Genomic DNA, 71,342 nt, shown 5'->3' with positions numbered 1-71,342 from the left:
CATGCAATCTACTTTTACTAATGAGCATAATTTCCTTCTTTGGCTGCAGTATTTGGAACAGTGTTGCCCAGTATCCTGTTGGAACATGATCCTGGTGTCAAACTACATCAGGACAGGTAGTAGCATTTGTCAATGGAAGCTGTCCACCTTATGTCCTTCGTGCACTTAAACTGGCCGCTCCTGTTGGGACGAACCATTAAACCAGTGAAGGTCACTGAGATTGTCTGGATTTAAGTATTGCATTTAACTTGTAAAGGAATTGGTGGCCCTCCACTGACCCAGCAAGCCTTAATTGGGATTGTGCAAGTATTGATTGGTGAGTGGCCAGGCGCAGCTTGAATTACAGCCTGATTAGGAGAAAGGTGTCTGCCTCTTTTACTCGGCCCCTTGCACCAGCCAGTCGAAGGAGCTCAATGTCATTCAGGTTGGAACACTTCAGCCGCTACTTGACTATAAGGAATTTTGTTACTTTTGTATATAATGGCGATGACAGACCGAGGCTCTTCTGAGGGTGAGGCAAATGCACACTATGTCACATGAAACTGTAATATTCATTTTGCGTATGATCACTCATTCTATCTTTTGGAAAGAATTTGAAAACATGCCACTTAGATGGAGGTACAAACCCCCGGTACTTTTTTGACTCGCACCCTATGGGTAGATATGGGCACTTAGAAGAAGTATTCTCCTTCTTTATCTCTCCTGCTCTCATTTTATCTACATTTTATCACTCCCTCTCTCGCTTTATCGTTTCTCAGCAGAGATGATGACCTCTGTGGGGTTTGGATGGAAACAGTCATAGGAGTGATGTAGCCCTATTTCTCCATTATGGCCGGCTTCATCGGAGCCCTCCAGGCACCCAGCCTCAATATCCACTTCCTGTACCTCCGAAAACCTGCCCTGAATCGTCAGCGAGTCTAGGCTTTTACCCGCCCGTGCCCAGCCTGCCTGTATGTGTCATTACAACCGGGTAATCTAGAGAGGGCAACAGAAAAGTTCTCATCAGTGTCAGCCTGAGATATAGATATGGGCCGGGTAACAAATGGCCAAATGCACAGGCAGCAGAGCAGACCATCAATAAAGCAATTTCTTGTGTCATAACAGCCGCGCTTTTCCTAAAGCCAACCTTTCAAAACTTTTCCCTCTGCAAATCGCTGCAGCCCCACCATTAGAGTCCTGCCTTGTGAATTTAATGGATTCCGTACAAATAATATTCCACCATAATGGAAAAGGTTGAAGTCACTGAAGACAGATGAAGTCATAAACACGTATAATTGAGAATCAAAGACCGATAAATTTTAAACTGCTATCCATTTTCTCTTTTTAGATGATGATCTATGTCACCACGGCTGCTGGAAAATGGAAGAGATTATGGGGGAAAATTATAACAATAAATTTTCTAAACATACACCTTGATTATGCTTCGATTTTTTGGAGGGGTAGAGGGTGAGGGAGGGGAGTTGAAAGAAGGCTGGGATTGCTGAAAGCTTGCTGGCTAAATGGCACCATAAAATAGGTTCCCTGCTCTTTTGCCTGCAGAGCGCAGGCATGCCTGGAGGTGTGATTTTCCCCCTCTAAATGGGGGAAATGAATTGTGTAATTTATTGCAAACGCGCACACAGTGAGATTAGATCAGCATATCCCATCAAAGGAACAACAATCAATCAGCCTCTAGTTAACAGCTTGAAACACATAAACCAGGGCACCTAATGGCTTTCCAATTTAACAGATTGATAGACTTATCCGGTCCTAAGGGATGAATTAAGAAAATCGGGTACTTTCACACAGACACTGGCATTTTTGACAGGACCTTTCCCCCCCTCTAGCTTACTTACCATCTTTACTCCTGAATATAGAGATAAGGTTAACCTGAAAACAAAAAAAGTCATTTTTCCCCCTTTTTTCCCTCTTTTCTGTTTGAGAAAGCACTCCAGAGCTGATTTGTTATTCAGATGAGGCGGTAGTGGAAGTGTGTCAGATGTGGAGAATGGTCTCATTTTAATGACCTGATTATCGCGGGTCATTTGGAACTGTGAAATCGAGGGAGCTATTCAAAGCCACTTAACAATATCTAAATGTGACCCGGGCGACCCATTCAACCAAGAATGTAGTTTAAAAAAAGGAACTCATTTGTTTCAGATCTCTAAAGTCACTGTGTATTGATCAACAACAAAATGTTAGATATTAAAGACACCAAATATTAAAGATATCACGTTTTAGATTAGCAGACACTGTATGAGGCATCATATTCAAGATAGGACCCATAATGCCCACCTGAAAGAAACACATTCAAATGAGGTGTATGTTACTGGCGGCACCGTCTTGTAAAGAGCTTGGCTACGCACCCAGCGCCTTGACCCAGAGAACTGGTGAAATGCATACTCAAAGTCACCATATTGTCTTGTCTACATCCAAGGAGACAGCCGATCTCTCGGTGCCACTGCATAATTAAGGAGCTGTTGGTATCAAGGATGTGATCCTTAGAGGGACGAGAAAGTGTTACCCTAGACTCGGACAAGCAGACCAGAGGAACCGAATCGAGAGAGGATCAGAACCGCCGAGGCCAGAGACGGCAGACAGACTCTCGGCCGCTTCAATCTCCCAGAAAGCCTTGCAAAGCCAGCGGCCCGTAACATACATGCGACTGATGTGTGCGCTCCACAGTAATGTGACAGAACCGCACATTAAAGAGGAACCAGATCTTCTCATCAGACCTAAGTATGTGAAGGGTTGGGGTCAATCTCATCTTGACTCAGACACTTCAGGAAATGGATTGAGATTCAGCTCATGGGTTAGAAATGAGCCAGTATTGATTACCAATAGATCAATGAATTGGCTAATGAATAAGTGCCCATTACTAACCAATCAAAACAAATTGCACTTTTAACTGCCTCTTTGCCTCTGTTTTGCATCACTTCAGCTGAAAACATGCGACTATCTGAAACATAGGAGGATAATAATGGTAATAATAATAATAATAATAATAATAATAATAATAATAGTAATAATAATATTTGTTGTATAGCACTTTTCTAAAAACAATGTTTACAAAGTGTTTTACATACAATAAAACCTAAAGAGACAATGACGTAAAAGTACCACAATTAAATAAATAAAATAAAGTAAAAAAAAGAATAAATAAAAAAATAGGAATAAAAGGTAAATCAAGAGATAAAAAGATACAACTAGAAAACAAACAGAGATACAACTAACAAACAGAGATACAACTAAGGATGAATACTCCAAAAAAATAGACTCTAATCTCCTGAACCTCCACTCTCCAGGTCAGAGAACAAAAATTGTGTTTGCCTACTTGACACTAATACTTGTATCTTCCCTGTGGACAGGACTCCGCTGACCCTCTTGTTTGGTCTGTGGGAAGCACGGAGCACCAGGATCACCAAGAGCACCCAAACATGATTTGCCCCCCACCCCCCACCCCCCACCCACCCCTCCTCTTCGTGACGGACAGTAATTGGTGTTTGTTTGCTCTCTTTCCTCCCTCTCTCATGTCGTGGGGTGGTAAAGAGTGCTATTACTGTCAGCTGATTAGTATGGCTCCTCTGCCTCTTCCAGCAGCTGTCAGGGCCACCTAATGAGAGGAAACTTGAGCGGAGACAAGAGAGGCCTATACACAAACACACACACACACACACACACACACACACACACACACACACACAGAGAGAGAGAGAGAAGAGAGAGACAGAGAGAGAGAAAGAGAGAGAGAGAGAGATTCATTTGATGCGCACATAATGTATCTTTGAATCGAAGTATTACACATTTAGCTTTGTGACTGGAAAAATATTTAAGCTTTGTTTTGATTGTTCCTTTATATATACGTTATATGGGCCCTAGAAACAATATCCAAATACACACACACACACACAAATAAAAATTCACCTGAGTCATGTCATTTTCCTTCTATTCAATTTAAGAAATAATGGGAAACAGGGAACCAGCACCAATCCCTAATGGGTCTGTTAAAATCTCTCTTTATACATCAAGCATTCACCCCTTGACAACTATCTTCCTCACATCTTATGCAGCCCAAAGTCCTCAGGGCAGCAGGGAAAATTAACCATTTAATAGCAATAAATAACAGATTCTGACTCAAGGGGACTCCAAATCAGCCTCTCTCTCTTCCACTCCCTCTCCCTCCCTCTCTCTCTCTCTCTCTTTCTAACACACACACACACACACACACACACACAAATTGTAGCCTCAAATAGCTGGATTACCACCGGAAAACCCAATTAAAGGTTTTATGACTGAGATAGCATGCCATATGTTACACCCATTTTTTTTCCCATTCACATGGCAGACCAGGTCCTGAGTAAGGCTTATAGGAAGTGACAGCTTTGTAGAAACTCAGACATGAAGTCTATGGTTGGTTTTCCCCTGGAAATGCATGCAAGACTGTTTTAATTGGAAAGAACTGACAAGTGTTCAAATTCAACAAAATCCCAGTGAGAGAAAGAAAGTGAAAACAGAGAAGATAAAGTGCAAGGGCTGCCTGTTAATAGTTTTGAGGGATTTGTATGGAACAACTAAGGTGATACTACGCTACTTTAGACTGTACTAAAACCTTGCAGTACTGTTACATCCTGGCATTTATCTTTTCTGTCAATAGTGTTCCCATTACCGCCTGTTACTTCCTTTCTTGTTCCTTTCCTCGCCCCTCTCTGAGAAGGTACGCTATTACAGGCCCTTTTATTAACCAGTCAAAATGGAGCATTGATTATTTGTAAAAACATAAGTGCAAATCAAATCAACATTGCACAGGAACAGATGAGAGCTACCTACCTGTGCACACGCAGGAAAATGGGGACAATTATTGACCAATTGATTTGGTTTGGGGGGGAGGCGTTCTTTTTTCCCTCCCTGGAAAGACCTTGACTGTAAGGCTAGCAATCACTCCACTACCACACCTCCACAACAACTACCACTAACACCCAACTGTGTCCTCAATCTCCACTCCAACGGGCCCTGGTATGCAACTTTTCCGTCAGCACCGTTATGTATTTGGCTTTCTATTTCACTTTAATAGGGGAAAAATTGGCAACATATTCTTTTACAGCCCCCTGGCACCATTAGAAAGCCTGCTGTCATTTGGATTATTTATGAAAAACTATTTCATGCTTACTTACATTTGCCGCTTATTTTCCCCCAGTGTGACCTGCAGCAGATTTAGTTCCATTTCGAATGCCTTAAAGCCAATTCTTTATGTCCGCAGGTCACCCCTCTCGATTGAGTCAGGATTGAAATACCAGTGTGTAGTGGGAAAAGGTATGGCAAGAGGAAACCAATAGTCTTTTATTGTGTTGGGTAGCTGGAAGGAAAGGAAGGGGGATACTGAAAGAGGAGAAAGGATACAGGGGTCAGAGAGGAGAAAGAGAGCGAGTTTCAGGTGGATATAGAATGGGAGACACCTGCAGAAATATAAGTGAAAGAAGGTATATAACAGGGGGCAGTCATACCAAAAGTGTAAAGAGTCAGTATAGGGGTCAGTACAGCAAGGCAACAGTCAGAAAAGAGGCAACGCAAAGGCAGCAACAAAAGTTGAGGAATGGATGGGGCAGAAACACCCAGCTGCTCATGATAAGCAAATAGGACAACAGAGAACAGAGTTGAATCAGCAATTTTTGAAGGAAATGACAAGAACAAAAAACTAAGATGGATTCAAATCTCCAGGATTTTATATTTCAGCCAAAAAAATGTCACCTGTTCTTGCTTGCGTGATGTTTTACGACGACTACACTGAGAAGCTTTGCTGGGTGTTTTGTTTGTGATTTTTTTTTTTTTTTTTTTTGTCCAGCGTTTCTAGAATCTATTCTCATATCCTTGTCTGTATGAGAAAATTGGCAATCTTTGTCTTTCAACACATCAAATAAATCAAAATAAACTTCCTCAATGAGGAGCTCGACAGGCCAGGACAAAGCAGTCTACACACTCCCCTTTGGAGCATGCATCTATACTCATAATGCTATACTGTATGAGATGGGGTCTCTCACTCCCCGCTGCACACACACACACACACACACACACACACACACACACACACATGCACACACTTTTGATCTGAGTTTGGCCTGGGCTTTATACAGTGACCCTAATAAACTGCGGCGTGGCCGGGCAGGTTTGTCACTGTCACAGGTAAATGATGTAATTAATGAGTGTGTAGGGGAGTGGATAGGAGCCGGGGTGTTAGCTTTTAAACACCTCTCCAGCTGACTGGGTTTGGGGAGGCCCAGCTGGACACAGCCAGGGGATCGATACGGGGTCAGGGGTCAGTCAACCCTCCCATTATGGCCTGGGCAGCTCCCATCATCTCCTGGCTAACGATGCCTGCAGGAGTCCGGGTTCAGAAGGTTTGGACAGAGGACGAAGCCGGTGCAGGGACAGAAACTGGCTCTGCTTCTTAGAGCTGAGGCTGGTGAAGTTTCTGGGGCTGAAGCTGAAAAGGAGGATGGGGCAGAGAAACTGGAAAAATCACAAACAGAGCTGAAATATGGCCATGCTGTAGAGCTATAGAAAGCTACCTATTTATAGATTCAATTGTGCAGATTAAGCTGGACTTTGACATTGGTTGTCCAGATCTCCAGCTGAATGTGATGACAGACAGAGCAACACTCCGGTGAAACTGAACACTGTGTTACTGTTACTGCTGTCTGTTATCATTTGTGAAGAATTGCGTTTCAAAAAACAATTGTGTCATCGAAAGAAAATAGAACAACACAACTATGTCTACAAGGGACGGCCTTTGGCTAATGTCATGAGTCATTGGCTAGAGTGGGACAAAGGGAACAGCAGGGGAGCATGGGAAATCGTTCCTGGCCAGATTGGGTTTGATCAATAGTCTCAAAGGGCAGAGGCCTCATTAATCTAAAACTTCCCTCACATTAGCAGCACTGTCCAATTCAGACCACTCTTTACTCTGACTCAATAGCCACTCCAACAGATCCATACAGAGATCAAAACTCAACAGCTAATTTAGAGTGGGCCTCACATTTCTTGGAGCTTTGAGTTTTTGTCCTGGAAGCTGACCAAGGAATACTGTGACCTTTTTTGGTCCTGATGTTGATACATTATTAATATTATAGGGATGCTTATTTTGTAAAAGATGCAAAGGAGCATGGATTTGTTATGCCATCTCATCACTGTGTACATTGATATAGACCGCTTCTGTTGGGTGAAAACCTTGTATGTCCAACATGTCCACTTCTCAGGAACTAAGAAAAATAGCCTTATTTTTAGCTTGACCACCAGGGATTTTTGAGTTTATGTCATTTGATTTGATTTGATTTGAAAGGGTTCATAATACTAAAGGGACCCATAGATGAGCTTGTAATCTTTCAATTTAAGTTAAAACATGAAAATCACCAAAACTGGAGTTACAAGGTTTTCACATGACAGCAGTGATATGTAGAAGATGTTATTTCTGTTCTGCAGATCATGGTAATGATCAGTCTACAACAAATTAAAATCCATCAAGAAACATTTGTTGCCTAATAAGGTGTTATTAGGATGTTATGTAATTGTACTATGTAATTATTTTATGTATTTATTTTACATTAATGTTCTTATTCTAGGTGAACATCAGCAAACAATGATTTAATTGGGTTAAAATAGGTCCTTGTTTTGTTATGATGGTCAGAAATGTGAAAAGACTATACAGCTAAGACGAGTCCTCAGTGTGAGCAGTGTGGCAGACATGCTGAGTGTTGATACTTTACGCAGGACCAGGACCCATTGGTGTTTAAGGATGTGCCAGTGGACACACTATATTATCCTCCTATGGACAGGCTAATCCATTACCAGCCTTCTTGCGGTGCGAGTGAAATGCTCGTATTAGGGCAACTGTGCGTTCAGAGGCATCATTCAGGACAATGAGCTATAGCCAGAGAGTGACAAGCTAGAAAAATGTCCCCACTTTTCAGGCTGTACAAATGACGTTTGGCCACGATAACTCACAACTGGACACTTCATTTCAAGTCGGGAGCGAGCTGGCCAGTCAAAAGCTATTATACCATCTTCTTTATTTGTGGCCCATGGTTTTGGTAGTTGGGTCCTCAAATAAATACTGCTAAAATGCCACTTCAGTCAAAAATATTGGCCAATTCTTTCTCTGTCGTGACTGGGTCCGGATGGCAACCTGTTTCTGATGGTATAAACCTTTAAGAGTCAGGCGGTCAGGCAGCAGACATCCATCAGGCCCCAACAGCATCATGAGGTAGCACAGGATATATATGCAAGTGAATGGAAGTGACCAATGCTGCTGATCCCTTGAAGCAATTCTCAAAAAGCACAATAGTCAAATGAATTGATTACCAATTTATCATTGAGGAATTGCTTGCTTAGAGGAATAATCACTCACCGATAAAGAAGAAATGGCTTTGAATACATTTCAAGGATGACAGTCTTTGAGGAGTAATAGTATAATTTGTCACTTGTGACAGTCTATTTGATTGTTCTCAGTATTTCAGCCTGGTGGAATATTGGACAGAATCATGCGGGGCTGTCGCGGCCCGGGTGAGGTGTGTGTGAATTCTTCGAGTGGTGCTTTAATACGGTAATAAGGCAGTCAGAAGAACACTTAGACTTCCTAAGGTGACAGCAGCTTTATCGCGCATCGCCTCATAAAGTCCCATCATATCTGTTCCCCACTATTATCAAATGGGTGTTTAGCGTGCCTCTGTGTGTGCGTGTGTGTGTGTGTGTGTGTGTGTGTGAGAGAGAAAGAGAGAGAGAGTGTGTGTGTGGATGAACAATGTGTGTGTTTGTGTGTGTGTTGATGGTGACGATATGAGTACACAAAAAGATCAGTATGAAAAGTGGGTTGATCCTGGCTGTGGGCAGAAATATAACCCTACAAAGATTCTGCAGCTTTTTATGAGAAAAATATGTCTATCCTCTCACATTAAAGTGTAACATTTCTCTTTTTTGCTCCTATTCCCACCTAAAGCACTGGCAGCTGTGGTCAAACTTAGGTCAATAAAATGTCTGTCTGTCCATTGAGTTGCCACATCTATCAAAAGATGAAAGTTTGTCTTTAAAGGAGAGATAGAATTCAGTGAGGAGAGAGTGGGCCCTTTCTGTTAGGCATGCAGGAAATTAATCAAGGAAATGGGGTTTTTGGTGTGCCTATATCACGTCTAATCTATCCTTTGTGCACATGTAGACGGCTCCAAGCCTCACCAATCGAGAGCGACACGCTGGCTTTATGAAAAGCCACTTGTTCCCTGCATAATTGGGGGGTCTCATTGCTGAGTTAAATGGGAGGCGGGGGTGGAGGGAGGGGCAGTCTTGTTTGCCCATGTAAAGTGTGATCCAGATAATAGCATTCTCATCAAAGGCGGCAATTACATTCATTACAACGGCGCAAGGCGCGCCTGCAAGGAAATTAAGTGGTGAGAGGAAAGAAAAGCTTAATATATACCTCCTTTATCCTATTCCCCACCTCTCAGTTCTTTTTCAAATGCTCCACGTGGAGCGGGAGACCTCAAGAAAGAAACAGTCTCAGTAGAAGAAGAATAAATCTCGTCAAAGTCCCCCTTCACCTTTCTGCCTCCGAGAGGCTGCTGTCTAGCGTTACTATGGCTGCACTTTGTCTAGGATTAAAAAGCTTTTCCAGGAGTGTAATCTCTAATGCAGCTTTTACATGAGTCCAATGACACAAAGTCTTAAAAAACTGCTTAAGGCCTTCTCTAAATTAAATTCCAATTTCTTTCAGGAAAGGAGGAGCAAATTAATTGTCTTGTGTCGCGTTAAACCACAAACACCCAGTAAATCAAGCGGTTGAGAGGAGAAGAGAACCTTTTCATTCAGATCTTTTAAATGTGAATTAGGGCAAGTGGATAACACTGCAACCTTCTCAAAGACAGGTGTTGTCCCTCGGCCCGTCCTGCATGTGGCTGTGTGTAAATTCAAACTCACTCATACCTTTTGAGAGACATGAAATAGATGAATAATTGAGTCAAAATACAAGATGCATACACAAATGTTGTATTTATTAGATTTGTTTTACATCACCTCAAGCAAGTTATTATGCAATTCCTTCCCGCTTTAGGGTAGCTTACCCAACATGCCGTTCTTTACATAACAGTATTGAAGTATTCCTGGAGCTCCTGAGTCACTGCTATGCAATTTGCCATCAACCTGGCCGCAGCATTAATGGCTGTAAATGCCAGCCCCGGTAGGCCCTATCAGTGTATTACCTGCTCTCAGCCTCATTAATAAATGCCCACTGCCCTTTTACTATACAGCCCAATATATCGTGTAGTGGACATGTCATTAATGCAAAATTAAGTTTGACCAATTATTTCCTTTTAGTATTTTTAGGCTTAGTAAATTTGTCCTTCAAACCAAAGGGCGCAATGGTTCTAGCTATGGGAAACACTTGGTAGGAAATACACCATAGGAGTATTTGTTTTTGATTGATTTCTGTAATAGAGCTTAAAAACAAAAACAATCAAACAAATGAGAACACTAAGAAGTGTGCACGGCCACAAATCATTGTGGCCGTGTGTAAATTATTCAAAAGGATCTGGCCCCACTGGAAACCTGAGCATAATTAAATTGCAATAAAATAACATTAGTGTCGACAGGCTGTTAGGAGGTGATGTAATTGACTGCTCTGGCGGTCATGGTTCAACCCGTGAGGTCGACTGTCACGTCTTCCCCGGTCCCTTACATGTTGTCCCCTGGGATTGACCATTGTGAACTGACACAGACAAGACTACTTGTCTCGTCACTGACCTGTCCATGCCTCTACATAACAGTAGCAGAACCATTATTTGGGTAATCTTGATCAGTCCCATCTTTATTGTGGTTATAGGACATTTGAACAATAGTACATCTCTTTGGTCTGTATCTTGTGACATGTGGAGGTGTGTAATCACAACAGTGTGCGGTAAGAGGGGTTTCACCACTGAGACATGTACGCCATCTTGTGTCCAGACATTGAACTGCACCTACAGGTGGCCATGGGCAACAGTGGATGCATACGCTATGACAAATGTTACGCCTGAAAAGAATGTTATAATCTTACACACAAACACACACACCACACACAAACATACAGGGGCGTAGCTATAGGAATTATGGGCCCCCCTCCACTTTCCTCTCCTCCCCACACCACCATTATTCCATCTATGACAAACTTTGTCTGTCTACCCATCCACAACTCAAACACCCCTCCACACATTCATTTATTGATCAATTATCAGACACATTCCTAACAGAAGTTCTGTGTTTTGAGCGCTATACAGATACTGCCATAACCAACTTTCAGTAGTAGTCCCCTGTTTAAAATCCGTCTAGGGAGGACAACTTTGTTTTAGTCTGTACCGGAAACTAATTGGCAAATTTAGTTCCTGCTTGTTCCAGTTAAGTCACAGATAACACAACACAACAGCTGCTGTCTCACATATTTTTTGGGAATGTTTTATTTGTTTGCAGTTTTGTAGATTTCAACCAAACCCTGTTTCAAAATCAGAGCAGTGTGAAAAAAGTATAAAATATTTAGAAATATACACTTGATAACCACAGGTGTTTTAGTGCTGATATTTTAGCCCCCATGCTCAAAAATATATAGATAGATAGATAGATAGATAGATAGATAGATAGATAGATAGATCTGTCTGTGAGCTGTCAACACCAAATGAGTTACTCATGTTACAATGTAAAGAGTTCACCGCTGGTAGCAGGTGTACATTACTGCTGTAATACTGTGCTGACACTATAGGAGATCTACCTCTGGAAAAGGATACAATAGCCTCAGTCAACTTGGTCATTTATCATCTTCTCCTCAGTGGTTTTCCTACATCTTTGACACAAATGAGGCAATGTGATCTTGGCCAAACCGCTTACTAGTAAATTATTGATTGTGATAAAACATGAATGACTCAGTAGCTTTTTTAAAGTAATGTAATTGTTGTGCTTCATTTGCCACTTACATATAATTGCAAGCCATACAGCTGAAAGTGTGTGACACTTGTTTTGTGTCCTGGATGTGAATGGATATCAGCTAACTTCATTAGTTGGTGGCTAGAGCCACAGATGGGTGTTTCCAATGCACGGGTTTGAAATCTGAATATAAATCATTTTGTGTATTTTGAAATGTGTATTTTGCAGGTGTCAAAAGTAGTGTCATTTGTCACAAGAAAGAGATTTTAAAAATAGTATTTAGAAAACATATAAAGCCCTTGTAGTGTAAAGCTACTTGAACAGTTCAGTGCTGCAATAACCAGCTCATGAGACCATTCAATGATAAAAATTGATCAGCAACTGATTAGCCTACATTGGAGGCCTCTGCTCAGACCTGTAGGATTCTTACAGCTATATGCACCAGTCAGAAGAAACAAGGATGTTGCTCTTTTGAAATGTTATCATCTACTTTCTTCTGTACATCCAGTCTCAGAAGCCACATGTCCTTATATCATCAATTGGTCAAGTCTGTAGCCATTCAAAGCTTAGAGCGAAAAAAAAAAAAAAAAAAACTACTACTACTACTGCTACTGCTACTAGTTGCTGTTGTTATTCTGCTGTAGAATCTGTGTAAAAACTGTTGTTCGTGGATGTTTGGAAATTAGTATTTCAATCATTCAGTAGCCTAATACATGCATTTTAAACAAGCATTTCCACCCAGTAGGCCTATATTGTAATGTCTTATATTTTGTTAAAGAGTAGGCCTATTTGTAATGCATAACACGATTTTGATATACCTTTGCCCAATTCTGACTAAAGTATCTTAGGCCTATCACTTAATTAATTGATTTCTTAAGTCTGTGTCAGATTTGGTCTTTTCAGACTCTCCAGAAACAGCATAGTAGAGGACAAATAGCCTAGGTATTTTAACTAATTGTACTTGACAAATATCGAATGATCACGTGTTATTCTGTTATAACACATCTAAATGGTGTTTTTGCTATGCTCTGTGTAATACTGCGTTATATTCTGTGTTTTGCCCCAAAGTAATTAGACAATATCTGACCAACAGTTTTTGCCATGGGAACCTTTCTTCGCGGTTATATCGCACCTTTAGCGGGACGGTTTTCGCGGGTGGACACACAGTGAACTTTCACCCCTCAAACTGACTTATTGTTTTGATTTAGCAGGTTAGCTTTTCGCATCAATGGTGGCGAAACGGCTGGCGCAAAGAGAGAAAAACTAGTAGCGCTCTTTGGAGGGTTATCCCTAAATTTATAAAGCCAACGTAAATAATGAATCTGCTGACGGGGCACCAGCGCTGTTGTTGAAGCAGAAACGATGATTTCTCCGAGATAAGCTAACGTTAGCTGGCTGGCTAACGTAGCGTACGTAGCGCTGGTAACAACATCATGATGAGGAACAGTGTGTAGGAGCGACCGACAAGACAACGGATCGCGCTGTTTTCCTGGTTGTCAACCCCAGATTGCCAGGATTATTCTGTCTGCCTGTCTGGATAGCTATACAACGGCTTTTCCAATCGAAACAAGCCACATTTCACTGTCTGTCTTTGAATAGGTAAGTGCAAAGCTTTCGGATGCCAGCTAACGTTAGTGATACTCATAGTCCCAAATCTGATTGCTTGCATGTGTGATCTTTTGCTATCAAGACGGTTTTAGAGTTCATTTCCAGACCCCTTTCCTTTCCTGGCCCTTTTTGTTGGTTCTAGTGGTTGTCACAATAATACATGTGGGAATGTCATTGCAGTGTTGGACACTTGCATCACTCTCTTTCAATGGGCGAGGAAAAGCCGGACACGTTGGACTTTGTAAAGGATTTCCAGGAGTATCTCAGCCAGCAAACTCAACATGTGAACATGATATCAGGCTCTGTGAGCGGCGTCAAAGAGGCGGACGAGCTGCCAGCCGGTAACTGTGTGTCATTAACTGTTATGAGCGTTCCCATTTAGATTCAGCAATCTGTAAATGTAACACGGTTTATTTTGAAACTGTGACAATATGTTCTGTGAAGCTGAGAAATTCACCGTGACATCATTTGTAGCCATGATCTGATGTCCGGCTGTAAATGGTTAACAAAATTTGCTATTTCATGATCGTCTTAAGTCATTTCCTGCCAGTGTAATTAGACATGATCATCCTTATCCACGTGATCCTTCAATAAGCCTGTGATCAACTATCTTAGTATAGATGTGCTGAATTATGGCCGATTGTGTTTGTTGACATAAACGTTATTGCCAGTGTCCTGTTGTTATTGTATTGTGAAAGTCGTTGTTTGTCAGATTCAGTTATGAGATTAATAAAGAGTGACATGTCACATAGATGTAGCTATAAGAGCCAAAGAGTTAGACTACAAAGTGATTTGCAATCCAGCGGAATACCAGCTGCCATCCCTCACAGAAATTCATGAAAATCAGCTGTTCATGAAAATATGACACTACTGCTGAATCTATTTTTACCTGGATGGCAGATTAAAACCATAGTTTGTATCATATCTAGCCTCCCCTTTTGCTTTACATTAATGATTGTGTCTGGCTGTCTCTGTATGCAGACTGCAGTCAGAATGGGCTGGATCACCCGTCAGTGGACATGTCGCTGGAGGACAGCTCAGGGATCCTGGTGGATGGCTTTGAGAGGACCTATGATGGCAAACTCAAGTGCCGTTACTGTAACTACGCCACCAGAGGCACGGCGCGACTCATCGAGCATATCCGCATTCATACAGGTTAGTGTTAACGGGTTCTGGGAACACCACACATGCTGTTTAGGTCCTGGTAATGGCTGCGGTTCAGAGCTTCCATCACTTCTATCAAATAACTATGACAAGGTTTTATTATTTAGCCTACTGGCTTAACTTTTCCCTCTTAATGTTTGTTTTCCTCAATCAAACAGGAGAGAAACCCCACCGCTGCCACCTGTGTCCTTTTGCTTCAGCCTACGAGCGCCACCTGGAGGCCCATATGCGATCTCACACCGGCGAGAAGCCTTACAAGTGTGAGCTGTGCTCCTTCCGCTGCAGCGATCGCAGCAACCTGTCACACCACCGCCGCCGCCGCCACAAGCTGCTGCCGATGAAGGGCGCCCGCTCACTTTCCCATAAGAAGATGCTTAGTGTCTTGCAGAAGAAGGCCAGCTCACTGGGCTACGGCCGCCGGCTCCTCATCAACTTCAGCCCCCCTTCTATGGTGGTGCACAAGGCTGACAACATGAACGACTTCTCCCACGAGCTGCCCCACCTGCGCCAGGAGACGTATGATAACCAGAGTGGGGTGGGTGAGGACGGGAGCTCCAGGAACGAAAACCACCATCACCATGATATGGTCATGGACAACCCCCTGAACCAGCTGTCCACCCTGGCCGGCCAGTTGGCCAGCCTCCCCTCTGACTCTCAGGCCCAGGCTCAGCCTCCCATGTCTCCCGGAGCCGAGTCTATGGTTGACGAGAAACCCTTCCTCATCCAGCAGCCGCACCCTGCCACGGCTCCTGTGGCTGTCTCGGCCAGCATGGCGCACGCCTCCTCCTCTTCCCCCATCACCCCAGAGCCCAGGGCCCCTTCCCACAGCAACTGCAGCCCCGGAGTGGGTCCCTGCAGTGAGCACAGCGGGTGCACCAGCACCCCTAGCATCACCAACAGCCAACCCAGCACCCCGGCCCCGGGCCTGTCCGCCCCGCCCCAGGACCCCCACATGCTGCATCATTGCCAGCACTGTGACATCTACTTCCCTGACAACATCCTCTACACCATCCACATGGGCTGCCATGGCTACGAGAACCCCTTCCAGTGCAACATCTGTGGCCACAAGTGCAAGAGCAAGTATGACTTCGCCTGCCACTTTGCCCGGGGACAACATAAGTAGGGCTGAAAATCTTTTAAAGGACTTTTAAGGGACAGAGCTTGGTTTTATTAATTCCACAGTGATTTTATTTATTGCTGTTTAACTTAATGATTCTGGCCTTGATGTAGCCTAGCCTTTGGAAGTTTTTTGTACTGACGTTGATTTAGAGAGGAAAACCTTTAGAAAATGTCAACATGTAGATGGTTTCATTTTGTATAATTTAAGGTGCCCATTCAAGTGTATTACAAAGGGATGTAGTGATGGTAAAAAAAAAAATCCTATCATAACAGTTTTAATTATCAACACTCCTTGAGTAATATCTAAACATTGCTTAGGTGATACGAACACAGGACTGAAACTGTTGACCTTAGAGTGATCTAACTTGAACCTTGTCTAAATTATTTCAGAGTGCTTGGTGCGTTACTAATATTTCTTTACAGTGCCTGACATATTCACTTTATTGTGTGTCCTAGTAAGAGAGGACTGTTTATTTGAATATGAATGGATATTATGGTATAATATCGTTCTACTTACTGTAATGGATTGGCCCAGAACCATAGAAAAAGAGTTTGGTCATTGTAGTTTTCAGTGGTAGCCATGATGGCACCAAAATTCTGCTCCATGAATGCTGCTAAGTAACTTTGGATTTAATGCCAGCTGCATTTTATAATGTATGCAACATGGCATCCATAGTACAACCTGGCCAGACTCTTTCTATCGGTGGTTTTTGGTTGGCCAACAAAGATGTTTAACTGGGTTTTGTTAAACTTGCATTGTTTGTGAAGTTCCTCCACACAGTGCCCTTCCTTAACCAGCACCGTGGCAACTTGACGCACAGTTTGCTAAATGGGTGTTGCATAGCCTTTTAAATACCTTATGTCACATTCTGACCTTTTGATATTGTATTAGGTCACTTTGATATCCAGAATCTCCACCTTTAGAGCAGAATCACCATGTCTTGTGTCTCCTGTGAACACTGTTTTGTTCAGAATTGCCACGTAGCACCAGGGATGCCATGTTTTAGCCTTTGTGATAACACGCCTTGAGATTCCCCATTTATCATATGGATCTCAGTGCTTTTCTGAATATTTACTGAGTATTGTATTCTGAGTGGTTGGATAGATGTTCAGTGTCAAAAAAGTGAAATAATGTTGCAGTGAAGATTGCTGCTTTACCAAGGTTGTTCATTGTATTGGATAATGTTGTCTGTTGCTTAGCAACATGTGTGGAGAACATAGTTACTGTTTCTAGGACCAACTGCTTGTCACCATGCTTACCAGTAATAAGGGCACCCAGAAATGACTGCCTTATGTTCTCTCAGTGTGTCGTAGGTTGATAGAAAATGGTGAATGTTGAAGCGTTTTTGGCGATCACTTTCTCGCTCTGGGATGACAAATCATTTTATTGTGAGATGGATTAATCTTAACTAATTTATAAGTAAAGTGTTTTCTAACTGAGCTGCACTTTGTCTCTGGTGTTTTTATTTTCTCCTTCTCTGCATTCAAGAACTGAGTGACCAATAATTTGAGTGTTACTATGTGATGTTAAGTCAAGACTGACTTAATGGAATACACAAACAGATTATCTTTTGATGATGCTTTTAATCAGATAAAATGCTAGAGAAGAAAGGGTAGTGATTATAATTCAATGCCACAGTGAACAAAATGGTAAGACCACTAATGATTGAAGCTGGTCATTGAAGGATCAAATTAAGCCTTGTCCTCCTCCTTAGGAGCCCCATCATCCTGCTTCTCAAGGTCTGGGGAGGAGAAGAAAACCATTAAATGTATTTGTGGTAATGGAGCTACTGTATATTTATGCAGAAAACAGCAACATTCTTATTGTTAACCTAATACGATACTTCCACTAATCTGCTATTGGTATGAAAACCAGGTACAAATGGCTGCTGACCTTTGAGTTGGATGGGACCCAGGACCAGAGTTTGGCTCTCGTGTGCTGACTCCAGGTCTCTGGCCTTGCGTTTGGAGCAGCCACGGCGGCAGCGGGAGTTGTAGTCAGAAGCTGGACATATGAGGACCTTACACTGCAGGTACACCGACTCATGGGCTCGCAGAAACTGGAAGGCCTGGAATGTGAAACGGGCGAAGCTACGGGTACCGGAGTAGTAGGCGTAGTAGGTGTTGTCCCTCTGACATCTGAAGATGAAACAGAGCATTACTGGATGACACAGGGAGTGTGAATGGGTAAGAACAACACATAAGTTGAACAGTGTCACTGAGCCAGAAGAGGAAGCTTGGGTACTTGTCTAAGTCAAGTCAAGTTTGTGTATTTATAAGCCCTTTATCACATGCATGTCTCAAAGGACTGTACAGAGAACGAGCCTAACTAGATCTAGCTGATCAACAATCAGCCATACGACAGAATGATACAAGACAAACATCAGAAAAAGCACAAGAGCACACAAAAGCAGATTTTAGCAAGATATAACAGCCCACCTATTCTACATAGCCTAACATACCCCGCACCACCAGCCTTAGACCCTCACTAAGAGTTTAAATGTTTTCAATTTCCAGCGTTCATTATGCAAAACAGCGCATTCTTTCCTTTGAAAACAACAAGCAGTAAAAAGAGGTGTCTGGTTAATATGCAATCATGTTCCTTACTTTAGTTACTTTACCTTTACAACCAGAGTGAGCAATCAAGCACTGCACGCTCTCTTTGGAAGTCTCTTTACCTTTATGTAAAACCTTCTGACCGATCCTCGTCACCATGTCATCTTACCCGTTACGGACGAGGTAGTAGGCTCTGGTGTGGAAATCATGGGGTGAGGGCGAGGCCACACACGTGTCGAGGAAGAGGACCAGGCTGCTGTCATCCCTCCTCAGGTTCACTTGGACATACATGTTCTGGTTGAGGGTCACTGTGTATGGAACTTCAGTCACCTGATAGAAGAGAAAACGCAAAACCAAAATGTCAGCCTGTTTGTTCTCCCATTAAAACTGTGTACAATGCAGACAAGAACAAGTGCGCTAATTTATACATTTTTGATGAATAGTCATAGATTGTCCCTGGGTAAGATTTTATTGAAGTCCTTAAGTTGAGCACCTATAAATCACCTTATCTTTACAAACTGGGGGGAAAAAACACTTTCTCATACCTTATAGTAAAAGCTGCTGGAGGTGTAGAAAGCCATGCTGCCATTGAATCTGCCTGTGCCTGTTATGCTGCTGTTGACCACGTCACGGGCAACGTACATGATCTGGACCGTTGTGTCTTGCTCCATTCGACAGTTCACGTTCAGCTTCAGGTGAGACTGGCGTGTGATCTCACCGTAGCTGGAGGTGTACGCACGGACAGCGTTGGTGTACACAACTTTGCCATTCTCAAACTGTTCAAGGTAGAACACAGTAAAAATAATCACACTCAGCTCAATCTTCCACTGAGCTAAATGCCTAAGTCCTGCCATCTCAGTACGTTGTTGGAGAATGATCCTAAACTACAGTAGATTGTTCCTGTCTTCCAGAAGGTGATGGGTTGCCTACCTTTCGAATGGTGCCACAGGTGTTGATTGGGAAGTTGAAGATCACTTGGTATCTGGAAACCTGAGGCCTGCAGTACTGGTCGTTCAAGTACAGATTGTTGCCGTCATAGCCCAGAGAGTTCAGGTAGGACCTCTCAATCAAAATGTTCATGTTGTCCGAGGAACACTCCACACGACCTGATGAAGCACAAGATGTTTACAAGAGCTTGATTGATGTTTAGGATCATGGCCAAAGATTCACCTACACAATGTTTAACTTGATGGATTTTCTTTGGTGTTTGATTTAAGAAGAGGAAGCAATGCAATGGCCCTTTGTTCTGGTTGATTTTAGGATCTATTTTTAGGATGGCTTTTAAATAAAAAACAGAGGAACTGAGTCAATCCAGGTCAAATGTCCTGACAAACATTTAACACACGTAAGACAAACTCGAAATTGCTTGATAATGACAGTATTTAACTTTGTAAGTCTGTGTTTCATAGTGATTTAGCTCGGATTAATCTAATTTCCTGAAAAATCCAATGTCCTATACAGATGACTTAAGTCACAGTAATCTTACCTGAGCTTGACGGAAGAGAGCTAGTGAACTCAGCATTGAACCCTCGGCCAACCACAGAGCCGTCACTCCGGAAGAGCACAGTCATGTAGTTGGAGGAGGAGTGGAAGGAGTCCAGAGTGCCGTTTTCGCACACTTTCCCCAGAGGTCGTGAATTGACAGACGACCCATCGTAGACGGCAATGTAGTCACAGAAGCAGCAGTTCTCCAACCTGGGTGTAATAACATAATAAAGTCATCAGAAGGGTGACAACTTCAAGCAAAACTCAAAATATAATTAATAGTTCAAATGTACATTGCCAGTCAAAAGTTTGGACACACTTGCTTGAATGTCCTATGTTTTTCATTATATTGAAACCATTTTGATAATGGCTTATGCTTAAATGCTTGAAATGTGTTTCTTAGACAAATATAAATAGTGAAGTTGATGCCTATGTATGAATTTCTTTTCAAAGCCTTTGCCTTTTCATCAAGTCAAAGGGTGGCTACTTTAAAGAATCTAAAATATAAGAGATAGTTTTGATTTATTTAACACTTTTTTGGTCACTGCATAATTCCATTTGTGTTATTTCATAGTTTTACTATTATATATACTGGACATTTATTAGATCAGAGCATAATTCTATTCTGCATGAGTATTTTCTGTAAATAAATCAGAATGAGATGGATATGTAATTTCTGTTGTCACACATAAGTTCTTCATTTGTAATTAACATCATAATGCTGGTGTTCACATATAATTGTCATCACCAAACACCCAAAAAAGCAGTCTGTTCTTCACTCACTGCAGGTCGGTGATTGACAGGAAGATTCTTTGGCCATAGGAAGCTCTGAGCTGCCACACACAGTAGGCGTTGTCGTGGTAGTAGCTGGGGTAGTAGGGGCTGGAGAAGGACCCAGAGCCATGCAGGGAGCCTCCGCACGCTGAAGGAGGGCGAGATAGCATGAGTCTCTGTTACAGGTTTCAATCAAAGCCATCTGAGGTTTGAGATTGTATTTGTGCATTTGCAGCAGGCTCATTACAATTGATGAAATACCTGTGGCTGGCACGTCAGTCGTGATTGGGCAATAAGCTGTGTGATGGAAAAACAAGGGATTCAGCATCACTTGGGTGGAAACGGTGCACAGTGACCAGTGGCTTTTTATGCTGAGCTTTGAGGGACAGGATACTTACAGTAGACGTCATAGCAACAGTTGCCATTGTATTGACAAGAGCTCGAGCAGGAGCAGCTTCCCAGGTGCCTGCCACAGTTGTAACGACACGAGGGCCGAGCTGGGAGACATAGGAGGACATTGCAACGTGTTACTAATCACACTTTACTGCTTGCAGACTTAAAAATGATAGGTCAATTTATTCATTTAGGTTGCAGAGAGGTTGAAATACCAGTCGTGGGTCTCACAGTGCTGGCTGCTGCACAGAAATCTGCATGACAGAGAGATGTGAATAAATTGGTCATTATCTGAACCAAACCCGCAAATTGCATACTTTTATTCCTCTTCTTCTTACCATGTAATACATAAATTCAGATACAGATACTGTTTATTCTGCAATCATGAGCAACAAGGGGCAATGTCATGTGGGTCAGCGCTGACACACCATTACACAGGAATTTGACAGGCTGATTGCTCCAGCAAGAGCGAGGCGCAGAGTCTGGTAATGCTGTTGATTTGTTGGACTTGGCACTTACAGTTGTAGTCATGGCAACAGTTGCCATAGTATTGACAAGAGCTCGAGCAGGAGCAGCTTCCCAGGTGCCTGCCACAGTTGTAACGACACGAGGGCCGAGCTGGGAGACATAGGAGGACATTGAAATACTTAGCGACAGTTAATTATCAGGTACTTCAAGGTAAATGAACTGCTGCTGGAGAGGTTTTCATACCTGTGACTGGTCCCATTGTGGTGGTTGGGCAGTAAGCTACATGATAGAGAGGTGGGAATAACAATGAGGTCAATAACTCAACCAATATCACTATTTTGATACTTTCACCCTCAGGGTTTAGAGTCAACAAACAGGCGGTTGTCACCTGTGTCGAGCTGATGGTTACTTACAGTAGAAGTCATAGCAACAGTTGCCATTGTATTGACAAGAGCTCGAGCAGGAGCAGCTTCCCAGGTTCCTGCCACAGTTGTAACGACACGAGGGCCGAGCTGGGAGACAAAGGTTAATTGATAAAAGTTTACTTCAAGGAGAAATATGCTGTTATTTGTTGGAACTTTGCTTGTAGTCATTTAGGGAGGTTAAAATACTTGTTGGTGGTTGCGTTGGTGGTTGCGTTGGTGGTTGCGTTGGTGGATGTGTTGGGCAGTAAGCTACAGACAGAGAGATTAGAATAAGGTCAGTATCTCAACCTAACTCACTTTTTAGAGGCTTTCTCCTATCCTTCTCACTGTAGATCATTTTCTTGCTGAGTGGATGAACAAAACATTAACACCATGGAGAGAACTTTTTTGGAGTGTTTTACTCCTGTTACACTCTGGATAGAGAGGTAGGAATAACAATGAGGTCAGTAACTCCACCAATCTCACTATTTTGATACTTTCACCCTCAGGGTTTAGAGTCAATAAACAGGCAGCTGTCACCTGTGTTGAACTGATGGATACTTACTGCTGTAGTCATAGCAACAGCTGCCATAGTACTGACAGGAAGATGAGCAGGAGCAGCTTCCCAGGTTCCTGCCACAGTTGTAACGACATGAGGGCTGAGCTGGGAGACAAAGGTTAATTGATAAAAGTTTACTTCAAGGAGAAATATGCTGTTATTTGTTGGAACTTTGCTTGTAGTCATTTAGGGAGGTTAAAATACCTGTTGGTGGTTGCGTTGGTGGTTGTGTTGGTGGTTGCGTTGGTGATTGCGTTGGTGGTTGCGTTGGTGGTTGCGTTGGTGGCTGCGTTGGTGGCTGCGTTGGTGGTTGTGTTGGTGGTTCCGTTGGTGGCTGCGTTGGTGGCTGCGTTGGTGGTTGCGTTGGTGGTTGCGTTGGTGGCTGCGTTGGTGGTTGCGTTGGTGGTTGTGTTGGTGGTTCCGTTGGTGGTTGCGTTGGTGGTTGTGTTGGTGGTTGCGTTGGTGGTCCCGTTGGTGGCTGCGTTGGTGGTTGCGTTGGTAGTTGTGTTGGTGGTTCCGTTGGTGGTTGTGTCGGTGGTTCCGTCGGTGGTTGCGTTGGTGGTTGCGTTGGTGGTTGCGTTGGTGGTTGTGTTGGTGGTTCCGTTGGTGGTTGTGTTGGTGGTTCTGTTGATGGTTGCGTTGGTGGTTGCGTTGGTGGTTGCGTTGGGCAGTAAGCTACAGACAGAGAGATTAGTATAAGGTCAGTATCGCAACCTAACTCACTTTTTAGAGGCTTTCTCCTATCCTTCTCACTATAGATCATTTTCTTGCTGAGTGGATGAACAAAACATTAACACCATGGAGAGAACTTTTTTGGCGTGTTTACTAGTGTGTTACACTCTGGTCTTACTTTCATATTCTGGGCAACAGTTCCCTCTGTATTCACAGCCAGTGGCACAAGAGCAGTTCCCAACCTGGTAGCCACAGTTATATCTGCAGGAACCTCCAGCTATAGCGAGAACAGACATAGCAATGATCAGTTTCCAACAGTGTCTAGGTTTCTGTGTAGTTTTGATGGGATGTTTTGTTGTTGCTGTTGTTCTTTTTGCATCTGTCATGAGCAGTAATATAATAAACATTTAAAGAGCATCAAACTGGCGAAATTACATATTTTGTCAAATATGTAATAATCTTAGTCACAATCACAGTAACTTACCCACGACACGGTACTCAGCATGAAATCCTGTGAAGGCGAAGCTGTTGTCACTTTTGAAGCGCACAGTCAGGTAATAACCGGTGGAGTGAAAGGTGGCGTTCTGCCTGCCGCACAGCGTCCCCAGAAGCCTGTATTCGGTGCTGGGGCCATCATAGACATAGATGGCATCAAAGCTGCAGCTGGAGTCTGCCTCAAGACTGTGATCAGAGCACAAGAAGTACAGAGGGTGAAAGTTAAAGCAGCACAGACAACACAGAAACAGTAGCAGTGACTGGGGACTCCATAATATCATGGAAGCTTCACTTTCATCTTACTTCATCACAGGTATCATTAATCTTACAATCTGAATCAGGTAGTTAATGACACACATCTCCTTTGATCATTCTAGGAGGAGAAAAAAAAGATCATATACATATTACAGAAGAAAGTCCGAACTGCTGGTCCTATCGTATCTCTCTTATCTTAGAACAAATCCTAATTTGCCATTACAGAAACAAGTCCTCTAATGTTGCGTCTCATCTTATCTACTAAATCCTAACTTATTGTAATTTTGTGTCCTATGATTGTAATTCTCTTAATCGACAATCATTTATTATAGTCTGAAACTACAGGAATTATGCAGAACTAATTGCACAGAAGCATCAGAACTGTCAAAATTTAAATAGTTTAACGGCCTATGTGTTTAATGTGTTTAAGAGTATAGCCTGTTAGCGTTATTACTGAGAAGCAATATGGATATTATAAGACAAGAAAAGAATAGCTTTCAATTTCAAAAGGGACAAGCGGTGGTGATTTCTGAGAGTTTTACGCAACAAATCAAAGATAGAAAATGGGCCGAGGTCGCAGAGCATGTCAGCAGAGAAATGAATGTCATCAGCAGGTTTCATTAATCTTTCGATCATTATATTTTGGTTTTCACCTTCATGGACAAAAATTTTAATTATGGCAGCCATTTCAGTTCAAAAATACCTGATCTTTTTTTTTAGAAGAGTTTCTAAATTTTGGCCAGGTTCTGAGCTGTCCTAAAGTTCACACACACAATTTAGGATTTCTTTAGGACCCTTCTGTAGTATCCAAATCCTAAATGCCTTTAAGATAAGACCAAGGTCCTAACTTTAGTTAACTGGTCCTACCTGGTTCTGTAATGGCAAAAGTCTTAAATACTGTCCTAAAGTCAGATAGGACAGGATTTCAGACTTGGCACTTTTCTGTAATATTCACCCAGATGAACAGTATATGCTTACTTCACAGATGGGAATTCCAGCTCTATAATTTGACTGTCTGGTCTGATGTACCATACACAGTCTATGTTGTATGGGTAGTTCTCTGGATAGTTGGGGCTGTCAAAGTGGCCTGTGCTGCCGTACAGGTTGCCACCACAGCGTGCAGCTGAAGAGACATAACATGAAATTCCTGATCAATTCAAAATCAAGTACTGGAAATTAAAACATGGACACAGATTAAAACATGTTATTTGGTATGATACTGGTCATGATGTGTGGTGTGACAGTGAGTAATTTGCTTATACGGTTCATATACTTCAACACTTGTTATCATTATATCAGCTGAAATTAGTTACACACTTGACAAAAAGCATCATCAGTAAGCCAGACATTGTAGGATGACCAACATTTTGTCAGAAGTCACAAATCAGAAGCTTGAGAAGGAATGAGAAAGATTCTAATTGTTTTTTAAATAGATACAATAATAATAGTACAGACACAATCACTGTGAAAATCAATTTGGAAGAATGTGTGACAGAGAATTTGAACCAAGCAAACTGATCAACTGTGTTTGATCAGATTAATTGAAAAACAGAGCAAAAGAAATGCCATTCTGACTTCTGGCTTCCCCTGCAACATTTGTAGCAGGAGGAAGTATTTGAGCTATTTAACTTCGTTTCAAAAATGACAGACCTCAGATTTTTTTTTTCATTATTCTCTATGACTGCTTGCTGGTTTGGAAAAAGAAATATTAAGTCACAAATGATTTTGAGAAATAAACCTAGAAACACAGTCTGCCAAGATGCAGTTTATTTTGGTGATAACTGTTGTACCTGTACCATCATGCCCTGAGGTTCGATCTGGATAAGCTGGTTGGTCAGATGGTGCATATGAGGCATCCGTCAGATCTGTTGTAAGCAATGGATATGTTGAAAAAAATAAGTAGACAATAAAAGGCCAGTGACAGCGCAAGTAACACAAGATGTGTGTCAAATTACACGTTCCTATGCTGGTCAGAGATCCTATCTATCCAACTATAATATATTGAGTAAATGGAGTTGCATCTGTTGGCTGAAACAGAAGGCAAAGCCATTTGGGTGGAGACAGGGCCAATGGCATTGTGGATGCATGCAGATCAGTCAAACCCACCTGGTGTTGTCTGCCCTGAAAAAAGAAATGAAAGACTGATGTTATCAATGAGCAGTTCCTTTTTAGGAAAGGTATGTCATTAACAGAGGCAAACACAACACTAAGAAATGACCATACCTTGCACGCCATGTGAGGTGATCACACCGCAGAGAACCAAGAGAGTCCACATCGTTATGGTTCCACCTTCCAACATGCTTCAGATACAAACTCTGATGTCTTATATACCCAGCAGCCCACTTGGAGGCTTCGATACAGCAGCCATAAAGTTTCTGATGTTACTGAATGTGGCAATTTCCTCAGTAATCAATGTTCATGAGAAACCAACACTTGGTTAACCATCATAAAGTATGTACGCAAAGGCAATAATTGTTCACCACGTAGCTTCAGAAGCTTCAGGGAGTGTTTTAAGGTATTTGCTTAAAACGTCTGATAGAACTTCATGGAAGGTTTGGGAACACACCATAAGCACATGCAGTAATAAAAGATACACTATCATGATCTTAAGTTAGTTTTAAGTCTCAGATTTTTAAATGAAGAAACATGTACTGAACTTTTTTTGGCCAGAGGAAGAGCATTTTGTATCCAAATTTGAATATTATTCCCCTTTAAGAACTGTTAAAGACAACTGAATACATCCAAAGGAAACTTGAGAATACATGCAACAATTTACTTTTAAATGGCTAAAAAATGATGTATTATATATATGCTGATGTTCTGCAACAAGTGTCAGTCAGACTGTCAATAAGAAGTAGAAAAAGTAAAAGCTGCTTTCATTTTTTAATTCATTTCATTGCTTCTCTTGTAGGCAAATGGGAAATAGGGAAATATAGCCTCTTATTGGGTTCAATTTCAGTTTTACTGCATGGAGACACTTTACTTTGCATTATTAGTTTACCACTTTAACAATATTTAGAAAAGACTAAACCAGGGCCATAAAGCACCGCATAACACATCGTCTCTCTTTCTGATGGGAAAATCTAGTTTGTCCTGTCCTGTTGAATCAGGTGTGAGTAAAGGATTTTCCTCATTAAGTTCACGGATGTCACCTTTTAGTGACAAGTACAAATTGCTTTGCGTAATATCTCTCTTCTTGCCTGCAAAGAACACTTGAAAGTTGTGTGCTCTTTTCCCAGGACATGTCAGGTATGTTAGTCTTTTGGCAACTATTGTAACTACAGTGACAACATGTGACTTTGACAGTGACGTGTGTGTGTGTATCCGTGTGTTTGTTTTTCTATTCTTGTTAAAAACAGAGTGAGGGAGAGAGAAACAGATGGTGTAATCTATTCTGTGCAGTATCATTTATGGGGCATTTTATTAGTCCTCACTTTAGAGAGGGCACGTTTTAGGGGTAAAGATAAGGATTGGGGTTACGGTTAGACGTGGGTTAGGTTTTAATGGTTAATGGATAGGGTTAGGATAAGAGGTTAAGGAAAAAGTCCATGGAAAAAGTCAGTGGAATGCAGGGCAACGTATGAATAATAACAGCAAATAATATCAATATAAATAATATCAGCAAAAGAAACATTACACACAAGAGAAAACAAGCGAAGAAGTTGATGGAAATAAATGACAGGGTAGAACAATAATTCAAGAATAAAATAACACATGACATGAAAATGTGTGTTTTTTTGCAATTTCATGACACATTAATCAGTCTCTCTCTCTCTCTCTCTTTCATATTTAAGTGTAAGCATACAGGTAGCACTTGTTTGACCCCTAAGTCGAACAAAATTACAAAGAACATGCGTACTTTATCACCAACGCCCACTTAACGAACAAACATTGCTACCATATGGTGACATTTCTGTGAATGTTTGTAATGTGAATAATATCAGCAGATGGAGATAAATGACAGGGTAACAATAGTAACATAGGAACAATAAATACAGAATAATATGATACACATATGATGACATTTTGCTATTTCATGACACAATAATCAGTCTCTCTCTCTCTCTCTCTCTCTTTCATATTTGAGTGTAAGCATACAGGTACCACTTGTTTGACCCCTAAGTTGAACAAAATTACAAAGAACATGCGTACTTTATCAACAACGCTTTTCCCACTTAACAAACAAACAATGCTACTGTATGATGACATTTCAGTGACTCAATCTCAAAGGACGAAAAACACAAACAAGACTGACTTTCCCACTGCGTCCCACTCCCCCATTGTGAAAGTGAAGCTCTCTTTTTTTCTCCCCCCTCCAGGATATGCTTGCATCACAGTGCTAAGTCAACACGTAACTGGAAGAGGGACATAGGGTGGTCTCTCTCCTCTCTCTGTCTGACCTATTTATCTAGTGGCAGCCCATCAGTACAAAGCGGGCTGTGAGTCACGGCAGCAGAGCCCCTGACTCAATGCTGCATTGGTTAATCAGTAACCAGAGTGGGAGATCTGGCTGGCTGGCTGGGTTAAAGCAGGGGAGCAGAGCAGCAGGGAGCTCACTCACCACCTCACTCACTCAGCAGCAGCAGCAGCAGCAGCACACGGTAAGAGCAACTCTGAGCTCAATCTGGTAATTGTCTTTTGATAGTTCAGTGCAGTGATTTATACTCATCACAAAGAGTTGGGATAAATGTTTAGATTCCTATGTTTTATGTGACTCTTATTAACCGAGTGAATTTTAATCTTCATAACCATAAAATAATAGTCTAAATGTCTGTTAACTGTCTCTGAGGGAAACTCAAACAACACTTTTAGTAGAATTTGAGGGTTTTTCTACTTAATTAAAACTATTAGTGCGACTAATTATTTCCTCTGAAGTTGTCACTTCACCACAAAGCATTATCTTCAAGGCAAGGTTATTATAGATCAGTACGGTCAAAAATTCAGTCTAAAGTCTGGAGAGGGAAGCAACTAGACCGTCAGTGATTCTGTTATCTTTGCCTCGTCTGTGATCAGTGAGGTTGAGACTGAATCAGCCATGTTTTTTGACCTCTGTGATCAAGTCATCGGTACAGGTAGGCTGGCTGTGTACGAGAGCATTTGAGTGTACAGGTTTTATTGATCAGGTGCCAAGGCCATGTCCTGTGGTACATGTCCAAATAGAGGAGACTCATGTGTTTGCTCATCTCCTCCAAGAGTCCATCAGTCCACTCTCCTGCTTGTTCACATCCAACTCAAAGGATAAAGTCCTATTTTTATGTAAGGGCACTTATTAGAAGTATACTCTTTCTTGGACATTTAGTTTAATACATCCATATGGTTTCTATAAGAGTGAAAGTTGTCAGCTGAACACAGAAAGCCTACTCCAGGCTTGTACTACTCTAAACAGAGGAAACATTCATTCAGATATGAGCCGCTCCAGTAACAAAACTACCATCAGCAGTTGAAAAAATTCAATATCTCAACAATGAACAAATGTGCAGCCACTTGTTAAAACTATAGCTATTATCAAAAATAATATCACTAAATAGAAAGTTTCAGTGCTGAAACCTGCAGTGAAACCAAAACTGGGACCAAATCAGAATGAGATTTTTTTTTTTACCTCCAACCACTACTTTTCTAAATGAAATCAGAATATACTCTATACTGTTAGTGGTCAATCCATTTTGGAAGGTTTTTTCACAATTTTTTTTTTAATTTTTTTTTTACAATGTTTCAATATAAATTGTTTACATATATCCAAATTAGTCATGTAATTTGTATGTAGTCATATAGTCATGGCAAAGTAACTAAAGGATCTTCTAGCCATAATTTAAAGTGTGAACAGTTTTGCAGTATGTTTGGTGATAATTTCAACATATGAATTTGTTTGTTGATTGCTTAAGTATACTCAGTCTGTCGGCTAAAGGCCTTACCCTAAATGCTGCTTTAGCAACAGCTAATGGAGGTCCAAATAAACAATGATTAATATCCAAAAACATCCACCTTATTTTAGTGAATGTTCTTCTGCACACACACAAACACATGCATACACAAACACACACACACGTTGATGCTCTTCATTAACTATGCAACTTCTATTGCAAAGAGCAGTGCCTGCTCTCATTCACTGACCACCAGGAGAGAAGACACACAAAGAGCAATGAATCAATCATTGACACGCTGCTCTGCGCCTAGAGTCCCTGCCAGCCAATCCTGTCAGAGATGGAAAACCAGATCCAGCCAGATTTCTGTCTAAAGCCACACTAATAGTGATGTATCATTCACAGAACCCCCATAGTCTGTGTGCCCATGCTTAACAAGCCTTCAGGAGACAGTTAACAATGTAATAGAAAATTCGGTGGGTTGATGTACACAAGCTCATTCATCTTAAGCTGATAAAATTTGTCTCTTCCACAGAAGAAACCATTGTAAGGTGATTTATCAGCAAAGGTAAAATGCAGAGACTGTGGCCCCCTGCTCTCCTCCTCTGCCTCCTACTATGCTGCAGCCTCTCAGGAAGTCATGCCAACCGTGTCTACGTTCACCCCTTCTATCTTTTTGCCGCCGACAACGTCAGCTGTGAGACGCTGCAGTCCCAGACTGCCAAGCCTCTGGAGACACTTCCTGTTGCCCCACTCGACAACGAAGTCCTGACGCCGGACAGCAGGGACCTGTCAGACCAAGATGGGCAGAGGCAGAACATCACCCAGAGGACGGCGGTTCTGGCAGAGCTCTTGAACTCTCTGGGCCTGAGGATGTACCAGGCTCTCAGCACCAAGCAGCGTGGCACCAACACCCTCCTCTCTCCGGTGAACACCTACGGCTCCCTCGTTACCTTCTACCTGGGAGCCTCCATGAAGACCGCGAGCTCATACCAGGTTCTTGCTTTTGATTTGTTGTCAACAATTCTTACGGTGCAACTCATAAAATGAGCCAATGCTCAATTTGGTAGTGATATATTCCAAGGCTTTGGGACAGGCATATGCAGTAAACTTTAACCTACTGATTCTTTACCAGCTTGAATGAATGATTGATGTATTGGAGTATAAATTGAAAGTTTTAGATACAATTCTAAGGCCTTTCTATCTGATTATGAGGCCTTGTACTTTCACGCTACAAAGAATTAAAATTGATCCCAACACTTTTCCTGCCAGCTTCTGTTGGGCTTGAACAGAGACACTGACCGAGAGGACTGCGTGTCGTTAGTGGACGGGCACAAAGTTCTGAAGACCCTGCAGAGCATCAACTCTCTAGTGGACGATGGACCTAAAGACGAGATCAGCACCCAGGTCTGGGCCTTCACTCGCCGAGATGCCCACCTATCGGAGGACTTCATTCGAGGCACGCAGGACTTCTCGAACATGTCTTTCATCCGTGGCGTGGACTTCTCCACGCCTCAGGAGGCAGAGGAGCTGGTGAACAGCTTCATGGAGAAGACGTCAGATGGGAAGGTGAACAGCGTCTTCAAAGATCTGAGCTCCAGCACCAACCTTCTGTTCATCAGTTCCTTCAGCTTCAAAGGTCTGTCTGTCTGCCAGTCTCTTCTTTGGACCATTGTAAAGTTGGTTTCCACAGCACAACAAGGATCTAAAGTATAACTCTTCATCGCATGTGGATGAATCTTCATCCCGTTTACCAAGATGATAACATTCAATCAACTATACTGTTCCAGTATTTCTTTATCCACAACTTACTAGCACACTGTGTAGCACCAAAGTTTGTATTTGGGCTAGATAACATTTTTCAGGGCTGAATTGTAATTAACATTTTCATTTTTCACCCTGGGCCAGATGAAGCACTCATACTTTATCACTTATTATCATAGTCAGAATTCCTTAATTTACTATCTAGTCATATGTCAAGGGATTAGACTTTGTGCAGTCACCATATGCAATTCACAGTAACATAGGAGCAACCCAGATGATATAAAAAATGAAAATACTACCAACCACAATGCATAAAGTCCTTACCTGAGTTTCTTGGCTGTGTCTACATAGGCAACTGGAGGACAGCCTTCCAACCAGAGAGGACCTCACAGCAGGAGTTTCATGTGGATGAAACAACCACAGTGATGGCCCCTCTGATGACCCACACGGGTCAGTACCACTACCTGAATGACAAGGTAAATCTTTGTTTGAGACATTTGCATTTTTTGTTCATTTGTTTCATTTGTGATTGCTGTGAAATGTGAGATTAAGTGTGAATCCTGGAGGTGGGATAGCTCAAATCTTCCTCACTCACAGGCCATAGCTCCTCTATTACCCTTGCCTGTAAATTAATTCTCCAATTTAATGACTGGTCCTCATCAGTGATATGTATTTTTGTATTTTATATTACTATGAAGGCGCGGCAGTGTACAGTTGTGAAGCTGCCTCTGAGTAAGCGGTCCTACATGTTGTTGGTCCTGCCTCATGAAGGGGCCAACCTCCACGACGTAGAAGCCAAGCTTCGCACCGACGTCATCTCTGGATGGCACCAGAACCTCAAGGAAGGGTGAGTCTACTGCCTTTTCAGAACCTTAACCTGAAATCCAGATCCAGTATCCCATGTAGCCTACAGCCATTGCTGTCATTCAAAGTATGACAAGTTGAAGGGCTGGTACTCTGAACCATCTCTCATCTTTTGCCATCTTAAACTTTCGGAATCTGTGTTACATTCTGTGTCCATTTTTTCCTTTTCAATTTTTGAATGACTTTTTCCTGACTTAAAGCAACATTTCCATGACCAATAATTGTCATGTTGTTCAAATGCCAGATTTTGATTGGATAGCTTATTTTAATATCCCAGGTCTTATTTTTTCTAATTGTTTTGGCAACTTATCACATGGGACTTAAGGAATTTTGAAATGTATATTTTAGATTACACAAAGGTTCCTAGATCTACCAGCATCAAAGCTTGACGATAAACATCTGTCAACTGTTTACGAACAAAGTTCCATGACATTTCTAAAACCTTTTTGACATGTATCATTTTCCATACGTTTTTCCAGGCCTGGAAAACACAACTTTGAAATTCAATTGCTTTTGGTTTTTAAGTGTTTGTTTGGCTAAGTGTTTTTCCATGAGCCTGGATATATGTACCTCTTTATTTGCTCCAGGTAAAAAGACCTGAGTCGGTAACTGTCTATCAGCCCCTCAGTCAGTCAATCAATAATGTGTTATCATATCAACATGGAGCTATGGATTTGTAGAGAGAGGGTGAGACAACCCCATTTCAGCTCAGCTACGTTTCAGCAGAAATTTACAAACTGTCTCCCCCTCTGTCCATCCACCCAGTCTGTTGGAGCTATCTCTGCCTAAGTTCTCCATGTCATCTGTGACTGATCTGCGTGTTCTGCTGACCGACATGGCTGCAGAAATAGAGACCAAACTGATGGGCTCCCAGGCTGAATTCAACAGACTCAGCACCACCAAACCCTTCGCTATAGATAAGGTGAAATAGACTGGATGGTCGTCTCGTCAGATTACAGAAATCTATCACTGTGTATATGTATGTGTGTGTGTGTGTCATTAACTCATCCCTATCTCCTCTCAGGCGTTCAACAAGGTGTTGTTTGAGATGTCAGAGGAAGGGGCAGAACCTCAGGAAAAGAACCAGGAGGCGGGCGTGCCTCTGAAGCTGTCCATCAACCGGCCGTTCTTCTTTTCTATCACAGAAGGAGATTCTAATGCCATCCTTATGTTGGGCAAGATTACCAATCCTACACTCTAAAGTTATATAGTGCTTGAACAACACCACAAACCTCTGATGTGAAAAATGTCTAACATGCCAGTCCTGTTTCTCTGCAATGTTACCAACAAACTTCATCCACTAAAGCTAAAGTTTCTGCAGGAATTGAAATCAGTCACTCTATGAATATCTAATTTAGATCATACTCATGGTTTTCAACTGCATTAATGTCCATACATATGAGGAAATTCAGCACAATCTCATTCAAGAAGGATCTATCAGTATTATACAGTATTATATTATAAATTTGTTTCCTCTGTAAAGTTTATTATAGCAGTGTTCTGTACAGTATTTTTCTGTAGAGTAGGTACAGTAGCCACGATTCTCTATGACAAATGACTAATACTTTGTATATTGTGTTAACTAAGAGTTTATTTTTGTTTTGTTACGATTTGTGATTGCTGGAATAAAACATTTGTTTCTCAATGTAGCTGAAATGTCAATCTATTTGTCTCTTATTCATCAGGACTTAAAAGATATTAATTTCAATTACATGGCCTCAAAAGAGTCCTGTATTAATTTTGATCACCAAACCGAGTTGGGAGAGGGAAGGCTTCAAAAATTGCAACTACAGGATTTAGAGATACTGAATCTGACAGTGTAGAGTCACTATCTTTCTAACTTTTGCAGTAAATGAATTCTGCATTTAAATAGTTGGAGGATTTATTGTGCTACCCATCTCTGTTTACATCAGCTAATACTCAGCCAGCCTAAAGTTGTAAAAAAAAACATGTAGTGAAAGACACAAGACACACTGTCTTAAACAAATGATACCACAAAAGACACAGTGAGATAAGAGCGTTTTTTTGTCCTCCTGTCCTTCATTTCCAAAATCTTGTCTCTCACTCTTGCTAATGACATTTGGTACATATGTTGTACGTATTTCTTAATCTGGCCAAGTGAATTTCATCAAATCTGTAAATACAATAGATTTGATTATATTAGATTAAACATTAATGATTCCCTTTGGAAAATTGGGCTTTTGCAGCAGCAAGCAGTTAAAGGATACATGAACGAATAGGATAAGAATAGAGCAAATGAGAGTTACAAAAACAAAGGCAACTGACAAGTTAAAAGGCCTTAAGTGTTGGCATGCAAACAGTGGTTGCAGTTGTCTGGCTTTCTTGTTAGCGGTGCAAGGGAATAGTTACATGCAGAGCAACCACCTGTGACTATGTGCTGCTACTATCTCACTACTGACCTCTCGGTTACAAACACACAAATTAAACATTGTATCCAAAGTTCATTTTTTATTTTATTACGTTAAGTTCATTATGTTAATAGCATTATATTACAACTTTGATTTTAATAAAAATGTACATCATTCACACTAGTCGTCTTCTACATTTGCTATTCATCCTTCACCAGGTAACAGTAAACAGAGAAATATGGTTGGTTTGTTTCTGACATTCTCTCCATAAAACACACATTTAAGACAGGCAGAAGAACAATTATTTCTTGAACTTCTAGTCTGCATATGAAAACTACAATCTCCAACAGCAATACTGCAGTCCCCTGTATTCATATTGCCAATACCAGCCCCAATGATTATCCAATCTCACAAAATTCTCCCATTTATAATCAGCTCTCGCCCTGAAAAGCCCTTGAAAGTCAGTAGTTCCTCTTGTGTGTTTCCACCCAGAATTGACAGCTTGACCAGTCACAACACTGGCAGAGCTCGATGCTTCCTGTTGTGTCAAGGACTTGTGACACCGCAGCGCTGATGGCTGCATGAAATAGAGAAGTGTGCACTAGAGGTTGAAAAAAGGATTCCAGTAGTAGAGAAACCGCTCCAGTCCGAGGTTCTTCATGGTCCGATGGAGAGGCAAATTATTTTTCTGTAAGGTTCACTGGGCCTCAAATATATATATATTAATATATATTTTACTAACTCATAGTATTCATGGTACTGTCATTTCAAAAAATGTAATTAAAAAAATAAAATAAAAATGATGCCTATTGTATTCATACCTTGGTGAATGAGTTTTGAAATTGGGGGGGGGGGGGGGGGACAATGCCATTGATTGTGACAAAGTAATCTTTTAATAAACCATGACTTTAGACAGGATTTGGTCAAAAGCACAAAACTTGTGCCCAAGAAACTTAATAAATAGACTTAATAAATGAAGCCTACTGTTTATTTGTTTTATTCATCCAGGTATTAAGAGTCCCATAACATCTTGTACTGTAGGAAGATGACAGGGATATTATGCACCACCATCGGCTGTGTAAGACCGAGTGTATTGTGTTTGTTTAGCCCAAGGTGGAGGGTTGCAGAAATGAGTCCAGCATGTTAATGGGTTTTGCTTACTATGGGTTCAGTAGTGCTACTGGTTCTGTTCTGCCAGCTCTCGGGCCTCCTGGACCAAATCCATCAGGGTGGAAAACATGGAGATGTCACTTGGCTGGAGACCCATCTTCTGGATCTGAGTCAGACAATGACACACAGCAGTGTGAGGAGGATCAACCAAATGCACTTCAAATGACACAGAATTGTTTATTTATGATTATGTGTTCATGTATGTGCCTCAATGCATGCCTGTGTTGTGTATGTGCGTTTGTGAAGCACTGCTGCACCTGTTCTCCCAGGTACTCCACATCCAGAGCCAGCTGCAGGCGGATCTTGCTGTCGTCTGTGGGTCCACCATTAGCTCCCACTGTGGTTGTCGAGGCCGCACCCTTCCGGGCCTGCTTCAGTCTCTTCAGACTCTCCTCCATCTTCCTCACCGAACTCAGCACCTCCGAAATGGTCTCATAGTACCTGCACACAAAGCGTGGACATGTCAAGACAGGTGGGAAACACAAACTTCGGTGGGGTGCAGACTAGCTGGATAAAGATCTGATTCCGAAGATTCCGGCACAGAAGACAAACACCATCCTCATGTAGGTAAAATGTGGCAAATAATGCAAAAATAAAGCAATAATGTAATATTGCGATTATACAATGGTTACCAACAAAATAAAAGATATAATCAAAATGTATTCATATTGTGGGGTAATTCGCTCTCAAAATAAAAAAGATTGCTAGTGTTATCTCCGTTTCCCTGGAAATACATGGGGTATGACAAATAACTGGAAAACAATTAGTTGCGTCAGTAGACTCTGTAATGAAACCTAGTTTACTACTCCAGCAAGTAGGCCGACCCTTAGTAACAACCTAGCAACAGAGACGATTTCTAGTCCCTGTTGAGTCAGCCAGCCAACTTGAGCTAATGCTTTCTAGAGATCGTGGGATTTCCCAAACTGAATAAATACCACACACACAAAACTGCCTTGCTAGCTCAATCTTGTTGTAACTAAGATATCTGCTGAAAAAAATAATTTTTCCATGGACAGATTTAGCTACTATGTCCGCGAACTTCACATGTATTTTTAAGCTAGTAGCGCCGTGTCATCGACTCACCGGCACAGCTGATGGAGGATGCCAGAGCGTCTGGTAACATCAAGGCTGAACAGAGTTATATTTAAATATATTGTATAATAATATATGGCGGAGTAATATTTTTAGTGATGAGCACGACTAGGTGTGCTGTCATGCTGATTTGATCACGTTCTAAATGTCTAGTTGACCAATCAGATTGCTTGGTCGGAACTACCTGTTGTATAATTGTGGTTATTAACATGATGGGAATGAAGATGTCATTCTTTCATTTTCATTAGATGGGTGAGGGTCAAAATACCATTGGCACAGCAAAGACCATTCACACAACAGAACCTGTGGATATCAGATCAGCCAATCCTATGTATATACGTGTGTGTGTGTGTGTGTGTGTGCGTGTGTGTAAGCTCACCTCTGTGTGCAGTCAGACAGTGTAACTCGCAGCCATTCTTGTGCTGTAGAAGGAGTGACCAGTCCCGTTGAGTCGGTCAGCAACTGATGTAACGGACGCAAGGCGTTGTCCATGTATGCTGACGCACGCACCGGCAGATCCTGTCCAGGAAGCAAGTAGAAAGTTAGATCAGGAGAGTATTCTTCACAAACTTGTTGGTAGCAAGGACATCCACATTAACTATTTGCCTGTGTATAGGACTATTAGCTGCCTCCATCAATGAACAACAATTCAGTGGTGTCTATGTGTCTGTGCACAGGCCTGTCAGTGTTTCCCTTATATTCAATGCGCAAAAGTGAGTCACAACAGCAAGGAAATTGCTAGCAATGGTAGAGAAAATGTAAAATAAAACAGTCTCTTAGAACTATGCTCAATCTCCCACTCAAACATTAATTATTACATTCAATAGGTTCAATGTTAGGGCTTTAAGGATAGAGTATCCCAATGCCATTTGTTTTAATGCCATCCATGCATTAACTCGCATCATACCTCCGAGTTTCATCAAAATCAGCTTGGTGGTGTAGCAGTTATGGCCTTTCCAAGGTTGAAATTTTGACCTTTAATTATAGTGCCCCATCAGGCCAATCAATGTAATTTTTTAAATGCCAGAAACAGTGCCAAAATGAGTCATCCCTCCAAGTTTCATTAAAATCGGACAAATGGCGGCTACGCTATCACATTTGTTGCTGTGAAATAATAAGCACTGACGTGTGTACGGTGCAGCTTCACTGACCTTATTGGTCCTGCGGTAGAGGCGTGGCACCTCAGACGCGCTCTTCAGGAAGCGGCAGGACCGTTCAGTCAGATGCTGGGTCATCCTGGTGTTGAGAGTGGGGATGCTACCTGACAGACAAGCCTTAGAGTCCGCTAGTGCATCTGACAAGGAAGAGGGCACTAGTAAATGCACAAGTGCGTCACTTGTTACCCAGCCTGAGTTATCCTAGTGCTGAGGCCAGGGATACAGCCTAAAAGAAAAACCTTAGAGTCAGCTAAGGCATCATTACATTTTGTGATTGAGATTTTCTCTATTATATCCTGTTCAAAAGCCTGTTGGGATTTTTGAATGTCTGAATTTTCTGAATGTCAGTGAACACTGATATTAGTGCCAAGAGCTGTCTCTTCTGCATGTTTTCCATAATAATAAGACCATGTGGGATATAGTACAGAGGAGTAGTCCCAACCAATTACAAAAAAAATCCTCCAAAAAGATTTGAGATTCCACGAGAATTACAATTTCTGTTCATGGAAAGATTGAAGAGTAAGATCAGGCAAACAGTGCAAGGGAAGTAAAAAGTTCAATTATTTCCCTGTGCTCTATGTATGGGTAGCTTACCTTCTACAATAGCGAAGTTTTTGAATCCGATGGCCTCTAGCCTCTGTCTGACCATCTCTGACAACTTCGGTATCTAAGAGAGAGACAAGCCCACTGTCAGAAACAATTGAGTGGAAACCAGAGAGTTAAAATATCAAAGACACAATAATAAAAGTGTCAAAAGGACTGTTTGTCACTAAAATTTAGGCTTAGGTCAAAATCAAATCATCTAAAATCTTGTCATGGAGCAGTTTTGCTGTGTGATATGTTATATGTAATATATTTGTGTGTGCGCACCTGCTCCTGCAGCTTTTGGATGTCAGCTGCAATGTAGACCAGCTGCCTGATGGAGAGGGAGGCGGGACTTCCGCTCTCGCTGCCGGCCTCATCCAATGAGGTTCGACTGGAGGTGGAAGAAGCTGAGCTGGGCAAAGGCCTGATTGACTCCTTAGGCACCTCAGGGGGTGGAGTCTTAGTCAGCACCTGTCAGCACACCAATCAAGGTGAGTACCAAGAGCAGGCAAAGCAACAAGTAACAAGGCTCTAAATTTGGATGCCTTGGCCTTAAAAATATTATTTACATCATTACAGGCAAGAATCAATATTAAAAACGGTAACACTTTACAATAAGGGTACACTAAGTTAATGCTTAACTAACCCTTAATTAATGTACCCTTATTGTAAAGTGTTACCTTAAAAAAACAGTACGTTGTAGTTTACCTCATTGAGGAACTTGGCATATCGTGAGTAGAGCTGCAGTGTGAGTTTCCAGAAGCGATGGGCCAGAGGTGACAGGTAGACCTTGTCTGACCAACACCTCACCAGGCAGGACCACAGTACCTCAGACACCTGGAGATGGTACACACTGCCCGCTGGACAGGAACACACACACACCCACACACACACACACAGAGTTACCACAGGAAGTAAGATAGGAACATACTGGTGTTTACAAGAGAGGGTAAATGCTTACCTGGGGCTGCTTCTAATCCATCACTTACAGCATTCTCCAGACTTCCTGCTATTTCCTTGTACCTGAGGCAGAGGAGGGAGTGTGGCAGGGAAGGAGGGAGAGGGAGAGAGAAAAGAGCTTGTTCTCAAAACAATCTGTTATCAACGTATTCCTTGAATCTGCTCTGAACTACAAACACTGGTTCATGACAAGAAAAAAACACTAAGTTTACTGGCAATGATGGACTTTCCACAAAGGCTGAGCTGTGCAGGATTGTTTGTATTGTGAAATGCACACGTGAGATCTAATCTTTGTCTTGACGTGCATTGGTGAATCTGTGTGTTGTGTACTTTACAGTGTGTGTGTGTGTGTGTGTGTGTGTGTGTGTGTGTGTGTGTGTGTGTGTTTCGGGGGCAGTGGGAGGTTGACAAACAGTAGAAGACTCAGTGTCCAACTTCCCTGTAATTTCCACAGATCAATGGCCAGTCAGTCAAGGTTTAGTGGCGTGTTTATGAGCTATGGTTAGTATTAGGCCGACACCACAGCTTTGCTTCTTGTCATCATTCAATATGAAACTGCCATCCATAAGCAGTTTTCTAAATTGCCAAAAAAACAGGGCACTGGTCAACTTATCAACCAGTTTTTCTGGAATAATGCTGACAGCTAGTCTGGCTTTGCCCTGGAGTCCTTAAGGCCAGACCATTCAGTTCTTCAAAATACATACAACACAATGCCCTCCATCCTGCCAAATGTCTGACCGTATTCACTCAAGCTAACTGAGGTCAAACTTTGAAGCTGCACACACCCAAGAAAAGATTAAAACTGTTGTCCATTGCTAAACATTCATGCAAAATGCATTGGTCATGAAAGCTGAAGTTGTATGTGTATGAAGAGTTTAATTCCAAAACAAGATATCAGCATTTAAAAAAAGATAGCACTTGCTGATAAAATAATGCTGGCATGAATGTGAGCCCTACAAAATACATTTTAGAGGATGTAAGTTTTTGTATTTTTCAAGTGAGTAATGAACATGAGCTAAGTATATATAGCATTTTGGAATGAAACTTAACATGTTTAAGGGTGTCCCATTTGCTCTGGAAACTGATGTATGAGGAATATTGCGTTGTGTACTTGATTTAAGTTATAGGCTGTAGTGTAGTGTGTAAAGTGTATTAAGGTAATATGCACCGTAGTTGAAAGTAGACGGGCAGGTTCCACTTGTTATGGAAGCTGGTGTATGAGGGGTGAACTCTCAGCCTCTTCACACTGGCCTGCGAACTGCACTGGCGCTCAAACCTCCGCACAAACTCCATACTCACACTATACCGCTGGGAGAGAAGACAAACAGAAGACGCACACACACACACACAAACACACACGCAGGTGAGACTACAAATTCCATATTGAATTCTGTGGTAACATACAGTATATACATCCAACGCAAGAACAACAGCAGAGGCAGAGTTAAAATGCACTGTACTGTCTATGCATTGCTATAACATTAAGATGAAACTTTTACACGTGTACACACACACCCACAGTGTCCGTGTGGCAGTACCTCATAGAATATGTCGGGATTTCCAGGGTTGAATAGGTAGGACATCCTCTCCTCTATCCCTCGGATGATCTCCGGCCACACAGAGTTAATCAGGAAATCATAGCCTGGCACTACATCTGCTTTGTCACTGAGGGGAGAGGGAACATCAACACATAAGTAATACGTTATCGTATTGTCTTCATCTGGCAGTATACCAGGCCATTAGACAGAACCTGTCATAAAGCTGATACTCTTTATGAGAACAAGACATATTTAGTAAGTAAATAAGGTGCTTTGGGAAACTGGGCCCCATACATATCCATGTTCATATTTGGTGGAAATGAAGCAAACAGCCATGTTGGCCGTATTCCATCAGTTTTGCTCTTGGCAGCACAGAGCAATTTATGTTTCCATACTAGCATGATGACTTTGGTTCTGTGATAGCATTAATACCTGGATATGGCCCCTCCAGTCACCTCTCTAAGCAGTCTACAGTGGTGAGGAACAAACTCTAGCAGCCTAGAATACATCAGCTGGAGACCGTTCGGATTGGACTTCACCAAGTCTTCCACTATCACCTGGAGAGGAGAGGAGAGGAGAGGAGAGGAGAGTGTGTGAAATGTTTTTTATTCAACCTCTTCAAATAATAATTGGACTTGATTTTGTTTTTCAGTTTTTCAGTTTGTCTGCTAGCAGGATTACGGAAAAACTACTGGCCCGATTTTCATGAAACTTCGTGGAAGGGTGTAGCATGGGCCAAGGAAGAACCCATTAAATTTTGGAGCGGATCCGGATCCGATGCACGAACAAGCAATAATAGCACGAACCTTGGCCGAGGTCTGCGCTCTCCGAGTGCCCTTCTAGTTTATGTATGTATCTAAGCAGGTTATATTTTGGCTGCTTTTTATTGACACTTCATTTAGCGAGCTCAGTATCAGTTCACGCACTAAAATCTCTTACTCTATTAACTAAGGAGGCTAGCACTGGCTAATTCGCTGCTGCAACATTAGCTGGCTATTATACTCTCATGTGATTATCGCTAGTTTTGTGAAGCAAATATAACATACAGCTAGTTACAAATGGGTGGCTGTTAATTTACCTCTTCGATAAAGTAGAAATTCCCTGAAATCTGCTTCAAAAAGTGTGTGTGGTTTACCTGGTCCATGTATGGTTTGACCAGCACCTGTCCCACCAGGGCCTCAGCGTCTCGGGTCTTATCTATGGTGGCGTAGGTCCTGAGGCAGTGGCGCACCATGTCCACATTGGTCGTCTGCAGACCCTCGATCAGCAGCCCCTCCAGAGACTGCTGCAGCATGGAGGTGATGCCTGCGATTCGCTGGCAGAGGACAAAACATTTGACATAGATTTACTTTGAGTTTTACATACTTTGAGTATCCAAAATATTAGGACCATGTACTCATTCTAGGAAATAGACAGATCAAGTGAATCGTGAACTGAGGTGAAAGCAAGGATCGCTTATACATTTTTCCTATTAAACCCACTTCAATCATGAAGGGAAGATGTCGATGGATAGGAAATTAAAAGTTTAAGAGGAATTCCTGGAGACAAGTGTAACATGGATTGTGCAGAACGAGGTGCATCATAGAATTAGGAATATGGTCCTTCTCTTTTCTGAACACTCAGTGTAGATCACAGCACTGATGTCAGTATAGTTTCGTCCATTGTTTTGTCAGATAATACAGGATTAATGAGTGGACAGAAGGGCAGGTAGATGGACTGACTGAGTGGCAACTGATTTATCAGTTGTCTGATCGATTGATTGATTGATTGATTGATTGATCGATTGACTGATTAACACACTTACAGGTCTGACTTTGTCCAGTAGGGGCATGCCTTTGCTCTGTACAGCATGGAACTGCAGCTGGTTAAATTCTGTAGCTATCCTCTCCAGGATCTGACCTGCTAACAAAGGACTGTAGACACACACACACACACACACACACACACACACACGCACACTTAGTACAACCTGCCTGCAATAATCAAGCTCAACCCATTTGAACCTCTGATGCACTCAAGTACTCAGCCAAAGTCTTTGCGGTGCTTCATGGCAACAGTACAGACATTTCTCCAACAATGGGATGGAGTGCTCAAGTTCACATTACAGAAAAATATGTTTGGGCACTGCAGCACCAAAAAGATAAACATACAATGTTATGGCCAGCACCTATTTCAGCAGTTACGACCCCTAAATGATGTCTAGGGTACAGAAGGGAGTAACACAAAACTGGTAAGACCTAATATCTAAATGCATCCATTTGCCCATATTCAACAGCTACAGTAATCTACCAAGTGATTGCCGGTGGTTTTACTGTACAGTCAGTTCCCTACCTGCTGATCTCCAGAGAGCTGGATTCCTTGGAGTTCTGTGAGTGGAGGATCTTCTCGATCTTCTCCACCGAGCGCACCACCTGGATCAGCCTCAGCACACACACCTGTTGAACAGATAATATGATGTGATCTGTAATCCAGATTGATCCATACACTAGGAAACTGTTTCCTGTTGCAAGTTCATTCGCAAGAATTTGGAAATACATTAATCTTCTTGAGTATACAGCACCAAAAGTCGTCCTATTTTGACAACTCTTCCCCTCAAACAACACTAAAAATGCTAGCCTGTTTTATAAAACTGACTATAGAAATCTATTTACAGATGAATAAGAAAAGATAAATCAAATGATAGTCCGACGACAACAGCTGAGGAGCCAAACCTTTTTCTTCTGCAGGTCATCCTGTTTGGACAGCTGGCTGTCTATACAGTGAATCACCTCACTCACACAGGAACGCAGGCTCTGCAACAGAAAAGAGTTAGCTGACATGCAAACACTCTGTGGCAAGAATGACCAAAGAAGACAGGCATGTACAACCACACAATGCGTACCATAACCTCCTCTCGTAACTGTCCCAGGGGCACAGACAGCTGATTGAGGGCCTTGTCCATCCCAACCTGAGAAAAAGGAGCAGAGAGAGGTCGGTGTTTAGAAAGAGTCTACATTAACATTTTCAGATTTACTTACTTTAACATTTCAAAGATAAACTTTGAGAGTATATACAAAACATTTTCAGAAATTATTTCTGAGATTCATCAAGCCAGTTTACAGTAGGTGTCAAGTTTGTCATTTAGACATAATGAGAAAAGTGGTCAAAAGGACCTGGGCACGCATTTCTAACTGCTTCATATTCTGTTAAGTGTGACAATGATTGTAGAGCAGTACTAATAGTTGATTGCAGGCTCTGCCTATGAAGCTCAAAACTACAACTAAAGTGGCTGATATGCAATCATAATAACCACTCACCAAGTTGGTGGAGAGGTTAACAAAGTCAGCATAGTCCTTGTTGATGAGCTCCACCATGGCCGTCTTCAGTAACTTATAGTAGAGCTCCAGGTCTTCTCTCATCTCCTCCAGCTGGACCTGCTTCCGACACTCCGCCACAAACTGGTCAACATCAAAGTCATCCTGGGGCCAGAGAGAGAGTAGGCAGCAAGATCAGACCGACAGGCCAGGACAGACCAGCAAGATACACAGATACTCAGATAACAGCTCCTACTGGACAGGCATGCATACAATAAGATGCAGTATCACATAGACAGAGACAGACAAGCTGTATCAGAGAGACAGGTACTGTAGACCGAGAGACAGGCAATGTTTGACAAGACAGGCAGACAGACCAAGACAGATCACCAGACACCTTCATCAAAGTTTAACTGACTAATTTGCCTCGTCATCTAAAGTCGTTTGGTGTTTTAGATCAGGCTTTAGATCAGATATGCGTGATACAGATATGCATTGTAGACTGTGATTTAAGTTTAAAAGCTTGCTAAATAAAGCATCTCTACCAAAAAACAAAGAAGCTTTAAGAAGGAAGCAGGAACAGCCAGTAACAGCAGCTAAACAGCTAAACGTCAACTAGCTCGTCTAACAACTTTAGCTAGTGTTAGCATGTTAATAAACGTAACGTTAACAGCTTCTCACCTTCATAAAAACGTCCTTGTCGAAGCACAAAGAATCAGGTCCCTTTGGCAGATTCATCTTTGATTATACGGTGTGAAACATACACAGTAAACGGGACGAGCCTCTAGCTAGCTGCTGAACAGGAGATTTAACAAGCTTCCGCAAACATGGCAAGAGCACCACCGAGGAAGAGGAGTCGAGTCTGGCGGGCTACAATAATTCTACCGCGCCTCCCAACGGCCGCCACGGGTAAAGGACTGTGGCAGGATGGGAGATGGGTTTGGGCTTTTCAACTTCGTGTGTATCACATCATTCAGCATCAAAACAACCTCGTTATATCTGATTATTCTGTGATTCACAGTTTTAAAATGCTAAGACTAAGGCTTCAGGCTCCATAGGCTAAGGTTTAGCCCTATCTGCAAAGCATTTTCCTTCTGTTTTTAACTCTAAAAAAACAAGTTTGATAGCAAGGAGGAAGGAAGGAAAGGGGGGAAGGAAGAAGGAAGGAAGGAAGGAGGGAAGGAAGGAAGGAAGGAAGAAAGGAAAGAAGGGAGGATGGAGGGAAGAAAGAAAGAAAGAAAGACAGAAAGAAAGAAAGAAAGAAAGAAAGAAAGAGAAATAAATGAGGAAAGGACGGAAGAATGAAGGAGGGAAGGATGGAGGAAATGTAGAAGGAAGGAAGGAAGGAAGGACGGAAGTAAGGAAGGAATAACAGGAAAGCCATCACTGCAATGCTGTAGAGTATGCTGTGATTTAACACCTCGAATCATCACACCACACCACATCACATCATCACATCCAACCCAGATAAAGGCCGGCATGGCCCGTCTGTTTAGTACTCTCCAGGCAAAGTATGTCAAAGCCACTTAAAGGCCTTCTGTGATTTCAGACATGGCAGACTTGAGTGGCCAATGAAGAAAATGTCAACCAATCCTGATAAAGCAATATCCCAGCCTCAGGACTTAGGTATGGCTGTAACTCTGCAACATGGGAATTCATGTTGGGGGAAACATTCATAATCTGTATCATCTGAACTGTATTCCCACTGCATCATCTGTATTGTACTTTATTTTATCCTGTGCTATTGTAATATAGGCTACTGCTTGATTCAATAAAGCTTTCTCTTAATCTGAATCTGATTCTGAAAAGCATGATGAACAAGGGTCGGTCATCGTTGTGGAAGTTGCTGTAGCCTATTTCCACTGCCACAAAACGAAGTGAAATGTAGAATAGCTCTATCAGCAGCGCCTTATGATGTTTTAAATTTACATGTCCATATCCTGACATCCCAATGTCTTTGAATGAGGTTATGTTATCAATAACCTTGGCCAAAGTGATTCTCAGGCTAGACTCTGTCCACCAGATAAAGGCATGGGGCTAATCAATGGAAACGTTAGTGTTGAAGTTTCAAAAGGCAAAAGGATTAGGATTAGGAGCAGGATTTTATTAAAGTTAGGGAGAGTCAAAATTATCAGCTGTTTTAGACCAGAGCACAATGGAAGTGTTAAAGGTTTTTTGTCCTTATTGAAATGGAGGGTAAACCCACCTAAACTCATGACATAAATCTTTATTAGAAAATCATATTACACATATTTTAAGGTCTTTCAAGATATATATATTAAAAAAAAAACAACAACACAAAATAAAAACAAAAAAACGCATAAACTAGCCTACTGTTTTTCTCAAAATATATTTTTTTATTATATTGGGGGTTGTTTGCCTTATAATAATCACCAACTGGAGGTCATGCTTAGGCCTACCCCTATTTTACATCACTTGTTTCCTATTATTCTATTAGTTTCTATATACATTTCTACATTTTATTTCCACAAACAAATTCCAATTAGTCTTAGTGTAGCGGCCTAAATTTAGGCTCCCACCGACCATGACAGCTGGTTCCTCTCTGACTTTCGGTTTGAGAAGCCAACCTTATTGGATGATGGGGAAGGGCGATGGTGTCAGGTGATCCAGCGGCAGCCACTATTCATTGAGATTTTCTCGCTTTGGAGAAATCGACTGGTCGCCCAACCCGGATGCTGTGCGAGAACTATTGATAATTTGGACCAGTGCGCAGCGCTATCGGCAGAGCAGGGGAGCGGAAATATTTCAGTACCCTTGGAGAGGACAGCTCTCCTCGGATCCGCGCTCCCGACCGGCGGGCTCTGCATCCCAGCCCGGTGGGCAGGAAGATCATTATTCATCCCCAGGATAGGGGAGGGTGTCGCCGCTATAGGCTACTACAACGACTTCCCCCCGCACTGCAAGATCGTGAGCACTTACACGCTGTTCACCAGCCGTGGAGGGCGAGCCAGCCAGTGAGACACACAGAGAGAGAGGGAGAGAGTGAGAGAGAGAGAGAGATAGAGGAGGAGAGAGAGAGATAGATAGAGAGAGGAGGAGAGAGAGGGAGCAGAGCATCACTAGAGAGATGGCGGAGTGCGGGCGGAAGGCGCTGTCTCTCCTGGAAGCGGCCCGCTCCCGGTACGAGAGCCTGCAGATATCCGACGACGTGTTCGGCGAGTCCGGGGACGACAGCAGCGAGAACCCCTTCTACAGCACCTCCGGAGACTCCAACTCCGACAACTACATAGGCGAGACGGGCGAGGAGCACCAGCACCAGCACCAGCACCAGCGGGGTTTGGGCGACAACGAGAGCGGCCACAGCGGGGGCGGAGGAGGGGGAGGCGGAGGAGGAGGCAGCGGGAGTAGCGGTGCCGGTCCCCCGGGCTCAGTGTCCCGGAGTCAGGCAGAAGAGGACGGCTGGGCAGAGACTCTGCAGGATGTCACGGTGCCGCCGTACAAAGAGACATACGGTGAGACGTGATGCACGACAAGATGAGTAAGGTCATTTCTGTATGGGGAGGCACTGGCCGTAGGTGTTTGGATGTGGAGAGAAATAGTGCAGCACGCGCCAGGTCAGGCAGGCCGCTGTGGTTCTGACTTTGGTGCCAAACCAGCACACAAAAGGCTATTGCTCTGATACAACTGGAGCCTTGTTTCATCTCCTTGTACGTGTTTGTGTGCTTGAGCGCGTGCATGGCTGTATGTGTGTGTGTGTGTGTGAGTGTGTGAGAGAGAGAGAGGGGGGGGGGGGGGGAGAGAGAGAGAGAGAGAGATTAAGTTAAAAGCAAATGTATCTCCTTTGATACGTCACCCAGGGTGAGGTGCTGTGGTTCACATACTCTGTGTGTGTGTGTGTGTGTGTGTGCGTGTGAGCATGTCTGTGTGTGTGTGTGAGAACAGGACAGAGCAGGGAGACATGCTGTTTAATTTAGAGAAACAACATGATGTCTGATCCCTCCCAGCCCTATACATACACACACAAATGCACACACACACTCACTTACATATACATTCATACATACACAAATGCAGATACTAACCTGTGCACATGCATGCGTGCGCACACACACACACACACACACATTGGCCTTTGCCTGCCTGTACTAAGTTAATCAACGACACTCATTATTGTATTGGCATGAGACATACGCCCAAGGCACCCTCTTTTTGGGCAGACACTTTCTCTTACAGATAGAACATGCTTGTGTGTGTGCGTGTGTGTGTGTGTGTGTGTGTGTGTGTGTGTGTGTGCACGTGTGTGTGTGTGTGTTCGTGTGTACAGACCAGAGCTACTTGAGTGTGAGTCGTGACAGTTGAACAGCACCACCCACTTTGCTCTCTGCTCTCTCTCTCATTCTTTGTCTCTCTCTGTCTTTGTGATAAATGTCCAATGTCCTCAACTCCACTCACAAATGGTTAATCCTCATCTATTTCTTCAGAGCGTTTTTTATCTATTTGTGTATTACTATAAGTGTACATCAGGGAGTTGGTTTGGGCGCATAGTGCAGCTACTTCTGTAAAGCTTGGTTTGGATCAGGTTTGGATTAGTTCTCCTCGTGGCTCTTCTCCCTCAGCTGGAGCAGATGTGATTGGTGGGAATGCCATCCCGTCTCCACGGTGACATGTTGCACTGTTGCACCCTGGGAGGTGAACCAGCCATCTGGCTGTAGCGTCAACAACATGGACCTAGCCCCAGTCTGCTCACACACACACATACACACACATACAAAACCACACATGCAAACGCACAAAAGTACACACACAAAACTGACTGCATGTCCTAAATGCCCTATTTGATGATATTAAAAAGGATTGAAATGTAATTACAATGGTTATGTTGTAATAAATTTAATTAGAATGTAATTGACAAGATTAGTGGGTAGTTAAAGCACCAGCAAACAACTGCACAATATTAAACATCCTGTTAAACTTAAGTGGATTTATATGTGTAGAACATTTCATTAATAGTTAATAGTTTATTGCAATCTGCTCTCCAACGCAAATAGCAGAAGTGGTTTGGATACACTCCACTTATGTTTAACACCTTTTTAGAGTAAGAAAAAGTCCACATATGATCATGAGATAGCTTTTTTTCACTCGTGTTTGTCTGCTGTTGAAGCTGTGTTGCCTCAAGTGGAGGAGGTGGCAGCAGGTGTGGAGTCGTGCCTGTGTCTCTCAGCCAAAACAAACTGAACCTACCAAACCTAACCTGAGCTGAGCGATGGTAACAGGTTGATCACTAAGATGGCACCGGTGGGGAGAAAAAGCGTACAGTATGTTCTGTGTTCCCACATCCTGCTCTCTCCTGCTTCTGTTGTTTTCGACTCTGTTGACTTAAGCTAGAGAGCCAGCAGGTGTGTGTGTGTGTGTGTGTGCTTTGTATAGACGGGTACAATGACAGGCGTGTTTGTTAAAATGCAGTGAGTGTCTGTCTGCATGAGCACAGCCAAAAGTGGGTGTGGTCCCGTACTGCGTCAGGAGTTGAGGCGATTAAGCGCTGTCTGGCTGGATGGCTGCAGGTCTACCAGGGAGGCTAAATCAAACTTCAAACCTCAAGTGGCCGAGGCCGTATTTCAAGCCAGATCTGATTTTATGGGGCTGAATAGTGGAGCTAGACTGCACTCCGAGTCCCCCCCATATCTACACAAATATTTTTCTCCACTTGATTTAAAGCCATGGGATGGGAATTGGCTTAAGCTAGATGAGGTTTCCCACTAAGTCGGCCCATGGCTCACCGGTGATATTTTTATGAAGTCTGTGTGTCCGGATCTCTGTCTGTCAGGCTGTCTTTTTGTTTTGCCTGTCTACCTGCCTGCCTGTCTGCCTGCCCATTTGCCTGTCTGTGCCTGTGTCTGTGTGTCTCTCTGTCAGGCTGTGACAGTGCTGACACAGATGCAGTGTTGATGTGACAGCCGCACTCCCAGGAGACTGTGTGCCCTGTACATAAATCATCAGCCAGCGTCAGAATGCATCTAGTCAAACTCCACACTCCCGCAAGATTTCAGGCTGTGTTTTACCAGTTTGTGTTTTGGGCTTGTTTGGCCAAACAATGTTACAGACGCCCCCGTTCGTGATTTTGAACAGGGGATGTTGAAACCACGCTGTATTTTTGGATTACATAAAATTCTGTGTTGCGGAAAGTCAGGTTTATAGGAGATATGTTGTCCTCATCTCGGTGTGAGATTGCTTCTCTTGCAGTGCGTGGGGGTGGAAAAGGACCAAACTGAGGATTATGAAGCATATATCCACATCTCAGATTATATAACCACCTTATCATCATGTTGAAGCTTCAAGCCATGGGAATTAAAGAGCTATTTATTCATTCACTTTGCTGAGTGGCTCTGATAGCTTTTTTTTTCTCTGCCTGTCTATCTGTCTTTCCTTGTCTTTCTGTCTCTCTTTCCTTTCCTCTGTCTTCTTCCCATATACATTACCTGTGTTAACACTGCAGAGCTATTTGGAATTCATCATCATAAAAACAAACACTCAGAAACTTACACAGACACACACATGCACACAGTGTGAAATGTGATAGTATGCTCATTAAAGCCTGTTACGTATAGGCTAACATAGGATGCATTTACTGACTGTTAGAAGGACTACATCATGTCTGTCTCATTTTTTTGCCTCCTCTCTCCACATATTCATTTTGACGTAGGAAGTCTTCATCAGATTTTCCCTTTTAGCCAAAATAGCAATAAATCATAGGAATCTAATGTGCTCATTCCCTGCTTTCTGCTAAAAACCTAACCTGAGTGCATGTTTTGTCTGCGTGGACAGCTTATCCACTCCAAATACACAGTAATCTCTTATTCTTAATTCCGCGACTATAAAAGCTCTGCTGAAGCTCTATACCAGGCAGCCGTTTGTCCCCCGACAATAGAAATACTACAACAACTGACAATCACGAGGGATTATACTTTCGTTTGAATGCGCAAGGTAGGCGGAGTTTGGGTAATGTGGGAAATTAATACTTTGGAGCCTTCCCTTATACAGACCAACATCTACTGACATCAGTAGACTGACAGCAGAATTATGAAAATCCTTAATCCAGTTCTATCAGAGTGCAGGATATAGCCTGCACCTAGGATGAGCTGTGTAAAAAGTCCGTGGGGAAGGGGGGGGATGGAGCGTATTTGCTCAGCAGTAGATGAAACTACTCCATTATCCATAAAAATGATGTCTCGTTTCTGCAGTCTATATTTTTGGCTCATTCATGTGGTAGGCTGAGGTGAGTCATTTTACTTCAGTCGACCTTCCATCTGATGTTTTTATCGAGGAGTAGCTTCCTCCAAGCAAGTCACGCTGGATTTTGCATTTAGCTTTCAAGTCTAATGGAATGCAAATGAGTGGATTTTGAGCCGTGCCCGGGGCTGTTTCTGCTGTCTAGGCCACAAGCATCGGCTGTGTGGGTCTGCTTACCTCTCAGGCTTCTTATCTCACACTCGCTAGCCCTTCCTCTCCCACATGTTGCTTTTAATGGTCTACCATTTAAGTACGAGTCTTGTGCATTGTTATCTTTAACTCAACACTAAGAGACTGGTATGACATTCCTTGATTATTTTTGTTGCAGCTGGCCAGAGAGAGATAGAGGGACATAGATGGAGAGAGAGAGAGAGAGACAGAGAGAGAGAGACATAGATGGAGAGAGAGAGAGTGAGAGAGAAAGAGAGACAGAGAGAGAGACAGAGAGAGAGAGAGAGAGAGAGAGACAGAGAGAGAGAGAGAGAGAGAAACCTTGTACTGCGCTGTTCAGAGATAATGAGATTGTGGTGTTTAATTGAGCCTGAAGTTGTTCTGCTTGCCATCCAGAATCCCTCTCACTGCTCCGACCACCACAGAGAAAAAAGTCACTGCTTCACAAGAGGAGACACATCAAGTTTGTTGTTGCATTGCGTATTGATTGGATCTCGTCAATGAAAAACACCTAAAAGCATAGACACAGAATCAGAATTTTTGGATGGGAGGAAAAACTCAATTTCAATTCACCTCAACAAACTATTGAGAGACAGAATATGAAAGAAAGGAAATGCGTATATAGGAAAGCAGGAAAAGGTTGAAGTTGTGCCCTGGTGATTGAGTGGAATAGCGTGTCGGACTAGCAACCCGTCCATGTGCATATGCTTTGTGTGTTGGTGACTCCACAGGTTTGGGTGCATCCGTCACTTGGTCTACAGGGTGAATCACTGTATTTTGCTGTTTAAACAACACAGTCTCATCAGCTGGTGATTCATTGACTGGCATGTTACAGCAGGAATGGGCCACGGAGTGCCAAGAGTCTGCAGGTTTTCGTTCCAACCAAACACTATTCCAGGTGATTTCACTGATTGGCACACCTTCAACCAGAGAGGAGGAACTAATCAGTGAAATGACCGTGCTGTAGTCTTTGGTTGGAATGAAAACCTGCAGACTCTTGGCACTCCATGGCGCACAGTTGCCCATTCCACCGCTACAGTACGCTTTCGGATTCCTTTCCCTCTTGACTCATTCCTGACTAGCCAGCATCATCAGTAAATGGTGCTTTATGTATTTTGACTCAGGACTGGGAGCATCGCCTGCCACAACGCTAAAGCAACGAGACACTGAAATGTTCCACAAGCATAGACGTGCCACGCTGTGACTAGGATCACAGTGTGGTGACTGTCATGTTGTGTAAACTTTGTAACTGCTGCCCTGGGCTTGTGACATTCACACAGTAAGCTGCTGTGTCTAATTCATTAGAAAGCTCAGCTATTTAATATGTGAAAACTGGTTAATTTGAGTGCGTGCACGCGCATGCTCTTCCAGTTCTGACGATGCACTACCATTTGTAGCTCCCTTATTAAATGTTCTCTCTGTTACTGTTTCTGTCTCCTGTTGAGATGACAATGCAGAGCTTTTGTGAGCAAGAAACAGTTTGTATGCAACCCACACAGCCTTGACAGTGACTTGTCCAAAAAAAATCAAATGCATTGCATCCTGTCTCACAGTGTCAAAAGAGACAGCTTTTACTGAACACAAGAGTCAAGCAGAGTGAAGGCCAAGGTAAAAAATAGTGATTTGGTGACAGTGTGTGTCAGTGAGCCGGCCATGTGAGTCTCTCTCTCTCTCTCTCTCTCTCTCTCTCTCTCTCTCTCTCTCTCTCTCTACCATAAAGCCTAATCCACTCTTTTTTTTCCCTGCCTCCCTGACCTCATCCAGGCCCTGCCCAGAAGATGCCGGCCACCGCTACAGCCCTGGACTTCTTCCAGCTCTTCGTCCCGGACAATTGCATCCAGAACATGGTCACCCAGACCAACATGTACGCCAAGAAGTTCCAGGAGCGCTTTGGCTCTGACGAGGGCTGGCGTCCTGTCACGGCCCAAGAGATGAAGGCCTTCCTGGGCTTCGTCACGTCCACCAGTGTGCACCGCTGCGAGTCGGTGCTCAGTATCTGGAGCTCGGGCTTCTTCAGCAACCGGAGCATCGCCTTGAAGATGAGCCAGACGCGCTTCGAGAAGATCCTCAAGTACTTCCACATCGTGGCTTTCCGGCCGTCACAGGGAAGCAACCAGGGCCTCTACAAGATCCAGCCCTTCCTGGACTCGCTGCAGCAGTCGTTCAACTGTACCTTCAGACCCTCACAGACACAGGTGTGTGCAGCGTACCTCAGGCCTGGGCTTCCCTACAGATTTCAGACAGCTATATTTGCGACCACATTTCCATTCTATTCACTTATTTGATCAAACTGACATAGTAGATGCAGCACCAATTACTTACTTTATTAGGATTCACATTAGCTGACCCTTCAGCGATCACTTGTCCTCCTGACATCCATAAAGAAAGACTTAACAGCACAGTTGACATCACAAGACAGATAAACAATGCAGCATGATAAACATGAATAGACTTAGACATAGACATAACACAAGAATCTCATAAAAGTGATCTACAATTGATGGACATGAGACATACACAACATTAGGTTAGGCTAAGATACAGTATTAGACATGGGAGATACAAGATTTGTTGCATCAGTGTTTTCTGTGTAGCTGTGTAGATGCCATATCAGATGCTTTTTGTAGGTATATTTATGTTTTATACATGCAGTTTAAATAGTTAAAGAATTCCACCCAGTTGCCTTGTAAATAATTGTGTGTTTAAGGAGATTTGTTCTTGATTTCTGGGGGAACCAAGTGACCCGAGCAAGTTACTAATGATGTACACTGGAAGTGCAAAGCATTTGGTCGAAGCACTCTGATTTTTTTAAGCAGAACTCCACTCCAGAAAACCACCAGGAGGCTTATTTCAGCTTGTTGTCAATTGGTAAGACCAGTGTACTGTGTGCATTAGATCTACATTTGTGCAACTGGGGCAGTGGAGCACCAGCCTTGCTACTCTATTTTGGGTGAGCTAGAGTTTATTTAACTCTTTCTTTGATTCTATACTGTGGCTGAACAGCTTGCAGATTAGACAGGACAAATGATTGAACAACCAGATTCAGAGTGGAGAATGTTAAATAAGACCCGCACTTTCTTGTCATTGCTGTGCCCTTATCCATCTTAATTACTATATTATCTGTATGTGCAATCTTTCAACCTCGTTGATCAGTCTGATAAAAATCAAGCATACAGTTTTTAGTAGACAGGACAAAAACTGATAGCATGTGATTTACTGCTGAATGGCCACATTGCCTCCAAGTTCAACTTCTGCCAATTTTTCCATTTGAATTGAGAAACAGTGGTGACCCATGAAAACGGTTGTCAAATTGGCCAATGTTGCGTGGGCTCATAAAAATTAATGGATCTCTGGGAACTAGTTGATTGAATTGCTTGTGCTGTTGATACAGTATGAGTGCTTTAAGATCATCTTTGTGCCATTGTGGGGTGATGGACAAAGATGATGTCAGAGCAATAATGCCTTTGGGTATACAGGCCCTTAACCCACTCCCCCCCCCCCCTCCTCCCCACTCCTCATCATCACATCTAAATGTCATTCAACTACGTTAATTTAGAGCTAAAATAGTTCAAATGTAAATGTAAATTAATTTCTTTCACTGTGAGCTAAATTGTAGTTTAAATTGTTGTCACAGTAGTTCCTGACACTGCTCTCCATCTACTTAGATTTAAAAATGACTAAAGTAAAAGAATGAGGGCAGTCAGGCTGTATCAGACAGTGTGTGTATGTGTGTGTGCGTGTGTGATTAGCAGTGGCACGGTACATATGTATCTAGGCCAGTTTGTTTTATCTGTTAGGTTTCTGTGCCAGGGGCAGAGAGTGGGCCCAGATAGTCAGTCAGAGTGGCACAGACTGAAACTGTTGCTCTAGCAAATCTAGCCAATCAGGAAGGAAGGAATGAAGGAAGGAAGGAAGGAATTAAATGGATGGAAGGGAGAGAGAAATAAAGTATAAAGACATAAAAATAAAGAAATAAAGACAGGGAGGGAAACTGCACCCTTGGAGATTTGCCTGCAGTATGTGTTAGTGTCTGTGTGTTTAAGTGTGATGGCTCCTGATTTAGAGTGAGCCACTGAACATTAACCAGCCTGTTCATGTGCTAGTTCATATTCACACATCAGCGTGCTCTATTGTCTTCTATTGACAATGATGCTTCACATTTTCTTTGTCAGAGCCTGGCAATTTTGAAGTAGCTGGGATCTATTGGCATTGATTTGCAAATGTAAAATCTTTGAGAGCAGAACAGCCTCTGCAGGACAGAAACAGTAAGTTGATAATTGCATTTAGTCTCTCTGATCCTACCTTCTGACATAATGCACAGAAGTGAACCCATACACACCCATGCAAATGAACTCCATACACAGATGTAGGTATTATAGAAGTCCACATTTCACTACTAGCCCTGCATGTGCCAGCACACTGCCACTGCACTGTTGCTCCAGTTTGAAAAGTCATATTCTGTTTTCAGTCACTGGAAGCCACTCTGTGTTCAGGTATTAGAATAAGCTGTAGGGAAAGATGATTGTGATTTGAAAAGGAACAGGCTGCAGCGGCTACTGCTGCACTAATGGAGGTGAAGGGATGCAGGGCAGCTACGTGATGAGACATTTCCCAAATGGCCATGGTAATATCAGTTTGGATGATGTCATCCACCAAAAGGCTTGATAGTGTCATAAATGTTTATAGTTGTATAATCCATAACTCTTCACATTTGACTGGGTCATGACTTGTTGCTCTTTGTCCTAGAATAAGAGAGAGCTGTTGCTTGGTGCTGCCTCCAGTTCTTGTCAAATTAGGACAGAGAGAGGAGAAGAGGAAGGGAAGACACAAGAGAAAGGGAGAGCTGGAAGTCATTTGAAATGCAAATATTTAATGTGTGGTTGGAGGCATCTCTAGGAAACGGCTGGGAAATGCGTCAGGCCAGGTGTTAGGTGTGCCATGCAGATTCAGTTGTCCAAGGTTGTGTGTGTGTGTGTGTGTGTGTGCATGACTATATATTTGTGTTTGTGTGTGTTTCTGCTTGTGCTTCTGTTTGTGTGTGTGTGTGTGTGTGTTTGCTATGTGAATGTGTGCCAGTTAGTAAGAAATATGCGAAAGGAAGTTGGCACTGCCCACACTACCCTTGAAATGCAATTTGTTTGCCAGATGTGTAGTATACGTTCAGACAGCGAGGGAGGGGAAATTCACCTCGCTTTACTTGCATGAGTTTGATAGCTTGACTTTAAAAATAAACCAGCGAAATTGGTGTGAGAACATGCAAGCACGTTTAATGACTCCACAAGCAGTCGGGGAGTTAGCATCAGCCATTATGACATTTTTTTAAAGGTGGAGAATGATGAGACAATGAAGATTACTTGAAACTTCAGCATTATATATTTTTTTATTCTGTCATGATTGCATTTTAATCCATTTGCACCAGGCTTGCAGCCAGCGGGACCAATGTCTTCTTTGGGGAATCTAGCTTTCATAAACGTTTTGTGTCAGTGTTGTTACTCTGTGTTATTTGTTGCAAATACCCAATGGACATTTTTCCCACTGTGCCTGGATAGAGTTCTGCTTGAAGCTGATTAGCTTTACTGTGTCAGGTGAATTTCTCCCTCAAGTTGAAAAATGTCAACCTCCGTTCGAGCCCCCTACAGCGAATTTGCTCCGTTCACCTACTTCCACTGACTTTGGTGCCAACTTTATTTTCGCATTCTGTCTGAAATTAGAGGAGAACATGTCATTACTGTCTGTAATACTTTCTTCTTTTTGTTTCTGAGTATGTGTGTGTTTCTGGGTGCCTACAGTGTTATATTCATTTTGCATACCAGAGGTGTTTAACTGAAATAGCAAATTACCTGTAGTTTGTACTTATACAGAAAGAAATAAAGGGAGAAAGAAAGAAAGAAAAAGAAAAAGGGAGATAAAATAGAGATATAAAGGTTTAAAGACAGAAAAACAAAAGAGAACAGGAAAAAATGGATGGAAAAGAGAGTGGGCAGTATTTTTCAGAACGTTGCCTCAAGTGTTTTGCAGACAAAGCTGTACAATTCAGAGTGTGTTTCTGCTGAGAACAGTAGATTTCTTTCCTCTATCACACAAACACCTACACTCACACTCACACATTTGTTATTATGTGTCACTGTACTTGTGAGGACCTTCCATTGACTAGAGTCACTCCCTGACCCAGCTACCTATAATGTTCCCTCTCACCACTACATGCCTAAATTTACCCCCTTCCCTAACCTAATCCCTACTTTTGCTCATTTTTCAATCCTCATGACACATAATCCCCGTAAGGGTAGAAGTAGGCTACAAGAGCACACAGACACAAATAAACACTTTAAATGTTTTGAGTTTCAACATGGCTAAGGGACATTTAAGGATACAAAAAATATCTCTGCCATATCCAGAAGAGTCATTACTGCAGAGACTGAACAGGTTCTTGTTTTTCCTTTTTGCTGTTGGGACAGTACTGCAATTTGCAAGCCACTCAAGTTGTGAATATGTCCAATGACCATTAGTTTACAGATACAACACATTTGTTCTATTGTACATGTGATGTCATTCATATTCTTGCATTCATGATCCTCTCCTAACCCTAACCATAATCTATAATTAAATCATAGCACTACTCCTCACTAGTCTCATCTAACTACCTCACGCAAAAACATAGTTGTAACCAGCATTTTTTTTTTCTGGTAACACCTCTAGTAGGCTACTTTACATGCACATAGACACACACACACACACACACACACATGCATAGTAACCCTGCGTGTGTGTTCTAGGTTCTTCATGAGCCCTTGATAGATGAGGACCCGGTCTTCATCACCACCTGTACGGAAAGAGAGCTGAGGAAGAGGAAGAAGAGGAAGTTCAGCCTCTGGGTTCGACAGTGCACCTCCACCGGATTCATCTGCCAGGTAGCAGCACACACCACTCTCTGTGTGTGTGTGTGTGTGTGTGTGAGAGAGAGAGAGAGAGAGACAGAGAGAGAGAGAGAGAGCAAGAGCACATTTGTGTGTGTGTGACTTTTTTTTTGAGCGTACCAGTATGTTTAACAGCTTATGAGAGTAATTGCATTCATTTCTGTGGAGAGAAGGTGAAAGATCAGAAACATCAATCAGCAGCAATCAGCAACGCAATTGTTTCAGTTCAGCTCCGCCTTCTGAGTGAGAAAGAAAGGGAGAGAGAGAGGGAGGGAGAGAGGGAGAGAAAGACAGAGAAAGACAAACTGAGTTTGTGCATTCTCTGACAGTCTCAGTTACTTGTGCGGCAGTATAATTTACGGGCTTCAAACTTCATGACAGCAACTACATTTTTAACATCAAACTAAAAGACGGAGTTCAGAGGGATTTGTGAAGTCTGCTTGAAGCCAAAAGACTTTAATCAAGACATCAGTGACTTTGATCAAATTTCAAAGTTTATTCTCAGGTCATCCATGTTGCATCATTTGAATCCAGCCAGTCAGCTGTCAACACTGCAAAGACGAAAATCACTTTTAATATATTCGTTGTGAAATATTTATAACCAATTTTGTAAAAAAAAAAATGTGGGCTGTACATGCAAAAAAAATGCAAAGATTAACAAAAAAAATACTAAAACTCACATTGAAATGCATGTGATAAGCAAAACATCCACGTTCTTGGCAAAAAGACTGGCTGTCAAAATGTCCTTTTGATGTTTTTTTTTTTGGGGGGGGGAGGGGGGGGATAGCTCCTGGCCAAGGACCAGATCTGAGCTTTCACATCTCAGGCAGACAGATCTACTCTGCTCACTAATAACCTTGCCCCTATTGCAACCTTCCACTCCTACGCCAATGGCTTATGTAACACGCCCATTTATCTGAGGCCCAGCACTGCAGGGCTGCAAGACCTGGCCAACACTGACCATTGCACCGAGATGAAAAAAAAAACATTATTACCCACAATTCCCAAATCGCAAGAGCTGCAATTTATTATTTCTTAGTGTTGTATCAGTACCCAGAGTGCTTCAGGCAACCTCCTAAATAGACAGTATTTGTGGAACAGGATGCCTGGCCAAATTGTAAGCAGCATATTCTCCAGAATACATGTTGGATGGGTTTTGCAAGTGCTGACATTTTTGTTTTGCTGTGGTAAAAATATTGCGCAGTCCAAACACTCCTCCTATCCAGCCGGCTACCCACATGCAAGCAAACACGTAGAAAAAAACAGAATAGAAACAGAATAAACAAACTACTGCAATAAATCATGCTGCTGTTTTGTTATTCTGTTGTTATGGTTTGAGAGTGACCTGCCCGGTCTCCTCAATGAAAGCTTCTTTATCAAACAGCGGGGAAAATGGATAGATAAAAAAACGACAATACAATGACACTAGAACGAAATGGAGAACAAAAGGGCTTTCCACTGCCAAGAACCCATACATAGATATATGTGAGGCAGTTCTGCAGAAGAAATGTTTCCCTTTTTAGATTGGATGTAGTCCAGAATTACATTACCGTAAGTGGTGAGAGGAGTAACCATGATTTGAATGCTAATTATCCTACATTCTCTCATTGGGTTAAGTTCTGTCAAATGAAATAAAGGATAATTCTAACTATTGATCATTTTGCTGGGTAACCCCAAACCCAGAACCCTAAGCACTCTTGTTTACAAACGAGAAACGTTGTGTGCGAGGAACATCACCAACTCTATCAGCTAAAGCAATTACATTATTCCATCCATTTAACAAATTTGCATTAGCATACACACTGACGATACACATTCACAGTCACCAGCTCTTTACCAGTCTGCTGTATCGGCTGTGTGTCTGCACTGAGATCTGCTCCCTCTAAATGAATTGTGTCAAGGGAGAGAAAAAATTTAAGAAATAAAACGAGAGTTAATGGAGTGAATCAATGGGATTCCATTAGCCAGTACCGCACACAAGGATACACGCACAAGCACACACACACACACACACACACACAAACATGCGTGTGCGTGGACTGGCCACTTAGTGTAATGGCTTCATGCCTGAGGTAGATGGTGGCTAATCAGACTAATGCCATTCAGCTCGTGAAACAACAGAAAATGTTAGCACAAGGGAAGCACTGGACTGTAATGGTGTGTGTGTGTGATTACATGGGTGTGTACATGTGTCTGTTTGTGTGTGTGGATGGTGGGATGTTCTAGTATATTTCTTTTGATATTGTGTTGCATCAGGTAAGAATGAATAAATATGTACAAAGGTTGCACACTTCTCTCCATACAAAATATTTATTTTACATCACCAGCATTTTTCCGCAATATGCCTGCTTCAGGGTGTCATGACAATAAATGCTCACCTGAACCTTAAATAGAAACAGGTATCTATTATTAGTTATGTCATTTGACCAGCACCCAATGTTCCTCGATAACAAACAATACTTATTTCACAGCAATCAATGACAAAAAATACAATGCATCAGTTAAGAATGTCAGTGTTTCTAGCTAAAAAGGCACGGTTCAGTTTGTCCATCTGTTTCTCTATTGGCCTTTCTGAATTGCGCAGTATTATTCTTTCCCTTCATCTCTCTCTCTATCCCTTTCTGCTCTTCTTTGTTAATATCTCACCTCAGTACATACTGTATGTTAGTCTAGGGATAGTCATTATAGTCTCTGTATCCCTGCACCTGCTGTGCAATAGTGCTGCAGGATTTTCTAAACAATTGCTCTTGGAGGACAGCAAGATTGCACTGATATCATAAAGAAAAATGCTACTTCTACAGTCGTCTCCGTCTACATCTCTTCTCCCTTTCTCCTGACTCCACAGATCTCAGTCCATCTGAAGGAGGGCCAGGGGACAGATGGTCTCTCCACCCTTAAGAACAAGCCTCAGCTCCACAGTCTGGTGGCCAAGCAGCTCTGCCAGAACATCTCCGGGAAGAACACCATCGTCTTCACCGGGCCGTCCATCACGAGCCTCGGCCTCTTCACTGAATTCAGCAAACAGGGTATGCAAGCTAGCTGCAGATGGACGGATGGATAGATGCCTATTTCTCTTTCTGCCTTTCTGTCATGCTATATGTATCTCTCTCTCTCTCTCTCTCTCTCTCTCCCTCTCTCTCTCTCACTGTGCGTCCCAGTCCGTCAGTCTCTCCTGCTCTTGTTCTTTCACACACACCTCCGCATTTATTCTTTATCTCCCTGATTTGTGTTATTATGTCTCTTCTGCTGCCTTGCTTCTCCACACACACTCTCTCTCTCTCTCTCCTTCTCTTTTCCTACCCCTCCCTTACTCCCTCTCGCCCCCTCTTCTTCTTCCTGCCTCCTGTTTTTTTTTGTACAGCTTGTAATCTCTCTCCTCATCTCATCTCCCTCCCTTTCTGTAGTTTTTTTTTTTAATTATGGCGTGATGATAACATCCCCAGGCTAAGCAACAAAGAGAGGAAAGCAGTCTGTTGCAGTTCACCTTGAAATGAAACTAGCGCTAGAGTGTATACTTGCAGTGCTGCATCTTGTTCTCTTCGTCTTTCCTTGCACCTCAAGTGAAAAATCTTCATCTGCACATGAACATAAAAAGAATGGAGACTGGTGAAGAAGCACATGCATGCACTGATCATATACTTGTAAATATGGGCCAGGGATTGAAAGTTGAATGACTGTGTGTGCATTTTGTCATGCTTGTAGTAACTCCTGCCATTAGAAAGCAGCATTGACTTGACAGTAGCTTGGTGACGCCTCTGGTGCTGAGCTCATCATAGAGAAGAAAAGCTGCCATTAATCACAGTGTATTTTTGTCAGCTGGGAACTGAGAAGTTTCTGACCTAATGTAAAATGTGTTAAATGAAAGAGCACTGACCAGCTAACACAGGCCATAACACCACTGGGATGCACTGCCATAGTCTGCAATAGTAAATCATGTGAGATTCATCAAGGAGTGTTCAGCCTGGTCACAGCTCAAAAAATCAATGGGTCTCAAGTGAGCACTTGCTCAAAAATGCCGCTTACACCTCAAAAACAGAAATTCAGAATCCAAACTGGTTGTTTTTCCTCTTGTGTGTAGCTTACAGCCTTCGTCTTTGCAATATCTGATTGTTTCAACAGGTATTGTGCAGCAGTTTTGGAGGAAATTGTGATATTTTGTTGCCGATAATCCAGTTTTCAAGCAGGTGTCTGCAGAGTTCTGATTTTCATGCACATCGTATCAAAGGTATCTTTGTTATGCAGTCGTAACCCTGTTATGTTGTGCTGACCCTGGTTTGATTTCCCATCGGTGACCTGTCTCCTCACATTTAAATATTCTCTAATTTGGAGAGGATGGTGTTGTCATGTCATGACAGGCTTAAATGGGTGAACAATGCATGCAGAGGACAAATATCAACAAACCAGGCTCTGTTGACAGTGTCATCAGTACAGCACAGCACAGTATTTATCCTTCTAGTTTAGAATCTGGAAAGTTCTCAGGTTCCAGTTATCACTAGAATAAACAATCTCAAACTCAACCAGACAAGCAGATGGAAAGTCCAGTGATCTAATCAATATTTAGTCATCCTAAGTGGGTGAAGCACCACTAGGCAATCAGCTGCCGCATCCCCAATTCCAAGCTTGTGAATGCATTGTCCGCTTCCCAATTTTCCTTCAAAATTGTCATGCTGGATTAATTATCAGAGTTAATTACCCTGCAGTACTCTGCAGCCCTGACAGTGGACACACACACACACACACACACAGATAGAAATCATTCTCTAAACTGAGAAGAGCAGCAAATCAGCAGCAGTCAGCAGCATCATTGTTTCTGTTCTGCTCGGCAGAAATAAAGTAAGAAAGGGGTGGAGATAGAGAGACAGAGAGAGACAGAGATAGAATATGAAAGAGAAGAAGTGCAGACAGCTGTGAGAGAAGAGAATAGTCTATAGTTTGTTCACACCAGAAGCAGAACGGATGTGTACACACTCGAGTCGCAGCATTAAAATCTATAGTTGCCAGCTATTATTGTTTGGCATTCTATGTAATTAATTTAGAGGACGTGCTATCTATCTATCTATCTATCTATCTATCTATCTATCTATCTATCTATCTTAATAATGTATTCATTTTAGTGATAATTCAATAGCAGTCAATACTCAAATACCTGACGTTCACTTGACTAAGCAGAATCATTGGTAGACTGATCATTAAACATATACAGTATATGCACACATGCTTCTGTGATGATATGATGCAAATATCTACAGCCTATTTCCACAGTGTTCACAGTCTAAAAAATGTATCTAAATTATCGCTGTGGGTCCACAAGCCACGCGTATAGCTTCCCAGCATTGCCCAATCAATATATGGCGTGAGTGATAGCTGCTGTGTGTATTTGTCTCTCTGTCCCCCTCCAGATATCTACTGCTGTGGTCTCCTGAGCACCAGGAAGAGTGATTGCACGGGCCTACCGCAGTGCATGCTGGTCTGCGGCTCCACGCCGGCGCAGCGCGGCCAATCACGAGTCATGATGAAAGGCACCATGTCACTGATCAGCTGGTACAACAAGGGACACTTCAGATTCCTTACCAACGCTTACTCCCCGACAAAACAAGGTCAGCAGTTCTCTGACACACCCGCTCTTATTCAATATGGTAAAAAGCATCGGTAAAAAAGCGTCTTTACACTGAATTTATCTTTGCTTCATTGACTTACAGTGGAACTAAGATGATGCGAGTCTCCAAGCTCCAAGTTATCTTTGTCTTATTGACTTATAATTAATGTAAGAACTTCACAGTGGAAATCAGATTAGCCGTGTTCTGACGTTCCTAGATGCAAATTACTGTCAGGTGAAATGAGGCACATCATTCAACATTCATGACATGGAAATCAATTGAGAGCTCCTAATCCATGATAATCCATTTCCAAGAGGCGACAGGATCATGATATCCCCCCCCCCCCCCCATTGCATAATCCGCTCCCGATTATACAGTGTTGTTAGGCTCTAAACCTAGCTGGGGGGTCTGGACCATAATGTGAATTAAATGAGGAGACTGGAGGCTAGGAGGATCCAACTCAGTAAACCATTTATTATCCAGTATCGATTCACTTTTCTTTCTCTTCTGGGTGAGTGTGTGTGTGGGATGTGTATGTGTGTGCGTGCGTGTGGTTTTCACTCGTGCAAAAATGAGAGCAAAATTAGTCTCCAAATATAATAATCTCATATTATGAATTATACATAAAGAAATCATATTGAACTTATGATCACAGATGAACTTAAGATGACTAACTACATTTCCTCCAAAATGTTAATTTAGGAAAGGTCTGCATGATGAATCAATCACTTACAAACTGTGCATAAAATTTAAAGAACAAATAAACACTTAGTGGACGCACAGTGAATTAAACTAACCCTAACCCTAACCATCAAACCAGTCATCCACGGACCAGACAACAAAGAGAGAGGTAATGAGGTAGGGGAGCGCTTCTTTTCCACTCCCTTGTCTTGTTGGTGGCCAAGTGACAACTGAGGCTGGAGAAAGCTACTCCCTCTAGTGGGGAATTCTGTCTAGACTAGTCCCCTAGTCCCTAGTCAAGTGCGTCTCATTCTCATGCTCTATTTCTGGTTTGTGTGTGTGTGTGTGTGTGTGTGTGTGCCAGGTATGATCATTAAGAGGAAAAGTGGAGAGATCCCATGCCCGTTGGCTGTTGAGGCCTTTGCCGCCCACCTCAGCTACATCTGCAAATATGATGATAAGTACAGCAAGTATGTATCGCCGTTTAACAAAATCACATTTGATTCAGCGTGATACAATTTATGTGTGATATTTGAACTGTTGAGTTTCTTGTATTGGATCCACAGTGACTGGATAGCTAAATCAGTCCCATTTCAGAGAGACATCGCATGTTCTGCCTTAGGCATGTGTTATGGCTATAAACATAATCACATATCCATAAATCACAACTCTGGCTGAAAAACATCCATAATGCAGGTGTACTAACTGTATGGCCCTACAAAGGCCAGTAAACACCAGTAACTACTTTTGGTGTGTTATAAGTCAAAAGTTATACCAAAGGTTTAGACTTTATATCAACACAAATTATAACAATAAATGCTAATAAATGATATACAGACCACCTCTCTACCAAAATTATTCAGGACAGGACAGGAGATAAACTCTAAAGTTGCTGTTTAGGTTTGTATGGTAGCATCGTTCCAGTGTGTTTTTCAAAAAGTTCTGAGTAAGTAGATGTTTTCCCCCACAGGTACTTTATCTTTCATAAGCCCAACAAGACGTGGCAGCAGGTCTTCTGGTTGAGCATCAGCATCGCAATCAACAACGCTTACATCCTCTACAAGATGTCCGACTCCTACACTGTCAAACGCTACAGCCGAGCGCAGTTTGGAGAGAGACTGGTCAGAGAGCTGCTGGATCTGGACGACTGCTCCCCCACCCAGTGAGGAGGAGGACAGGAGGAGCGCACCACACATGCATACAAACACACACACACACACACACACACACACACACACACACACACACACACACCAACATTCTTCATTATTGTTCAGACACTGAGGTCTGTGTCTGTTATAATACTGAAGCAGTGCCAAGCCTGTGTGACAAAAGAGGAGCATGGAGGGTCTTCTCTCTTTCTCTCTCTCTCTCTCTCTCTCTCTCTCTCATTCTTACTCTCTCTCTTTCTCTCTCTCATTCTCTTCCTGGTTGTTTTCTGTGGTACTGTAAATATTCATTAACACACTACACTACTGTACACATTACACAATAGAGAACCATGAGCCATGGGACAGTTCACATGCCTCAATAGCAACTTTTACCACACAGATTTACTAAGGATTTGTCAGCAGGAGCTATTTCATAAGCAGAGAGGCGGGCTGCATGGGAGGAAAGGTCAAACATTAATGTTATGGGAAAGAATTCACCCCTAAATGATGTCAGTGTCATGTTTTAACTCTTATTAAAGAGTGAAAGAATGGATCTGAGCCTGAGTCTCCCATGCGAGTGTTCAAACATGAACTAGTCAGGCAGATATTCAGGCTAGATATAGATAGATATTGAGACTCTGCAAAAACAGCTCCGATTGACCCTGTAACAAAAGCTTAGTAAACCAGGACTATGGTGTGTCACACACTGCATGCATAAAGGATCTGGATTGTGATGTTCTCTTGTTCAATGTGAAAATGATTTCTGCTCCAGGTGGGTTTTGAAACTTTTGTTGTGTGTATGTATTTAATAAGTGGAGCTGCCATTTCCCGTGTGATAATAAGGATGAGGATGTAAATGTACGGCTATTGTGACCCAGATATGTTGTTGTGTTGCTGCATCCTCGCTACAGGCGGTCTCTGTCAGGTGGTTTAAAGCCACACTCAGCAGTGTGTCGCTGACTCAGAGCCATCCACCTCAGAACAGCAAGGCACTAACGGTGCTCTACAAAGGCAAACAGCAGTAACTACTATTTCAAAAGTCATGACTAGGGTTTAGATTTAATAGAAATTCTAACCATAAATGCTGTACAAGCTATTAAATGTACAGCCCACTTTTTGTACCAATAACACTTATATCAAAGCAGGAGATAAACAATATTCTCGTTTCATTACTTATGCAGTTACTGCGGTTTGGCTTTGTAGGGCAGAACAGGTCTAAAAAAATATTCTTGATTGAATGTCCAGTAAGCCAACGTTGCTAGGCAACAAGTACAATCTTGGCCAGTAAGCAGGGGTTTGGCTGATATTGCTTGGCAAGATTTAGTTCCAGGAAGTTAAAACTAAATCACTGGTGGCTTATAAATGTCCCAGACAACCAAATGTTGCAACAAGGATTAATGTAGAGACAAGGCTTTGGGTTTGTCTTTTGGTTGTGTAATGAGTTACTTTCTCACGCACATCTCCCATATTCCAAATCTATTACTCTATCAGGAAGTCCACCAGTGAATGGCCAGTTAGCGGTCCAAAAATATGAATACATTTGTTCCAAAATGAGATATCCACTATTTGAAAAACATGAAAAAATTTAACAAAATTGATTTTAAACCTGGATAATTACTATTTATTAGAACCTTTTCTTACCAAGAACTGTAGTAACACTTCTGGGAATATTTTGAACAGCTAACGTCTTCACCATCTGAAAGGGATTTATAGATGTATTTTGGACTGTATTTGTTTGTGCCTTCCAGTGGCACATTTCTTGCCAAGTAACAGATTTAGTCCTGTCACTCCTCTGCGAGCCAATGGCAGAGTGAGTGAAGCAGCAACCATTCATTTGAAACAAAATGCACTTACTGTCTTTAGACCTTATAGCTGTACCACACTGCTATCTGTAGCTTTATCAAGCACTGTAATATCCGGGACAACAGTCCAAGAATGACTAGGGAAGGGGGGGCATGCTTTGAACATGACATTAACACGTTACGCAATCATGTTACTAACGTGTTACTTTCATGTTGTAATCATATTATGAAGATTGCAAGTGAAAAGTGTTGATGTGTGCTTGCTGAACCCATCTTTCTCCATCGGCATGGTTTGATGCGTGAATAGATATTAAGATAATAGTCTTTATAGTGGTATATCAGAGTTGTTGAGTGATTCGGAGGCAGGACTCATGCACTTTCCCCCATCACAGTCTTGCACTTTGAGGAGGTTTGTAAAACTAGCAGTGTGTTTACTAGATACCCCCTTTTAGCTTTGATTTGAACCCAATAATTGTATCCGATGCTCTTAGAAAAATACTGAAAATATGAATAGATATGTCCTGTAAATATACTTAGATTAATATGCCAATGAAATGGATTATATGAAAATATGCCAGTGAAATTTGGTGCGAGATTGAAAATGAATATGACTATTACCAAAACAGAAAAGATTTCCATAGACTAGAGTATGAGGTCTGTGTGTATTTTTTTATTAATTTATTATTTTATTGATTACTGTGAGTGTATGACCATATTCACTCCATCTGTGACGTCACTGAGACTCAAGATTGTGATTTTTCACTTTTTCAGTAATCCAAAGCATTGTTGTTGTCGTTGTTGTTGTCACTGTTGCTCTTGTGTGTTAACCACTGAATGTTTGTGTTCTGATCACTGTTCTCCTCTGAGCAACTCTGTCAACTGAGGAGTCACCCTCGTCATGCCATGTACTCGTCAACACATCTTTATAATACAATATTTTATATCAACGATTAGCGCACAGAGTACAGCTGTAGCCATTGTAGAAACCCCACCTCACCCCTCTCCCTGCACATATCCTGCATGGGCAAATAAAGGAAAAATCCACACTAAAACACAGCTATTGGCGATGTACCTCGCATTTCAGGGCCGTCATGTCGAGATTGTTCCAGTGCAGCTACAAAAGAGTTTGATAGCAGAAGCAGCAGGCTTCTTTCTAGACTCACCATTTTACACACGATGTTAAACAGTCATACAGGGAGAAATCCATCATAGAAGAGGCAGAGATACTGATTTCTACACTGACAGTAGCCTCAGTAGTCCATAATGCAATGCAGCCACAAGACATGTTGCATTTTGAGTAAGGGGTGGGGCTGTAATCATAAACACGCCCCAATGTTCATGAACTAGTTGGCTTGCTAGGTGTATTTATATGGCCATGCACACACCTTTGATTGACTGCCCGTACTCTGTTGTCAAAGGGCATTCTGGGAAACGTAGGAAATCCCTAACCGAAGAAGAAGTAGTACACAAAGCAGATTGAGGGAAAGTGGGTACACTGAAAAAGTAAATTACAGCACTTCAAAGCGAAATAACGCATAACTTCACAAATGTTTGAAGTCTAACAGTGTAAGAGTATCCCAGGGTGGATTTTTCCTTTAAGGACTTTAGTCACAATTCCTTGCAGGGATGGAGCAATGTGTCAAGCATGTAAAAAAAAAAAAAGGAACTTCTACGATGGCTGCATTTGTAAGTGAGCATTTCATCTGCGGCCCATGATGGCCTGAAGCAGGTAGTGCTCAGTGTCACTGTCACACACAGGCACAGGCCTTGTGATGGCGGTCACCAAAGGACGGAGCTGTGTGACGTCTGGAGAGGTTCTGTAGTGCTTATATCACTCAACCCAGACCGCAAATGAGAGAAAATTATGCACTGGGGGGTTCTGCAAGGCTGTGGTTACTTGGCAACAAATTGTGTGTGTGTGTGTGTGTGTGCATGCGTGTGTGTGTTCAAGAGAGCGGGAGAGCATTTGAAGTTTTTCAGGCCATATGGTAATATTGTTATCACCCCAGTTGCAGACGGAGAGCTGAGCTGAGCTGCTTCACGTTGTCTCCTTTTTATCATCTATTAGAAGAGGACCGATGCCCCTCCCCTCTGATGCTCTTGTTCAATTAGTTCAGAGAAGTGGGATGAGGAGAGAGCAGAGTAAAGATCAAGGAGGATTTCACCCCATATAGATCAAAAACATGGCCTCATTTAAAATTCTCAGGTTGATCTCTGAAGTGACTCAAAACAAAAAAAAATATCAAAGATCTCTAACAACTATTCTGTTCAGCCCGCTGTATTGATCAGCCATAACCCAGATATTTTGTATAGTGCCTTTTCCTTAGAAAACTCCTCTCAGTGCAATGGTTTGGTGTTGCTGATGTCCTGAAATGGGGCTGGGGTGAATGACTTGAACAGTAGAATTTAAACTATAGGTACTAATTCTCAAATAGAACAAAATGAAAATTATAGAATCCCGTCTTGCATGGCATACAGTAATAGGTAAGAATAGCGCGTCAGAATTAACTCTATCACTTCCACAGCAGAGTCTTAGATGCTGAAATTGTCAGTACATCTTTGCTCCTATGCCATTGTCCCATTGTCATACTAACTCATCTATTTCACATTGTCATTGGAGTGGTCAACCACCAAAATTAGCCACACTGGGGACTTAGAGTCAGCACTATATTCTTTCCTTGAATATGAAAATCCAGTCAAAAGACTTATAACACATCTCAAAAAGCATTAGCAGATCCAGTTTTGCCCGTGTATAAATACTGATATTGAGAGGAAAGCCTGAATGCCTGAGGTGACAGCGGATTCAAAGAGAAATGTCATTTTAATGGATGAAGCGGTATTACAACTGCATGGACATTTTTTCTCTCCATTATCTAACTTTTTCACAAACTAACTTTTCTGAGATATCTGAATTTTCATAGCTTTCACTTAAACCCATTCATTGTTGTCAGATGTGCAAATGGGGAGTGAAGGGCAGACGGGAAGGAATAAGATAAAACAACTTAGATATTTGTCTTTCATCCAGTTTGGTCGGATTCAGCTTCACTAACTTTTCTCTGTCACACTCTCTTGTCAATATCGCCTAATATATTCTGCTTCCAATGGGTAATCTATTGGTGAATTGATAGTCAAAGACTTTGTAATGTTACTATAAGATGCTATGAAATGAATCATCCTCACTCTGGACACTGTAACTGTCAGTTATATTGTCGTACTGAAATGCAATGGTGGAAAAGGTGATTTTCATGTGTGTAGTGTATGTGCCA

General features: G+C 42.2%; 4 protein-coding genes across 9 annotated transcripts; 3 read left to right on the top strand and 1 right to left on the bottom strand.

Moving 5' to 3' along the window:
* The first annotated feature begins 13,139 nt into the window (after positions 1-13,139).
* Positions 13,140-17,212, top strand: ikzf5 (IKAROS family zinc finger 5). 2 transcript variants are annotated; one of them, XM_071520431.1, is made up of 4 exons: positions 13,140-13,506; positions 13,696-13,856; positions 14,497-14,670; positions 14,838-17,212. In XM_071520431.1, the coding sequence occupies exons 2-4, from the start codon at positions 13,724-13,726 to the stop codon at positions 15,800-15,802; spliced, it is 1,272 nt and encodes a 423-aa protein (XP_071376532.1). In that variant the 5' UTR covers positions 13,140-13,506; positions 13,696-13,723; the 3' UTR covers positions 15,803-17,212. The 2 variants fall into 2 exon arrangements, with proteins under 2 accessions (XP_071376532.1, XP_071376533.1); XM_071520432.1 differs by lacking the exon at positions 13,696-13,856.
* A 13,081-nt stretch (positions 17,213-30,293) lies between these two features.
* Positions 30,294-33,549, top strand: agt (angiotensinogen). Its single transcript, XM_071520444.1, has 6 exons — positions 30,294-30,716; positions 30,993-31,359; positions 31,836-31,960; positions 32,183-32,331; positions 33,114-33,270; positions 33,373-33,549. Exons 1-6 carry the CDS (start codon positions 30,294-30,296, stop codon positions 33,547-33,549), a joined length of 1,398 nt encoding a protein of 465 aa, XP_071376545.1.
* Positions 33,550-34,241: 692 nt separating this feature from the next.
* Positions 34,242-45,305, bottom strand: cog2 (component of oligomeric golgi complex 2). 2 transcript variants are annotated; one of them, XM_071520426.1, is made up of 19 exons: positions 45,194-45,305; positions 44,516-44,677; positions 44,101-44,166; positions 43,931-44,011; positions 43,551-43,654; positions 43,024-43,132; positions 42,355-42,534; positions 41,652-41,776; positions 41,220-41,346; positions 40,850-40,989; positions 39,683-39,744; positions 39,430-39,581; positions 39,007-39,192; positions 38,731-38,803; positions 38,131-38,273; positions 37,359-37,498; positions 36,145-36,328; positions 35,879-35,993; positions 34,242-35,752 (listed from the first exon to the last, which is right to left on the bottom strand). In XM_071520426.1, exons 1-18 carry the CDS (start codon positions 45,248-45,250, stop codon positions 35,895-35,897), a joined length of 2,190 nt encoding a protein of 729 aa, XP_071376527.1. In that variant the 5' UTR covers positions 45,251-45,305; the 3' UTR covers positions 34,242-35,752; positions 35,879-35,894. The 2 variants fall into 2 exon arrangements, with proteins under 2 accessions (XP_071376527.1, XP_071376526.1); XM_071520425.1 differs by having other exon boundaries at positions 34,242-35,993.
* Positions 45,306-47,483: 2,178 nt separating this feature from the next.
* pgbd5 (piggyBac transposable element derived 5) lies at positions 47,484-69,125 on the top strand. 4 transcript variants are annotated; one of them, XM_071520441.1, is made up of 8 exons: positions 47,484-47,797; positions 47,873-47,985; positions 53,696-54,126; positions 58,705-58,839; positions 61,691-61,871; positions 64,245-64,442; positions 65,488-65,593; positions 66,094-69,125. In XM_071520441.1, exons 1-8 carry the CDS (start codon positions 47,601-47,603, stop codon positions 66,287-66,289), a joined length of 1,557 nt encoding a protein of 518 aa, XP_071376542.1. In that variant the 5' UTR covers positions 47,484-47,600; the 3' UTR covers positions 66,290-69,125. The 4 variants fall into 4 exon arrangements, with proteins under 4 accessions (XP_071376542.1, XP_071376540.1, XP_071376541.1 ...); XM_071520439.1 differs by having other exon boundaries at positions 47,484-47,808; positions 47,857-47,985; XM_071520440.1 differs by having other exon boundaries at positions 47,484-47,814; positions 47,866-47,985.
* Positions 69,126-71,342: the final 2,217 nt, after the last annotated feature.

This window comes from Centroberyx affinis, unplaced genomic scaffold (genome assembly GCF_046629955.1).
Source record: "Centroberyx affinis isolate AG114_WGS23_722 - 3 ecotype Tasmania unplaced genomic scaffold, CSIRO-AGI_Caff_v1 ptg000801l_1, whole genome shotgun sequence".
Taxonomy (NCBI): Eukaryota; Metazoa; Chordata; class Actinopteri; order Beryciformes; family Berycidae; genus Centroberyx; species Centroberyx affinis.
Note: the sequence above shows the minus strand (reverse complement) of the source record. Positions and strands in the feature narration are given on the sequence as shown.

Coding starts and splice junctions, on each gene's coding strand:
- ikzf5 (XM_071520431.1), top strand. CDS start 13,724: ATGGGCGAGGAAAAGCCGGACACGTTGGACTTTGTAAAGGATTTCCAG. Junction 13,857..14,496: donor GGCGGACGAGCTGCCAGCCG/GTAACTGTGTGT, acceptor CTCTGTATGCAG/ACTGCAGTCAGAATGGGCTG. Junction 14,671..14,837: donor GCATATCCGCATTCATACAG/GTTAGTGTTAAC, acceptor TCAATCAAACAG/GAGAGAAACCCCACCGCTGC.
- agt (XM_071520444.1), top strand. CDS start 30,294: ATGCAGAGACTGTGGCCCCCTGCTCTCCTCCTCTGCCTCCTACTATGC. Junction 31,961..32,182: donor ACCACTACCTGAATGACAAG/GTAAATCTTTGT, acceptor ATTACTATGAAG/GCGCGGCAGTGTACAGTTGT. Junction 33,271..33,372: donor AACCCTTCGCTATAGATAAG/GTGAAATAGACT, acceptor ATCTCCTCTCAG/GCGTTCAACAAGGTGTTGTT.
- cog2 (XM_071520425.1), bottom strand. CDS start 45,250: ATGAATCTGCCAAAGGGACCTGATTCTTTGTGCTTCGACAAGGACGTT. Junction 44,012..44,100: donor AGTTACGAGAGGAGGTTATG/GTACGCATTGTG, acceptor TTTCTGTTGCAG/AGCCTGCGTTCCTGTGTGAG. Junction 43,133..43,550: donor AGCTCTCTGGAGATCAGCAG/GTAGGGAACTGA, acceptor GTGTGTCTACAG/TCCTTTGTTAGCAGGTCAGA.
- pgbd5 (XM_071520438.1), top strand. CDS start 47,601: ATGGCGGAGTGCGGGCGGAAGGCGCTGTCTCTCCTGGAAGCGGCCCGC. Junction 54,127..58,704: donor TCAGACCCTCACAGACACAG/GTGTGTGCAGCG, acceptor TGTGTGTTCTAG/GTTCTTCATGAGCCCTTGAT. Junction 64,443..65,487: donor TTACTCCCCGACAAAACAAG/GTCAGCAGTTCT, acceptor TGTGTGTGCCAG/GTATGATCATTAAGAGGAAA.